The 72,089-nt window shown below is 43.6% G+C and overlaps 1 protein-coding gene across 2 annotated transcripts; it reads right to left on the minus strand.

The window, feature by feature from the left end:
• Nucleotides 1–2,169: 2,169 nt before the first annotated feature.
• INKA2 (inka box actin regulator 2) lies at nucleotides 2,170–59,071 on the minus strand. 2 transcript variants are annotated; one of them, XM_086923349.1, is made up of 2 exons: nucleotides 58,924–59,071; nucleotides 2,170–7,056 (listed from the first exon to the last, which is right to left on the minus strand). In XM_086923349.1, exons 1-2 carry the CDS (start codon nucleotides 58,987–58,989, stop codon nucleotides 6,010–6,012), a joined length of 1,113 nt encoding a protein of 370 aa, XP_086779475.1. In that variant the 5' UTR covers nucleotides 58,990–59,071; the 3' UTR covers nucleotides 2,170–6,009. The 2 variants fall into 2 exon arrangements, with proteins under 2 accessions (XP_086779475.1, XP_086779476.1); XM_086923350.1 differs by having other exon boundaries at nucleotides 58,939–59,070.
• Nucleotides 59,072–72,089: the final 13,018 nt, after the last annotated feature.

Raw genomic sequence — 72,089 nt, forward strand, 5'->3', positions numbered from 1 at the left:
ACTGGGACACTCATGCTCTCATTCACACACACATGCTCCAAGGTTATAGGTTACAATTAGGAAATAAAATTAAAAATCCTTAGAAATTATAGTTAGGCAATAGAATTTTAAAAAACCTAGAACTGGAAAAACCAAAGGTTACTGGAGTGTTATAGTTAGGAAATGGAATTCAAAAAACCTTAGAAATTAACTGAAAAAAGCTAAAGTTACAGGGACATTGTAGTGATGCTCATATTTCACTCGTACAAAACTATAGAAATTCAGCAGTTATAGTTACCTGAGCTAACTACAACTTACACCCTTGCAATGCACTGCGTAGGACCTCACATATTACATCACTCATGACAAGGTCAATGACATCCCTGATGACATCATCTACAAAACCACTCACACACCCACTCACACCCCATACATCCACTCATACACCCAACCCCACTCAACCTTTCGCATACCCATTCACAGACCCGTACAGGTACTTACACAACCAATCACTCATCCATAGAGCCACTCACACATCCACACACTTATGCTGCCACTCACATACCCACAAATTCACCCTTACAGCCACTCATGCACCCACTCACTCAAGAATACAAACACTCACACATCAAGTCATACAGACATAAAGATACTTACACATCCAGTCATGTACTCAGTCATTCACCTATACAGAAACTCACACATCCACTCACTCACCCATACAGGTTTTCAAACACCAACACACTCACACATACAGCCACTCACACTGCCACTCTTTCACCAATACAGCTACTCACACTCCCACTTACTTTCCCATAAAGCCACTGGCACATCTACTCACTCACGCATACAACCACTCACACACCAACAGTACCACTCACATACCCATCCACACTTTCATACAACCACTCACATACCCTCTCACTCACCCTTACAGCCACACACAGATATGCACTATTCAATGCAGCCACTGACATCCTCTCACGTATCTATACACACACTCAAACAGCTACTCACTCACCCATACAGCCACTTACACACACCTATGCAGCAATTCATGCAGCAACTAACTCACTGATAGAGCCACTCACACACCCACTCACTCTCCTATACAGCCACTCACGTACCCATGCAGCTACTCACATTCCCACTAACACATCCATACAGCCACTCACACGTCCACTCACACACTGATATGTACACTCAGTCACTCACACACTGATACTGACTACTACCCAGATGATATGATAGAAATAGTATGACTAATTACTATTACATAAAGAAGAGTAAGTTAACTTATGTTGCAGCTTAGTATATAGCTTTAAGTAAATATATGTACGAAACAATTACACTCACAGGATGATGTCATCAGTGTTGGTGATATTATTTGAGATGTCATCAGTGATGTTACTGACCATGAACGAGTGATGTAATATGTGAGGTAATAAGCAGTATTTATAACTGCTGAATTTCTATGGTTTTGTTAGATTGAAATCTGAACCTAACTGTAACATCCCAGTAACCTTTGGTTTTTCTTCTGGGGAAAAATAAATAAATAAATAAATGTATATATATATCCAATTCTGTAGTTATGGCCAGTAATGATTCAGTGGCTCGAAACATCACCACAGTAGCGCAACTCAAATCTAGATCGGCGTTTTTATTTGACAGTGGCAACAGAAAATCTACAACGCGTTTCGGAGTTTCCTCACTCCTTGGTCACAGGTTAACCAAGTGACCAAGGAGTGAGGAAACTCCGAAACGCGTTTGGGGATTTTCTATTGCCAGTCTCAAATAAAAACGCTGATCAATGTTTGAGTTGCGGTACTGATGTGATGTTTCAAGCCAGGGAATCCTTACTGGCCACGACTACAGAATTGGAATGAATTATGAGGTTCTCTACCTCGCCGCATACTCCCCGTACAAGCAGGCTCTGGCATAAGGGCGCGTTGTTGGATGGGATATGCATATATATATACCCATGAGCTACATTGCCATTGCCATTCATATTGGGATTATTTGTACATTCTTAGCGCATTTTGAAAAACCTAATATCATTTTGTATGTTGTAACTGTATTTGTGTATAAGTTCTTGCATAAAATGCGCAAATCCTACATGCCCCAAATAATCAAAATATTGCAAGCCAATAGCTGCTTCAATCACAGAATAGACTACTTGAAAGACAATTGTAGGCGGTGGATTTATTTTCAGGATTTACAGTCACGTGACAGTTCATTTTAAGTATCTGCTTTTATGTACATAACAAACCCACTCAACATAAAGTTTGCAAGAACTGGTCACAAAATAATCTGTGAGATATTCAATCACAACTTCCAATCAACAGAGTGTGATACAAAAGGGTTGCAGTTTAAAAAAATGGTTTGGTAAGTGCATTACATCAGGCCTGCCCCCATGCGGTGACCTTCTCTTCTTCCCTTTTCTAAAATAAGCATCTTGTGCTCATCAGTGACAAAATCCTTTTTTGCTTGGACCACTTCATTGCCTTGTTTTCCCCATGAGTATTCCATAGCAATCTGTGATACAACAAAGTGCCTGATTGCATACATTGCATGAGTTCGCATAGCACAATGATCCTTGACCCATTTGTAGCCGTATTTTAATGACATGTAAAAATATCATTTTGTATACATATATATATAGGTCTAGGTTGGGTTTACTGTGCTGGACAGCAGTTGCATCGCTACATCCCACTGGTAAGCCGTGACAGCGTTTTCCATCTCCATAGAGTGGGAGACACTCCGGAGTTTGCAGGCCTCGTTAAGATGGCTGCCTGTGAGAGGCTTCTTGTGGTTGGCTCCTCGACTTCTCCATAGTCGTACGTTGAACTTCATTATGAGGTGTTAAGTCTGATCGTCAGATTTGGAACAGGCCACAACCATTGTGGGATATAATTACAGATGCACACGCAAAGATATCAAACAGTGAGGATGCTTCACGGACAAAGCAAAGTGCATTAAGACCATTCTACGGCTCCTCGGAAGACTTATCACATTTATTACATTTATAGCCCCTTGTGTGCCTTAGTGACAATATCGCTTCCCTTAATGTTAATGTGCACGTAACAAAGAACAGAAATGAAAAAACGAGAGCACTGACCATAAGATCCCACAACAGGCACAGAACATAAAGTGTTGAAGCAAAGAAGGCATGGGGTATTTTCCAGGTATCAAAATACTACATCAATTGTTTGAAATATTTACATATACAGGTGATGGCTGGCTACCAATTTTGTTTGATTTGATTGTTTCGGATTCTAAATATATTGCACGTCTCTTCTTTTTAGTTTAATTTGATTACACACTTGCTACACGTTTTACATGTGTGGATAAATCAACATTCCAGTTGATTGACGTTTCATCCAGAGATTGCTGCAATCAACGGGTAGGAAGCAAACACGCTGACCTTATACACAACATGCGTAATTAAAAAAAAGGCAATAACTTCAGAAAACCTTTTGGTTATGGTGATAGAGGTGTACCCTGCCATGCTATCTCTTGTACCACCCACTCCTTTGGGCGCCTATTTATTGTGGCACCATGCCTTGGCAGCGTAAGCTGCTATCTTTCCTTCTTAGAAGTCTTTGAGGTAAAAAAAATACGTTCTCAGGTGGGTTATAGGTTGATGTGTAATGTAGGCCTTGGTGAGTGGCTTGTAGGTGGTGGTCTATTTTAGGCCTTCCTGAAATATGCAGAAGTGGCGAAGCAGCAGCATCGCTCGGATCACGTCAGCGCTCCGAGGGGTGCTTCATACAATATCACTGTCACTGGCAGAAGATTGAAGCAAGGTACAGTGCAAAGCAGGAGCAGTATTTGTATGATCCCGGGGTCAGAAATACTGATTGAGGTTGTGGTCTCCCACTGTATGCGCCTGGTAGTGAATAGTGCAGCCATCAGGAGTATAACATCGCTCATGTTACTTCCTGCCCTAGTTGTATTAACCCTAGTTGGCCTTTCTCATTTAATAAACATGCTGTTCGTTCTGGTGGCTCAATGGACTAATGCATCCATTACAGGGGCCTGTGTTCGACCTCATGGTCACGGGTTCACTCAGCCTTTCATCCAACTGAGGTCGATAAAATGAGTACCATTGAGTTGGGTAACAATGAACATCTGTTATTCATCGCCAAGAGACCTCTGTGTGAACGTGCGCTTTACAAATACACATGTTATGTTTAATATACATAGTTATTATTTCATAGGCTCAAATACACCCCCATGATGTCTCTCAATCGGAGTACATGTTCTTGGGGGCAATTAATTAGACGACCATTTTTCTCGAACTATTTTGATACGTCTATTGTGCATGATGTTCTTTGACTCCACCTTATCCCACCCAAGGTCAACATCTAGAAATGTTCCTGAGAACAGTGTAACCTAATTGGTTGTGAATGCACAGAATGTTGGGAGAAACACATAAACCTCCAGCAATCTCTGCAACAACTAGCAAATAATGTGTTCCTTAATATTGTGTTCTACAGGGATTAACACTGTCAAGATCTACTGCCCTCCAGTGGCAGGGAATCTTTTGTAAAAAAACAAAAACATTGTTTATAAAAAAAACTATCACACATTCCCTTGTGCTTAGCAACACACCGATTAATTTTCAGAACACCACAGATTCTTAATGTCCCAAAGAAAAATTACTCCAATCTCTGACTGCTTTTGTTTGGACCCCTTCTCTTCATGCTAGATGGAACAGTGGTGAAACGCAATATGATAGGAGCCCCCTGAAGAATGAAACGAGGGGACCCTAAGTATCCCATATCGCACAGATATCCATTGACCTTGGGCTGAATGGGGCCCCTTGAAGGTTTTAGCCGGCCCTGAAGGGTTCGGGGGCCCGCTGCGTCTCAGGGGCTGTAAGGGCTTGCTTAATCCCCGTGAGAAGGAAGTCTAGCGGCTGAATGGCTGAATGACTATCACACTGACATGCCATGCTGAAAGATTCCACCACAGATCTGCAAGTGCTAGGCGCACATCAACGGCAGGCAACAAATCCATGATTAGAATTTATATATAGTAATCTGTCAGTTACAAAGTTTGAACGTCCCTTCCGGAAGTACAAAACGTGACCCAAGGAAGGTCAGAAGGAAATGGAAACTCAAGCCAAGATTATAATGAAAGGCAGGAGATCCATTCGGCACTTGTACTCAAATACACTTCTCCGCCCATTTCATCACTGTGGTGCCCATGGATTTATGGAGCCGAAATAATTGGAAAACGCTTCTTATGAATTATTTTACTTTAAGATACAGCAACAATGTTCACATCAGCGTGGTGTGGTGTAAGACATTTTGCCAGACCCTTAAATACTGTGTGATCAATTACTTATTAAACTTGGCTTATAGCAGTTGCAAGTGGGGCAAAATCTTTGACAGCAATGCTCTGTATTTACATATTTCCCCGAACAATAATGATAATATATTTTTATTTAAAGAAGTTTCAAATATTTTTGTTCCTGCTTTTTGAGATCTAATTGATTTTCACTGACACCTTCACTCTGATCGATACCCGGTGACGCATTACCCATGTTTCGAAGGCCCGGTCAGGATGGAAGCCTCACCCTATTTTCGCCAATCACATTAGTCCATCTTCACCCAGCATTTTATAACATGATAAATGTCATGGTGTCACTGTCAATAGATAGGAGCAAAGAGAATGCTGAGAGAAATCATATATCCAACATGAACATGCTGACTTTTTTGACAAGGACAGTTTTAATAAACAAAAGGGCAGTATTGTGTGGTTGAGGGTTCCTAGTTTTCCCATTCACATTGTATGTCTTCATTCTGGATGCATTATAGTGCTTGTAACCATAAAAATGTTCCGCTCACTGAGGACAATTTAGCACAGTACATGAAGGTGCAGTCCATGTATGCAGGATGTGACATCACATGCCAGCACCCAGCATTCAAGAGGGTAGTGGAGCAAAGGCTGACGGGAGCAGTTGCTGCTAACCAGAGCATTGCAACTTTCTTCTGAAAGGTGTGCAGAACAATAAATACAGATTTATACCCAAACGACAGTGTTGAAGTCAAACGCGTTCCGTGCATGGTCTGTAGGGGGGTTGACCCTCTTGGTGCAAACCCTGCCCTTTTCCTTGCTAGTCTCCTTGTTTGCGCGTTTTTCTGCTATGCTGCAAGCGTTGTGCATATTATTATAAAATGAAAAATAAAATGTCCCTTTTTGCTTACTGATCTTTTTCGAGCGCTTGGGAATGTCAGTTCCTTTGTCGCTGGCTGGAAGCCAGCCTGGTTTCTCCTTCAACAGCTTGGACTTGTCCGGCCTCACACTCCTCAAGAACTTTTTAAAGATGTTTGCTGTCAAGGAGAACTTCCTGCAGACCTCTTGGGATCTGCTGATAGGCAATGAGGGGTCTGCCATCTCTCCCTTCTTGTCTACTTCCGGTAGATCCAACCAGTTCTCCACCAGATCTGCAAAAATGTTGTCTCCCAGAACGAGTGGTTGTCGATTCCTACTCTGAGACATGAGGGAAGAAGTCCAGTCTTCCGTGTCGTCGCAGACGCTGCCTTCCAGGGATCCTCGGTCATAGCCGGCAGGTACTTCGCGAGGGAGGAACGCACCTGTGTGAGGTATGCTTTCAAAATCAGAGCTCACGGACTGACAGGTCCCGGGAGTCCAGCTTTCCATGGCAGGCAGGGTGGATGACGTGGACACAGTCTCTGAAGGATCCCTGTCACTATACGTAGTTCTGAAAGGCGGGAACATGTGCCTGTGGCCACTGCCCAGCGACGAGTCCGTGCTGAACACATTGGTGGAGTGTGAGGAGAAGTATGAGTGGCGCTCTTCTGAATACCTCTCAGTGATGGGCGCCGGCTCCTGAGGAGGTCTACACTCGCTCCTTCCACTCACTGCCTTGTGGCCCTCCCAGGAGCAATGGCACTGGCCGCCACTTGAAGTCTGGTTGGAAGGACCCCCTGAAATCTCCATCCGCTCCAACGCCGTCTGGACCTGAAGGAGCTTCAGTTCTTGCAGGGCCCCCATCATGCAGTTCATCTGTTCATGTAGCCCGTCTCCCACTTCCTTCATGGATACCTGCATCAGACAAACACAACAACACCAAGTCAGAAACGAAATAACACAACAGGATCTCACCACCTTGAAAAGATAGTAACTGTTTCTAGAATAACCATGCCTATTACAGTAAATACAACACATAATTTGCACTCTTATTACATACTTATGTCAATGTATAGCCTGATCAAACACACATAACAAACCAATGAATTAGTTAGCTATTTGGGGGGTATTGGCTATTATGCCTCCTCTGTGTGTAGCTGGAAGATCACAAGCTGCTACTTTCCCAGGGAAATTACCAAGAAATGGGGAATACCGTGCACAAATGGTAAATGAGACCCATAGCAACTCCATTTTGACCCTGTGCTACCCATACAAATTCCCCCAGACATTACATAGGGGGAGCTGCACATGCAAATCCCATGTCCACGCATAATTTACATATGTTTCCTGATTTCAAATCCGGTACAAACACTGTTTGCACTATATGTGAAATTTATCACAGCGTTTATTCGGCAGGTCCGGGCGGGAGGCAAAGCATTTTAATTCTTGGCACCAAAGTACTGGAACCAACTCCCGCTGGAATTACGGAAAACTACAAGTTACAATGTTTTTAGAAAACAGTTGAAAGCGTATCTGTTTTAACCTTGGCTAGTCTACCTTTTTTTACCTCTCTACCTCTAGGCTGGACCTCTATCTGGATAGCGCCGCGATGCCCCAGGGTGATGTGAGCGCTCTACAAACAATTAAACTAAACTAAACTAAACTAAACTTAATGAGGCCGAAAGCTAGGAAATTGTACGATCAGGTATTTCAAGGGAAACCGAACAGTCAAATATGATTTCAAGTTAGATATAAAGAAGTTACTTTTATTGGAAGTACATACTGCATGACTGGGTACATTGACATGGTTTTCACTCTCTGTATCTCTTTCTAGCCCTCAGTGGCAGCCAGTCAAGCAAGTCACCAGAGCATGGTAGCTTGCCATCCCTCCTGGACGTGGGCACAGTAGAATTTACAACCTGAGAGGACCCTTTGCACACATACTTACTTTTTTCGTTCACTGGCAATATATGTGCAGAGTTTCTTTGTGAATTTCTTGAAAAAACTAAGTCAATCATTTTTCCCCAAAAGCATTCTTGTGAGAATGCGTGACAGGGACTTCCATCCAGGTTTTACTTTATTCCTTAGTATAGGGTCCTTGTCTTCCATTTTTCTACGTATGTTACACCATCTTTTCCCGGTGCTTGATATTTGAATGGAATATAAGGGTTTCCCATTTTATTCCCAGGAGCAATTTTTTTTTTGGTTTACTGTTTTCCTCTGCCTTCCCCTAAAGCCAAGATCAGGAGGAAAAAAAACATTTTGCACTGTCTTATGTAATTTACCATTTAGGGTGAAAACAGACTATCCAGAAATGCCATTTTCTTGGCAACAATTATGTTTCACACGTTTTTACTTAGCATAAATTAACCCATTTGCTCTATCTCACCAATTATATTCTACCATTAACATTATAGTAGAATACATTCTCATCAAAATAGATATATGTGTGTGAGCTAAAAGTGAAAATAAAGTTGCTCTTATCTACTACAGTATTTGGAAGGGTTACTTAACGCCTAACTTCGCATAGCTAATGAGATGCAAAGTAGGCGTGTCTGTGGAAACAACGTGGGTAAATATCGCGAAGGCAGCTTTGCGATATTTACAACGCGGAAGCGATTATTTAATTCGCGCTAAGTATGCCTTAACGCAGGAATTTAACGTCTGTTAAATTCCTGACTAAGACATATCTAACATAGGAGGTGGATTCATGTAATACGACCACCAAGCATATTGCTGTTTTACCATGGAACATCGCTGAAAAACCAGCGATGTTCCATGGAAAAGGGCGTTATCGCTGGAGTATTTATCGCCATGGCGCTAAACGTTGTTAATACAACGCTATACTGGCGAAATATTCCAGCAATTGTAAATAATGCGGTATACAAGGTCAGCGATAATTATCGCTGCCTGTTGCAAATATGCCCCATGGAAAGAAAGCCAAAATGCAAATTAATGTTATAACATAACCTGTATTTGTAGGCTGGGTGGACCATGCAGGATTTGAACCTGTGACCCTGAGGTCAAACACATGCCCCTATAGTGAACTATTGGTCCACTAAGCCACCAAACCAGGCTCATTAAACTTGCTAATTGAAATGAAAGCTGGCACTAAATGTCGTGGCAGCATGCAGTTCAAAATATGATTGAAGACGGGTTTAAGATTAAATAGATATCTGGGGAATTTTCCAGTCACACAGTCAATCGATCAATAAAGCAGGGCTAATCACCTGATAGGGTTTCCAGGAGTTATGTTTGAAGTTTGAACGAATACCTTCATTAGCAGTACTGAAACAGCGTGCGACTTCTGACGTTTAATAGTAGGGACAGGAGAGGAGCCTCGAGCAAATGTCTGCGAAGAAGCGCAGGCCCTTACAGTGCCTTTCAATCCTCATGATTGTAACCCTCAGCGCGCGCTGCCTGCTCAGACAGTCACATTCCAGGCGGATGACTCACCCATAGCTCCTTCTGCATATGGCCTCCATGAAATGACCGCATAGCAGTGCCGCCAGCTGCAGGGGCAAGGTGCGTGCGAAGCGAGCCTCTGATGTGACGCCAGCCGTCGCTGATCTCTTCTTCATTGTGCATCTGCTGCAGCTTTCCGAACCACAAACGTCACTTTTGATGGCCTGACTGAAATGAATCTACTTAGGTCATCCTACTAACCTCCTTTGTTTGCCCTGACTAACTTCAAGGGAGGAAAGAGTGTGGTGCTGTCTTCCTCGCCAATCCACCCTGCTTCCATTGTGGATAATAATCTCATGATTTGGCTCCATGGTGGACCCTTCAAGCAAAGGTCCTAGAAAACATATTATTGGCAATTTATTGGAACAGATACATTGACCCGTTTGTGCGGGTGTTCAAATGCGCGGGTGGGGCTGCGGCAGCCAATGGACATGCGCAGCACTACCGAGGTAGTGCTCGCGACGGCCATTGGCCGACGAACGCAGGAGTTAAGAATGCTGGGGCATATTACCAAGCAATAGCGATAATTATCGCTATTGCTTGGTTAGAGACAAAAATTTACCGCCGAGCTGTGGCGATTTTTATCGCAAATAAACCTTGGTATTACCAAGGTTTATCGCAAATGCGATAAAAATCGCCGCAATGCATGAATATCGCTGAAAAGTCAGCGATATTCATGCATTACCGAGCTAATGCTCTTAGCCATGTTATCCACCTCCCATTGGATAACATGGCTAAGACCTGCTTAGGGCAGGTGGTAGCTTTTGGAGATATTCGCGCTTAGCGCGAATATCTCCAAAAGTTGGTAATAGGAGATAGCGATGTTAGCGACTGTTTCCAGTCGCTAACATCTTGGCACGCCCACTTTGCATGTCATTAGTGATAAATATCACTGACATGCAAAGTGGGGCCCAAGATGGTCGCTATCTCCTACTAGCTGTCGCTAACTGCTAGGTAATAGGGAGATAATTTTATCTCCGCTTTCTTGGCTTTTAAAGCCAAAAAAGCGGAGATAAACCCCCTTGATAATATGCTCCGCTGTTCCTTAGTCGAGCACTTGCGCATTTCCTTTGGGAAAACTTCCTTGCTTTGATCCTAAAACTGACAAAACATAACTATGTCTTACGCAACCTCTCAGGGCCAGACAAGTGGAGCTTTCTAATTGTTGAGATGTTAAAGAGTACATATTACACACCTCTCCTTCAACACACATACTTACAAAGTACTCATTAATATAGCAATAGTGACAAGGACCCAAATAGCACATGTAATTTACAAGCCAGGCTGCTATGGCAAGTCACCAAAACAGGATACCGGAACAAGAGAATTTCCAAAACGGGTTGTGCTAGAAATTGGAGTATGGCACCAAGATGAGAAGCTTGGTGAGGAAGTGACATCGTTACCCTCAACATCAACTTAGATAGCACTCTGATATGTTATGAGAATGCCAATGATGATGATGAGATCCTTTATAAATCACACTCTACGCTAACCTCCATCCTTTCCGCATCCAGCAGTCCGATGGGCACACGGGCATAATCGACACAAAGTGAAGGCCTACTATCATTCACGACACATAAATACTTAACGGACTTCCCTATTCCAAACACATTACACAAAGCCTGTCATTCTTGCACTCCAAAGGAAGCGGAAGGAGACATCATAAATAAATAAATAAATAAAACACTCTAATGGGCTGATCCAAGGTGTGATCGACAATGTCTCAAGCCAATGCTTAAATGTTCTGGAGAAAAAAATTTAAAAAAAGCCATTGGCTTAGGGAGCCTGACCCGAAGCCCATTAAAGTAAGTAGAAAATATAATGCTTCACCATGATGGCGCAGCTGATGGTGCAAGCGTCATGCAGATAAGACCTAAAAAGTGATTGGTCAGAAGAAGGTCTGCAGAATGTGCCATAAACAAAAAAATATATAGAAAGGGTGTGGGTCAAAAATCGGAAAGGGGACGACAGAGAGGCGGGAAACACTAGAAAATCCGTAAGAAGCTCTTTGTTACACAGGCCTGCAAAGACACTGTTTCTATGGGGTACTACTTTTAATGTGCACTCTAAATTAACTCCAACTCATTGTGTTCTGCATTTTAACCGCACATCACGTTGTTGCAAGACTATGTTATTTGCTATCTGTAATTGCAAATTTTATCACAATATTTTTCAGAATATACTTAAATGGAAAATACAGTAACTCAGCTCAATCTGTGGTGGAACCTGAAACCTCACAGGCGTTACTGGCTGTCAACACCCTTTACATTCGTCGTAGCTTCTCCTTCTCAGCTCCAGCGGAAGGCAAAGGCCACTCAGCCGTGCCGGACAGCTGTCCAACTGTCCCTGCTGGACGCCGTTGCCTTCGTTTAGCGTCCGGCTCGCTGTCCTCCACCAGCCATGGTGGGACTTTACAAAGGAGGCGAAAGGAAAGAAAACACCGGACGGCGAGCCTCACGGACCACTCAAACTGTGTGGTCATACTGGCCGCCTTGTCACTCGTGTCACCCGGACACCATGCATCCTTTTTAAGGACACTGTAATCTGGTACCCTAGTCCGTGTCAGTGACCCATGGTTGCAACTCAAGAATGCAGTGAGCTGAGCTGCCAAGTGAACGCTCAGGGCTGCAAACGAGGGTCGGCTTCTATAACCGTTTAGCCCCTCACCAATGTTGTGGACAACGTTTCAAAGCCCGAAGGTTCAAATCACAATAATGCACGCAATGGCGTCACAGAAGTTGCACTCACATGCTCTGCCTGACCCTCCGCTTATAGCTTGCTACAGGCTCATGTCGTTGCTCCCTGTTGGAGCAGCTTCTCGAGCCATGTGGACTTCGTGGGTGGGGTTTGCTGATATCAGCAGCCCCCCGCTCCATACCCAGCCAGATCACCCATAGGGGCAGCATTAACATGTACTCTGCATGTCAGAGCTTGCATCTACATTGCCATCTGTAAGGGTTGTAGTGCGAGTCTGTATTCCAACACTTTGCATTTCATGGAAGGTTAAGTACAGGGTCAGCAATGAAGATAGGGCACAATATTTATCGCCTACAGTCATTTTACTCACCAGTGGCAGCCCTACGTCACAATTGGCGTAGGGAAAGTGAGATGCACCAGGGGTTGTTTCATGATCCTGTTTGTCAGGGCCGGCTTTAGCGCTGGTTGCGCCCGGTGCGACAATCATTTTTGGCGACTGATGACCGCCTCCTTGGATTTGCTCATACTAACAGGGGCAAAAGTGCCCCTCATCTCTCCAATCATGAGCTATTACTCAAAACCGCACCCCCCACTGAGGTCAGCGCCCAGTGCGGCCACACCAGTCGCTCTGCCCTAAAGCTGGCCCTGATGTTTGTGTGCTACGCCAGCAAAAAGGATGTATGTGCCTTTCTTTTTTGCACCTTCTGCACATGCATGAACACGAAAAATCTCCCAGTTAGTGCATGGAATTCAGATGGCAGAGATCAGAAGCACATGTAAATAATTACCGAACTTTGCTGTTACAAAACCTACACTAAATTTGAGAGATTTTAATGGATGCACTGAAGACACATAAAGAAATACACAGGACCCTCTACACATGTGCAGCGCAGAAGGGATCAGGATACGGCCACCTGTGCCGATTCGAGCGTATCTGTGGCCGTATTGTGGTTTAGGCGCATTTTCATCGTTTACTGGACGCACCTATAAAATGGTGCACCTGGTGTAAACAATGAAAATGCGCCATATTGTCATGAATGCGCAGACCCCAGGGCAGTCAGTGACTGCACCCGCCTGCAAGGGGGTGTCTTTAGGGTCCATGGGAACCCCTTTCCCCATTCCAGGGCTACTCTCCGGTGGGGCACTGTTATTGCGCCTTATGAGGGCTTCTTTGCCTCCTCACCCATGTCGGTAATACGCTACGGTGCGACCGCAGAGGCAAAGAGATTCCCTCATTTGCATGGGACACGCCTCCATACAAATGAGGAAACGCCCCCTTAAAGATAGCACTGGCGCTTTATGTGCGCCAGTGCTATTGATTTTACAGAGGGGGCCCGTACAAGTGTCTGAGGCCCCTTCTGTAATATCAAAGTGCCCTGGGGATGTGCAAAGCGGGCGTAAACGCCAGTTGTGCCCCCGGGGCACTTTATGTAATACAGCCCCTGTATGTAAGCTTACGGGACATGCACTGGGATCTGTGCCAATCAACCTCATGGCATGCAGACAGAACATGCCAGATCTGGGGTAACACAGATCGGGAAATAGTTTTTTTCTGATGAAGCCCAAGGGGTGCTTGAAACATGGAGTCATCTGTTAACCCTGCATACTGTTTTAATGCAGAGAGGACAACAAACAACAACGTACATACTCTTATATTGTGCAATGGGCCAAACCTAGGCAAAGAATGATTTGGTAGAATTGCATTAGCTTGCAAGTAATGGGAATGTGATGAAGAAATTGTGCCAAAGACGTTAAATGCTCATATGCTTAAGAGGACTTAAAACATATCCATTATTTCCATTATTTAATTGGTAAATGGCAGAGTGTGGCAAAACCAGTTTGACAGTATTTTTAGAAAAAAATAAAATTCATGGGCTAGCAGAATGTCCCATAAAACTCAAGGGGCCCTTTTACATAAAGTGCCCCGGGGCGCAATGGGCGGTTGCACCCACTTTGCGCGTCCCAGGGTCATTTTGGTATTACAGAAGGGGCTGCAGATGCTTGTGTGGCCCCTTCTGTAATACCGATAGTGCGGGCACACATAAAGCACCAGCGCTATGTGCAGAGGGCATCCACTCATTTGCATGGGTGCAAGCCCCACCCAAATTAGGGAATACCTTTGCCTCTGCCCCACGCCGTATTACAGACATGGGCGCAGAGGCAAAGAAGCCCTCAGGAGGCGCACTGAGAGTGCGCCATCTAAAAGGTTGCACACTATCAGTGCGCCTCCTGATTGTAGCCCTCTGGAAGGGGGAAAGGGGATCCATGTACCCCCCCCCCCCCAGACATCCTGGTCACTGACTGCACCCACCTGAAAGGGTATCTCTAATCCCCTTTATAAGTGTAGGCAGGTCGCCGGCTGTACTGTGAGAACACGGGGCGGCTATAAAGCAGCCGCTCCGTTTTTCACATGAATGTGCTGCTCTGGGGCAGCGTAATTTCGTGGCTGCACTGGGGGCAGCGCAGTCATGGTAATAGGGCACATTCTCACTGTTTGTGAACAATGAAAATGCACATCTATCATAATAAGGCCCAGAGTGGAATATGAAATGCGGTCACATTGTAAGACTTTTCTGGGATTCCTCCTCTACATCATGATTAAATCACCGGTGCGAATATGTATGATCAGTACAACACTTACTGCTCTTGCTTTGTGCATGCTGGGGTTTTCAGAGTACCTGATTAGTTCGAATGTCTCAAGGTCATTAAGTGGAGGGTGAAAGGAAACCATGCGGAAAGTGGTATATTCCATGCTGAGGAGAGGAGACCAATCATTAGGGATTCCATCCAGTCTTCCTACGATTAGAACATATAAATTCAAAGAAAACAAGCATTGACAAAGCCAATAGGTCTTGTCTATACAAGAGCTGTTGGCTTTGCCAATATGCTTTAGCTATTTTGTACATCAGCGTGGCTGCTGTTCAGCATGGCGAAAAGTTAGTGGGGTAGAGGAGAGTGATGTGAAGTGTTGAAAAGTGGAGTGGAGTGTTATGGGTGGTGTTAAGTAAAGTAGAGGGTCATGGAGTTGTGCAGACTGTTGTTGAAGGAAGTAGAGTGGAAGGGAACAGAGTGTAATAGAATGGAGTGGCCCAGAGTGTTGTGGAGTGGTGTAGACCAGACGCAAGAGGTTTAGAGCAGAGGGAATTGGTATAGAGGGTGTTGCGTCAAGTGTTGTGCGGTAGAGTGGCGTAGAGCGGAGTAGAGGGTCATAGAGTGGAGTGGCACAGAATGGAGCAGTGTAGGATAGTGGAAAGGTGTAGAATGGAGTAAAGTGTTGTAAAATTTAGTGACACAGAGTGTCAGAGTGGACTAGGACAGAGTGGACTGGCGTGGAGTGGAGGAGTGTGTTTTAGAATAAAATAATGTAAAGTGGCAGAGTGCAGTGACAGAGTAGGCTGCCGTAGAATGCAGTGGCACAGAGTAGAGTGATGCATAGTAGAGTGCAGTGGTGTAGAGTGATGCAAAGTGGAGTGGGGTACAATGGCACAGCTCAGTGTTCAGTAGCAGACAATGCAAGGTTGCAGTGGTGGTAGTTCAGTGGTGCATAGTGTTGCAGAGTGTAGTACAGCAGCGTAGAGTGCAGTGGAGCAGAGTAGATTGGCATAGAGTGCAGTGGCATAGAATGCATTGGCTCTGAGTAAAGTGGTGCAGAGTGAATTAGCATAGAGTAGAGCGGAGTGGCACTGAGTGGAGTGGCACTGAGTGCAGTGGCGATGAGTGCAGTGGTGATGAGTGCAGTGGCAAAGGGTAGATTGTTTCAGAGTGGAGTGGTGCATGGTAGAGTACAGTTGTGAAGAGTTCAAAGTAGATTAGAGTGGCATAGAGTGGATTGGCATAGAGTGCACTGGCATGGAGTGGTACAGAGTAGAATACATTGGTGTAGGGTGCAGTGACAGAGTGCAGAGTTGAGTAGCACAGAGTGGAGTAGCACAAAGTGGATTGGCAAAGGGTGCTGTGGCAAACAGTGTAATGGTGCATAGATGAGTTGTGTGGGATAGAGTGCAATTGCATGGAGTGGTGTAGAGTAGAGAGGCATAGAATGAAGTGGCACAGTGCGGTGGGATGCAGAGTAGCGTGCAGTGACGCTTAGTGGAGTGGTGTGGTGCAGAGCAGAGTGGAGTGGTGTGGTGTAGAGTGGATTATACATGGTGTGGTAGAAAACTGACATTACAGACAACGCATCTTCAAATGAAATGACCATTACATTTGCACAAACAGTTTTACTGATAAAATTATACTGCGCGCAATGTGTGGAAACGTCATCACCTACTGTATTGATTTGTGTTGATCGTATTAAAATATTTGTTTCCACCACTCTTCATAATTATCCAAAAATGTGCTTCCTTTGTGCTTTTCTACTTAATATTCTGCGTTATCTACACAGTTCATTTACAGACATTTACATTTTGTTGTGTGCAAGAAAAAAAATAACATTGAATAGCCTTCCTCAAGCACTCCCCAAGTTGCCAGTAGGATTGTAACATCAATCCTCTCGCTGTGAAGCCAAGGAAAGAAAAGTAAACACCAAGCTCCCTGGAAGACAGAGCCTGACAGTTGCCCTCTGTCTTTGAATGCACAGCAAATGTGACAAGATAAGAGAAAGATTTAAAGGCCTGTTCACAGAAATCAAGTACTGATGGAAGAATTCAGTAAACAGAGTTTGGGCAAGAGAAGGGACGAACTCAAGCTGGACAGCCTAAAACAAATAGAGCCAGCAAACAGAAAGCAAGTCAATGAAAGTTACAAACCACAAAGCAATGGGCAGAATGCATTCCCAGGGAAGCTTTCCGAATGTTCCCAAGTTATCGTTAGCAAACCAAACAGCTGCACTGTTAAGTCTTCAACCTAAAAAGCAGGGCTGGGTGAGAAACTCGTCCCTACCACAGGAGCATACGATCTTGGGAGCCCTGTAAAATCTAATTTCATATTCCAGATTTTACCCAAACATGACGCATGATGCAGGTTGGAAACTAAAAATAACACTCTCCAAAATAAGTTATTGTGTAACTATCATTTGCTTTACCTTCTCTGTAATGTCTGCTAGAGTGTCTTCCCTATCACTCACTCGTGCACGCTGGCAAAAGCTGTCTCCTGATTGGTCGCTGAGGTTGTAAGAACCTAAAAGTGCAACAGCACATTAATTCAGTATTTAATGATGACCAATCTCCTCCTACTTAGAGCCAAAGGAAGGGTAACTAGTTAGTTTACCATTGATCACCAGAACGCACAGTCGGTATGTCAGATCCAGTTTCAGATTCCATAGGTTAAAGGGCTCTCTTTGCATTCCAAACGATCTTCACTAGCACCCTCGTGGACTGTTCCACTGCTAGGGGTGGAAAGTTTGACAGTTTTGATCATTAACTCTGTGTGCCATTGTTTCCCATGACCCGGCCCGGACTAGGAGCGTGTACTGGAGGAGGCAATAATAAAAAGTAAATCCGAATGCCAAGGAGCCATCTGCCATTTTAATTTCAGCCTCACGTTCCAATCGCTTTGATCGAAGAGCACGTACCAGCTGCCAGCCGGAGCTTTTACATGATGAAGAAACTCATGTTACAGACAGAAAACGCCAGAACATATGTCTAAGCTACGGAGCGAGCTATCCCCTTACCTCTCCGGACTCTCAGTAATGCGGCTTGTCCTAACCTTGCCTGTGTTACCAATGGACGGCTGCTTCTCCCCTCCGCCTCGCACATCGCAAAGCTGGATTTATACCCGGCCAGGGCTCCGATTGGAGGAGCCACGTCAAATCCCTTGCAGGCAAAGGGTGTAATTAGGCGGCGGCGAGTGACACGGGCCGAGCGCTAATGGCCAGGCGATCAGAAAGTAGGCATATGTCGGAGTGACCGCGTTGTTCACTTCGCCGATTCCATTTATCTCTTGCTTTGACGAGCAGCGTCACTGCGATGAAGGCCCCATGTGGCATGGGTTGATTGCCTTTATTATTTCACACACCGTCTTATTTGTGTCTGTGTTGGTTAATTCCACCCCAGAAACCTTTGTTTATACCACAAATAATGTTTTCCTGAAACAGATGTAAGACTATTGTAATTGTATTTCTACAGCGCACTCTACCCTTGAAGAGGTGTCAAAGCACTTTTCGGCCAGTAGCACGCTATCCCAGAAACCAACAAGGATTAGTGGTGGATTATTAAAGGGAATGTGTATTTATTTGAGCGGTGGACATGTTAGTCTGTTAGTTGGGTTGAATAGGATAATGGAGGGATAAAGAGGGAAGAGTCTAGAAAGCGTTTATTGGGAGACCTTAGTAGGAAGAGGTTTGGGATGAGTAAAAGGAGAGATAGAGGAGGGAAGATTCCCTAGAAGGGGATTAGGGACATCATAGTAGTAAAATGAGGCTTTGGGTGAGCCAAGGAAGGATAGAGGGGGGAAGAGTCTAGAAAGGTTTATTTTGGAGATCATAGTGGTATGAGGTTTGGGATGAGTGAGAGAGTGGAGGCAGAGGATATATTGAGAGAGGTATAGGGTGAGACAGAGTAGTACATGGAGAGAGTCAAAGGTGTTTTTTTCTTCTTCCACAGTAGGAGTAAAGTAATAACTACATAAATACATGACTACATAGAAAGTGTATGCATGGATCATTTATTTTCTTCTTCTACATTAGGAGTAACGTGAAAAATCTTTAGCTACATAACTATTATAAAAATAAGAACATCTGAGCTAATTTATTCTTTCTTCCAAATTCCCTTTACTTTTTTGTTAATGGGTGGTCATTACTTTAACAATAAGTGTTCAAATTGAGGTGGCATGGTGTGCAAAATAAAATGGGCTAGTTTGTGGTTCACGTAATTACCAGTGGCTTAGATAATTTGATGCATTCCATCAATCACTTGTTTGTAGTTTAGCAATACTTTAAGAGGGGCTCTGACGAACAATCCGTTCCACTTTCCACCTCGAGTTCAGGTGTGTCTTTTCAAGTGTTTGACATACCAGAAAGTATATACAGACGTAAGCAGTTGGCACAGTCCGGACTATTATGGTCATTCATTCTGTCTTCCCCACCTGCATGCACATAGAAACAAGCATGTGCCCACATTTTCATATCCATCTGATCCCAGAGGTCAGGTTTTTTGGTTCTGTAGAAGATAATTTGGATGAGCCGTTGTCCTGCTCATGAAGCACGTCAATGAGTAGGGTTTCTACTGCATATGTCATATATCAGAAGAGAATGCAACAACGCAAAATGTCTATTAACTTGCCTCCTTTGGTACTGAGGATAATTCAAAGCTCACAGGGCAAAGGGACAAAGGGTTCCAGGCTCGTTTTGTGACCAGAGAGTGCTATAGGCTCCATATAAAATGTGTACATGGTACATTTTAGAAGTGATTACGGTTGTAGGAATTTTTTAGATCTAACCATATCTCTTTCATACACAGCTGAACACATGGGTCTATGTCCAAAGATTGTTCCATGACTCTCTCCCAGAGCGCGAGAGCTGACCTAATGGAGGGCGCCGGATGGAGCAAGATGGCGGGCCAACCGGCAGTGGGCTTGTTGGCCCTGGCCAACCACATTTCCTCATGATACCTGGCATCATACTTGGTATAACATCATTGTTGAGGAAGTGGCAATGGCAGGGGATCATCCACTGCCTTTAAGGGGCATGGGGAGCTAGGATTCAGACTCTTTGTTCCTGCCATCGTCACCATGACACCAACTGCAGTTGCTGTGATCCTCTCAGCCATGCACAACAAAGCCACTGTGGGTTTGAGATTCTTTTTTTTCCCAGCCACCCATCCCTTGTTTGCAGAACTCCCAGGGCAAATAGTTGAATGTATTATGTTCCGTTCTTGTGGTTTTCTTTGAAGTTAATATGTTTGATGTTATGTATTTATGCCTTTTGTTGCACTAGGGAGGGCTGAAATCATCATTGGTATGGACCTTACTTGTCACTTTGGCATCTCACAGGAAATAAGACACAGAGAATACTAGTTTCATGTGGATCTCTAAGAAGACATTTCCAGATTTTCTATAAAAAAAAACTTGTACTCTTGCAGGGAGTTGGGTCAGTCGCCTGCGCAGCCCTTATTAGCCTTCCAAGAATGCTCTTTGATCCAATGGTCAGTGGCCCTCTGGGGTGGTGGAAAAGGTAGTCTATGCCAGGAGACCAATTTACGGCCCAGGTAGGCTCTCCAGCGGGTGCTGAGGGTACCCCAGGGGAATTGCTCTGGATTAGAGGCCTCTAGCATAAGTGGGTGGAGCTTGAGTTCATATTACAGTAAGCATCTTTGACTCAGAGGTGAGGCAGAAGGCTTGGTGTTACCGGGGACCAGGTTGAAGGTGAAACCATAAGTTTACAAAAATGATTGATGCATATAGAGGTATTGGGTTTTAGGTGCCTCGATGTATAGCCAACTCTCTGTTTAGGAAATGTATTTCCAGTAACAAGATCCTGTAAATAATTGTGTTGTGTGGTGTTAAGAGTTTGCTGAGATATGTTTATGATAAATAATAGAGCCTGAGATGTGACTCTCTAACCAAAGAACAACAAATTGGTGGCTCAGGCTGCCATTAGATGACTATGGTGTCAAGAAGTAGTGGCAAGTGACCTAGTGACAGCCTGTTGTACTGCATCCTCACAACACTGCTTGCCCGCCCTAGCTCCAAGATCGCTGCATTGATATTTTGTGTTATTTAAAATTAGTAGCTTTCATTTATATAGCCCAGGTATCCAGCGCTCGGGGCAAATAAAAGGATCAGCCCACAATTACAGGATATTGAGCTGACACCAGACTCAAACACAGATCCTCAGCTCCCCAGATGGCAGCTCTGGCTGTTGCCCCATTTTCTTTCTCTAACCATGTTGCAAGGTGCAGTATCTTATGTGGCCAAAAGAGGTCCCAAAGGGCACCTAGTGACTGACTGTGGTACTGCACCCTTTCACTGCTTCGTGCACAGTAGAACAGTAAATGTTGCTGTACCCACAATAATGTGCTACGGAACTAAATACTTATAAGGTCCCGAACGCAAGACTGATTGCATTGAAAATGCTTGTCTATTATATGATTGTTTACGTTTTTTAGTAGCAAGGTATCCTCTTCTAACCTTTTAAGTGTAGGTGTTGGCCACTGTCGGACACTGGGGTGGTATGTAAAATCCCCACTGGTCCTGTGCACCAGAGGGAGTCCTTTATTTTTTATTTTATTACATCAGGCTGCTCAGGAAGAGCTGTCCGAGCAGCCTGAATTTTTTTTCTCTTTTTACTGCTCTGGCGATCAGTGCACCAGGCACGCTCACGTCATAGCAGTAAAAAGAGCTGATGGACTCATTTTACTTTCACTGAATCATTGCTCATGAGCATATCTCAGCCCCCCGAGCACTGATTCTCATGGGGGAGGTATCGCTGGAAAGAGAAAACTCTCTCCTTTCCAAAGGTACCTCTACTCAGTGGATCCCTGCTTGGGAATAGCCAAATGAGAGCGATCCCCCAGCAGGGATCCACCAACTATCCACTTGAAATAGGGGGAGAGACCCCTTGAGCAAGGGCTTGTTCGCCCCTTGCAAATTTTTATATTTAAGTCTTTCTGCCCCAGAGGGCAGATCAGGGCAATGACCCCATATCTGCCCCCCACCAGGCGGAAGGCAGAAAGCCTACTAGACATCAGTTTTTTTATTGTATAGAAATACAGGGGTGATTCTTTTGGATGTTGTTTTTACACATGGCCCAGGAGAGTGTGGCTAACTCCAAATATCGTCTCACTTGCATTGATGAATGGCTGCACTCTTTGGGTTTGGTTAGACTGCCACCTGGTAAAACCTATGGAACCCAGACAATTCTGAAAACTACACATGTGGGGGAATACAGGGTGGTGTGCTTTGCATGCATCCCAAATCATTTTGCTACCCAACATGCCCAGCAAACCTCAAACGTTGAATAAAAACACACATTTCCCTCCGATTTCTGTCAGGAAAACTTCTGGAATCTGCAGGGAGCCACACTTTTCTTACCCCACAGCATTCCCCCAAGTCTCCCAATAAAAATGGTTCCTTACTTGTGTGGGTGGACCAAGAGACCTTGACACAAAAGGCCCTTAAGTGCTCCATAGAGAGGTCAGCAATAGGGGTTGCTGTGAGATTTGAGGCTGTGCTCTGCTGTCACCCATGGAAACCTACCAACCACAGACATTTTAAAAAGTAAAGAACCGGGGGATTCCAGGGTGGTGTGCCCTGCCTGAATCCCACAAGTTTTGTTTTACCCACAATGCCCTGCAAACCTTAAACTTTACCTGAAATCACACATTTTCCTTACATTTCTGTGATGGAAACTTACGGAATCCAGAACCATTAATGGATCAAACCAAGGTCAAAAGCAGTCCCCACTCAAGGCCTGACATTGACCTTGGTTTGATCAGTTCTTGTGACAGGAACTAGGCCCAGCCACACAATTGGGGCAGCATTTTTATCGGCACAAGTGGGGTAATGCTAGGTGGTAGGAATTTTGGGGATTCCTGTGGATTTTGGAAGTTTCCATCAGAAATGTAAGGAAAATGCATGATTCAGGCAAAGTTTGAGGTTTGAATGGCATTGTGGGTAAACAAAAAACTCATGGTATCCAAATAAGGCATACTTCCCTAGACTACCCTATGGTCTAGTTTTGAAAAAGTGCAGGTTTGCTAGGTTTCCCTAGCTGCCACCTGAGTTAGGGCCCAAAATTAACATCTACCCACTTTGCAAAAAACAGGTCAGCTTTGAGTGAAAATGGCATGTATCCATGTTTCATTTTGGACTATTTCTTATCGCTGGCACTAAGCCTGCCCACACAAGTGAGGTACCATTTTTATCGGATGACTTAGGGGAATGCTTGGTGTTGGGCAGTTTGAAACTCCTTGCAGATCCCAGAACTTTTCATCACAGAAATATCAGGAAAATGTGTTTTTTAGTCAAGGTTTGAGGTTTGCAAGGGATTCTGGATAAAACAACCTGGTGAGAACTACACAAGTTACCTGACCCCAGATTACCCATGTGTCTAGTTTTAAAGAATGTGCAGGTTTGCTAGGATTCCCTAGGTGGCGACTAAGTTAGGTCTCAAAATCCACAGCTACCCACTTTGCAAAAAAATGGATCAGTTTTGAGTGGAAAAATGTGATGTATCCATGTTGCATTTTGGGCCGTTTCCTATGGCGGGCATTGGGTCTACCCACACAGGAGAGGTACCATTTTTTATCGGAAGACTTATGTGAACGCTGGGTGGAAGGAAGTTTGTGCTCACCACAGATTCCGGAACTTTCCATCACAGAAATGTGAAGAAAGTCTGTTTTTATTAGTAGTTTGAGGTTTGCAAGGGATTCAGGGTAAAACAGCCTAGTGAGAGCCAGACAAGTCACCATTCCTGCATTTCCCTAGGTGTCTAGTTTTCACACATGTGCAGGTTTGCTAGGTTTCCCTAGGTGCTGGCTGAGTTAGGGCCTAAAATCCACAGCTACCACGTTACAAAAAACAGGTCAGATTTGAGTGGAAAATGTGATGTATCCATGTTGCATTTTGGGTAATTTCCTGTTGCAGGCAGTAGGCCTACCAACAAAAGTTAGGTACAATTTTTATTAAAGACATGTGGGTGCATAGAATAGTAGGATATTTGTTATTACCAATTGGACTTTGCTGTATTTGTGCCTTCCAAATGTAAGCCAGTGTGTATGAAAGAAGACATTTTGTAAAATAACCTCAAAATCATATTCTTATATGGGTACCCATAAATTCAGTAATGTACAAATAACCACTGGTCGTAAACTCTGTATATTGTGCCTATTTCAGAAATACATCGCTTACATTGATACCTATTTTTCACTCTACATATTTCACCATATGAATTGGTCTATACTCAGTACACAATGAAAAACCATTGTTCGGTGCAGCTCAGTTGTTGGCTCTGGGTACACTCAAACTGGCTCCAGAACCAATGGCTAAATTCTTGTGCCAAGTGTTTGATGACATGCTTCAATCCAGCAGTTATCTGGCCATTTGGAAGGAGCTATTGTTTTGCTGCTTCTTAAAAAACCTAACGCAGAACCCCTGGATTTGTAGAATTTCTGCCCAATTTCTCTTCTTTCCGCCCCGGTGAAATTTCTCAAGAAATTCACCAATAAAGAACTGATAAAATATGTTGAATCCCAGGAGATCTAGGATCCCTCTCAGAACATGGTCCGCACCGGTCACAGCATGGAGTCTGCCCTTATTGTGGCTCCTGACTGTATTTGTACACAGGTAGATCAGGGCGGGGCGGCGGTTCTGATAATGCTTGATCCATCAACAGCATTGGACACCATCTTTTTGGGACCGATGGTTCAGCACCTGCGGCAAGTAGGAATCTCTGGGAAAGCCTTACAGCTCTTACATTCATTTATGTCAAATAGGGCCCATATTGTCAGTTGTGGCGGCTTTAGAGCCAAGGCTTTCAGTCTTCCCTGTGGAGTGCCACAGGGCTTGTCTTTGAGTCCCACCGGTGTCAATCATTATGTGACTCCCTTGTCCGATTCGGTGTGATCCTTTGGCTTTCATGTGCTATCCTATGCTGATGATACGCAAATTATCATCTCCATCTTGAATGACCTGCAACAGGTGTCTGAGAGGTTCAATCAGTGCATATCCAGCATCATTTGCTGGATAAAAGATAATGCACTGAAGATCAATGCAGACAAAACCAAAGTTCTGGTCAAACTCATGGAGGCCTGCAGTCTGTGTTCCCCTCCCGGTCCCGGTTAGGACAGCAAAAACTTTGTGGGTCATCTTCGATGATGGCCTGAGCTTTGATGCACAGGTTAGCCACACGTTTAGCACTTGTTCATCCAGAGGATTTTGAGAAAGATTCTGCCATTTATTCCGTCTGATCTGCACCAGTTGATTATAATCGCTCTGGTCATCTCTCAGCTGGACTATTGCAACAATTTATACCGAAACATCAATGGTGTCTCCCTCAATAAGCTCCAGGTTGTACAGAACGAAGCAGCCCAATTCATTTTGAGGATTCCCAAGCGTCAGTCAGCCAGGGAGGGGATTTGTTCCCTTCATTGGTTCCCCATCAGGAAATGTATCTGCTTTAATGCTCTGAGCATGGTCTATAAAGCTATGCATAGCAAGGGTGCGCTACAGCTGAAATCTCTATTTCAATGGTATACCCCTGGGAGGCTTTTGAGATCTTCTTTACAGAATAAACTTGTGAGCCCCAGAGTTCTGACGACAAGGTGGGATGGCTGCTCCTTTTCGGTAGCAACTGCCAAGCTATGGTATTCCCTACCCACTTTCATCTCCAATGCAGACTCCTTCCTGGTTTAAAAAAAAGCATATGTAAACCTAGCTTTTTTTGTCCTAGGCTGTAGCCTTAGCGCTTTTATTCTGTCTCATCTTTGTCTGCTTTAGCGCCTTGACACCCTCGGGTATTAGTGCGCTCTGTGAGTGCGTTCCTATCCTATCCTGGATACTTTGGGTTCTTGAAGAACCTAGAAATCCTACATATTACCACAATCAAAAGGTTCCAGAGAATGTATGGTACATTGCTTTTGTAAAATGACCCTTGTGACAAAAAGTTACAGATGAAACCATTGTCACAAATGACTGTTTTTTCCTACTCGTTTTCAATATTTATTTCAACAGTTAGTTTCTTTGGGAACACCTTGAGGAGCTACAAATATGACCCCTTGCTGAAATTTTTATTTTGTCTACTTTTCAGAAATATATAGCTTTCCTGGCTCACCCATGGGTTTCACACTGGTTTCCATCACATTTGGAAGCCCTGCAGTTAAGGGGTTAAAACCCGTTTTAATTAAATATGGCACTAAGTCTCGATATGATCAAAAAAGGGTTCATATGACATGAAAGTTTATAAATGTGACTTGTGCTGTGGACAGATTGTGTATGCCATTGTTTAGCAGGGAAAGAGTTAATGGATTTTAGCAGCAAATGTTTGTAATTAGAATTTATAACTGTATAGATAGAAAAGTGCAAATGTTTGATAGACCACGATCTAAAGAAACATATTTTGCTACTACTAAATGGCTGTGGTAGTTGGCACTGCCTGGAGATATGACTATGTCTTCCATTTGTTGCGATTAATAAATGATAAACCATAATCAAACATTAAAGCAGAGTTACTTCAAGCATCTTTTTGATTCAGCTGCTCACGTGGAGTACGGAGAGAACCCTCATATTGGTGAATTATGAACAACTTGTTATGCAACATGGCTTACATAACGGGCCCCGAGGAGAAGCGATGCGCCCTGACATCTTGCTGTTCATGCGTTTCAGATCCTCTTCATCAATGCTCCAGTGGAAACGCAACATGAAAACGCTCTTAGCCGTGGCTCGGCAGACCACGTGTCCTTCTGCAGAACCTCGGGGAGGAACAGGGAGATGGGAAACCCGCCTGGCTAATGAATATTGTAAGCAGAGTTAAGTCAAGCTTGCGGTTTTCCTCTTCACTAATTTGAAGAAGCTTCTCGAATCCTTAAAAGTTCAAGTCTACTCTTTTCCAAAGAATACAGAAGACAACGTTTTCCTCCGAGCAAACTTCTGATGACTTGAAAGTTTTAGAATTCCTTAAATGCTCACATATTATAATACACGACACCTGTAAAAGTAATTACTGTCACTTTATAACTATGCTCAAATCGAATGGAACATGGTAACATTAAAAGTGTTTCCAAAATAAGATCAGCAAATGTAAAAGAAAGTAGTGGCTGCTGGAAAATATCAAATCTTAGAGAGGGTTTTGGATCAACCATTTGCATGTCATTAGTTGGCTTGTCACCAATCTCATTTACTTGCTTCTTCTTCAATGGCCTTTTTCCTCTTGTGTTTGTCCATCCCCGGAAGTATTGCTTCTTTACCATCCTTTTGAATTATTGACTCTACTTACATTCAGGGAACTAGTGTTTCTTTTAATTTTAGCATTCCATAATAGTGATTGTATTTTTTTTGCTCTCCACCTCTCTTTCGTGTTCTACTTCCACCTTCCCACGCTCTCTATGTTGCTCCCCTTTCCATCTGCCTTTTTTGCAACTCCTTTGTTGCTCACCTGCCCCTCCCGGTACCACTTGTTTTCGGTATTTAGTTGTTCATTCCATCCCTTGCTCCTCCATTGCTTTTGTGTCCCTTCCTGCAGCACTCCACTGGCCATTTATTATCCACCCCAGCTCCTCTCCCTGCTTAGCATCCTATTTCCATTGTTTTCATTTCTGCTCCACCACCCCCTCCCACTCCAAGCTACCGACCCCTATTGACTTTGCCAGTGCTAAAAGCTTTTAAAGTGCTCAGGCCTTGGCAAAGTCAATGGCTATGACTTGCATGCTAAAGTACGGAAAACATTGTTTTATATTGTTTCAAAATGTGGGCCACATTGAATGAAGCATCATGGCAATATAACGCAGAAGCCGTGAGGAAGATCTAGAAAATATAATTTGCTATACATTCTACACACTCAAGGTGGATGCCATGCTGCATCATGCATTGAACAACATGCGTCATTGTATTGGCTGAATCGATGTTGCATCCATCTTAAAAATATAGACTGTATACGAAAGGATGTTTTCTATTCCTTTCAGAAAGCTGCCATGGTACATCATCACGTTGCACGTTGCATGAGCAATGCACCAACCATCTTGGAAGTATAGAAAACATTGTTTTCCATCCTAGTAACATGGCCGGTCTCCACAATTAGCTAAGCCAGTGCCTACACATGGTAAAATCAATCTGGCGCTGGCAAAGCCAATAAACCGGCCATTAAGCAATGGGAATGTGTTACATATTGGCATTGCTAATGCTTATTTTTAAAGGATGGTATTACTTAAGATTACCCTCAGGCGTGTGCTTACGGTTGTGAGGAGCTTTTTTTAAGCAGCTTTTGATTTCTTTTTTAAATCTGCAAATTAAGCAGGAGATATTTATTAGTGCTTTACATGGGCGAAAAATCGTGAAGCCCAAGAATTGCATCATTCCACTGGTTCTGCTGACAGCTTACATTATAAAGCCTGATGTTTAGATTTGGAATGATAATTGGCCATGACATGGGACTCCATGGATCCGTCGCCGCAATTTACGGCGTTAGTAAGCATAGACAGTGCCCAACACTCTTCTGCCCCAAGGCTGCGCTGAATTGCACATCACAGCGGACCCTAAATAGCAATGAGTCAAGGCACCAGGGATTCCCCCAAAGACTCCTGACTGCAGGGACACACCATCTACTATCTCCAGTGTGTACAGTGTTCCATTGCAACCACTGGCTGTAAAAACACATGGGTTCCAAAGCCAGCGACCAGACACGGCACTATAATATTCTGGCATATTACATTGTGCTCTATTTGATTACTGATGAAATCAGTATTGTGTGGCACAAACCATGTCAATAGAGAGTTGCACGAGTAGAGTAATCATAATAGTAACAACCAGTAATCATAATAGTAACAACCTGGGACTATATATAGTGAAGCGACTGAATCTGGAGATGGTGGTGAATCAGATTAAGAGTGTTATATTTTTGACATGGTCAAATGATTATGAAGTATATTCTCAATCAAATTTCCATTCAATTTCTTTTGGCTCCCAAGTTTAGGTGACACAGAACACATAATATAGATATTTGGCCTATTTTCTTACCTTTCCCAGTTTTCCAGATTTAGGGAACTGAAACACAATTATTTTTTCTGAAATGTACACAATTTGGTCAAGTGGAGAAACACGATCAGGCGTGGTTGCGTAGCTGACACCACGAAAATAATGTGTATCAAGACAATATCACACGAACATGTGTTAGGGCTAAACGATCATTCCTAAATCTCAGCATGCTTCTTCTAAGCCACACCTCCATGTTATTACCACAGGGATAGTGACCTCTGATGAAAAAAAGTTTCGTGAGTCCCGAGACTATCAGAGTCTTGCACAGTGGATAGCTAATTGATTAACCCATTAGGATTGTTTACCATCTACTCGGGTTCTATGCATAATACAGCTTTTGAATGCAACTCTTTCACCCGATTACATTATGCTCTTCAGTTCACTTCAAAGTGCCTGTGAAAGAAGCGCAGACTAAATGTGAAAATCAAAAATATGCAAAATTACAGTATAAATGACATGTATGAAACAAACCAGATTGTTTTGCACCAGTTACAATGTCATTGCACATGCACGTTGACTAGCCTCCGCTGACTCTATAGAGAGGACCATAATGATAAAGCTCCTCTTCATAGGACAAAAACACAGATGGGTCACCTGCTCCTCCTACATGCTGAACCACATGCTTGTAGAATAGATGCAAATGAACTCTACTACGACAGAGGGGGCGTGCTCTGAATGTTGGACTTCCCTAGCTAACCTTGTGTAGGGACCACATAATACAGAAGGAGGAGCAATCCGCCTGACCTACGATATCTGGATCTCAAGAAATTGTGCATCACCAGCACCATTATACCTTTTCTGTTTCTGTTATTTATTTTATTTTGACTTTTGTGTAGTGCCATGTGTAACATCTAAGTGTGCTCATATCACAGAAATAAAAGACACTATCCAGTTAAATAATAAACAGGAAGAGCAACTGGAGCCCAATGGGGTAATGTTCCTGCCCACTGCTCTAGGCTGTCAGCATATGGCATTGTCAGCAGCGTCATAGACCACTGGGAGGTGGCGAAATTAAGGGCTATCTTCTTCTCCCTTATCTTAGCTAATGCTGATTCGGAGGTCGCAGCAGGTGTGAATCAGGTCTGATAGTCATGGGGTAGCCAGCTTTCCTCAATGTTCACTTGATATTGTTTTGACTTGTATTACTCCACGGAGTTACTCCTTAAACCAAATGGCACTTTACCTGGCACCGAAATGGCTAGTACGATATCAAAATCAGTGTTGGGGGAAGAACCGAATGCAGAATGTATAGTGTTATAAAATATTAACAAGCATTGGCAAAGCCAATAAGTATGGGTTTAATGACGTAAGCAGCATTGGCACATTAGACGGAGACAAACGGGAGGAAGCAGAAGGGGCTGACAAAGTGGGGTTCAGTTTTAAAATAGCCCCTCATACAGTTCGATGCAAACACCCAAGTGGAGGCAGAAGGATACACCCAAACAGCCAATGGCATTAGGTGAGAGATGAATACTCCAGTGAGATGGACTTAATTGTGATTGACAGAGTCTCAAGCCAATAGCTCAAAATGTTATACTGCAGCTGCTGCAGCATCTATTTCACTCTGCCCAGAGGCTCTGTGTGTGGTCTTGAAACTTCACGTGTGGCCTGCCGTAGGCGGGGAAGTGCGTACGCAGTGGCAGCCTACAAAGGGTACTCACCTGGCAGCAGTTGTTGCATTGCTCTGCTTGTGTGCTAGGCACCCCCCTGTGGGTTCATGTTACCGTCTACTCTGGTCATCTCCCTTGCTGGTATGATCTTCATGCTAGCCCAGAATGCCTTGGGGTATAATTGCTTTGAAAGACGATACCAATCCAAATTGGATTTGAGTTGATATCAATCCAAAATGGCTGCCCTGAGTTCTGCATTTATGTCTGTCAGCCCAACTCATGTTGGAGATTGGAGGATTAGGGGATATTTATTATGCATATAATTTAAACGGAGGAGCTTCACAACATTTCCTTACACAACAATACATTCAGAAGTTCTATTTTGGCATGCTCATTGCCCCTAATTCTTTTCTGTTACAGGTATTTTTTCCTTATATATCCCTATAATCCCGAAATGTTCTTTTGGTGCGGAGATTCTTCACACCAGTGAGTTATGCTAGTTTCTTGTTCCATCCCCTGCCTCAGCCCTTGTTTTCAGCCACTGTCTGCATTCATCACCCTTCCTGGAGGATTTTTGCCCTTTGGCTTTTTTCTTCTTGCAGTTTTTACTGTAAGACACATTTTGACGGGTGCTTAGCAAGGGCACCATTGGTGACACTGTGCTACTGGAAGACGTCAGCATTACGTTTGGCAAACGAAGACAAGGAAGCTAAGCTTCGCTTTCAAATACCAGATCTAAAAATAAGTATAATAAAAAGAAATGTGTGCTGCTCTGAGAGCTCTTCCTTTGGTCAGTGTAAATATACAAAATCGATGGTGGCGTGTGCTATGTCTTCTTCGCCAAAGTGATATCCTCATTGTTTCAGCCCTGTACTCATGGTGGAGCTGAGGTGGGTCACTGTTCCTTAGAGTGTCTATTGTGAGAACAGAATAAAGTAGTGACGATAGTTTTGCTGTGATAAAAGGAAGAGGACGATGCATTTGATTACTTTACTCATGTCATATTTTATGTTTGGATATTTCCATATTTTACTCTTGTAGAATGCCCACCCCTTTCCCGTGCCACATTAATAATGTCTACAATTAATACAACATATGGAGTGGGTGGGGTCCTTCTGGCTACAACTGAGACATGTATAACTAGGCCGCGCGAGCCAGAACCTCCAGCTGCGCGCAGGGCGGGCCAAGTGACAAACAGGCAAGCGCTCTGTGCGTTGAGCAAATTGTGATAATTAGCAGGAAAGCAGATGTCAGTCCCACTGGGATGACATAACTGCTGCGACGGGAAGTCCTGTCATGAGTGAAATAGCAGGGGACGGGGAGGCTGGAAGAAGAGGCAGCTGGCGAGTATCCAATCCGCAACCACAGCAAGGTTCAACAGGGCTGCCAATAGACGGCGCGCGGGCCTGAAGAAAATGTCAACGGCGTGACAGGCCTCCGTCTTCTGCGTTCGAAGGATGACGCAGTAACTCGCCAAGAATGCTGACGCTGTGGAGCCGCCATTATTGGTGATGAGAGAATGAATATAGCGTGACAGGCCAATGATGGATCTTGTAATGGAGTAACGAGTGACAAGTGAGAACAAAGGAAGATAGAAATGTAAAATAAAAAATAAAGAATGCCTGTATTACTTATTTGTTCACATTTTTAACAAACAAAAGAGATGCCTGTGGTCCGATCATAGGGTGGGCAAATAGCTCAGTGGGCGAAGCATTTTCTGCTGAAAAGTGTGCACAACATGGAGGTGTTATTCCCTTTGTAAGCAGGACTCTTCAGTCGCCCTGCAGCACAGTCCGTGTCATTCACTTATGCATAAGAACACAAAGTCCTACATAAGAAGAACAATACCAGCAACGACGAAAATTCCTGTTAATCTCTTTTCAAATAGTTTCTAGATGATTTATTTGAGGCACGTGGGTTCAATGTGGGATATATATATAATCAGAGAATAATCAAATGGAATTATTTTGGTTAAATACTACCATACTAATTGAAACTGATGAACATCATTAGACATCAACAGAAAACATCTTCTGGCTTTTAAACCTACTTTCAATGAGTAATTGGGATTTGTTTGTAATGAGAGGAGTGTTTTAAGTGTCCCGCAGGCTTTCCCCATGAATCATTCCTGTCTCGAGTTCAACCCACATCACTATCTTCCTACATTCCTCTGTAAGTTTCCATAGGATCCCCTCTAGTACTATCACCTTCGAGATGAAGGGATCCTGTTTAGGGGGGGAAACATCATTTACCACGAAGGCATTACCACTACTAACGTTTACCACGTGACACTTACCACGCAAACGTCTTTACAACGAGGGTGCCTTCCACGACGTCTTTACCACGGGCTGGGGGGGAGACGTGGTATTCCTTCAAGTCGTTCTGCGTGGGATTGGGGGGGTAGGGGGGGGGGGGGGCTCGGAGGGGGGCTGGGGGGGTCTCCCCCCCAAAAAAACAAACAAAGGAGCGGATTACTTAAATTAAAAAAACGAACTTCAGTACCACCGAAGAAAAAGGAAAGTGCCTCCCCCAAAGACGTGCCGTGTACGTGAAAATAGCAGTCCTTTTTTAGTTTTGGTAGACGTGTTTTGACGCTTGTTTCGATGGTGAATTGAAGTACGGGCTGCTGCTGAAAGAAAGGAAGGTGTCAGGTAAGAAATTAATCTTTATCGTTTGTGCTTAAAGGACGTTAAAATGCGTGGTATAATCCTTCGTTGCAAATTCCAGCGTGGTAAAGCCACTTGCGAACTAAAATTCGCGTGGTAATGCCATGCGTGGAACTTGTAATCGTGGTAATATCATATATTCGTTTAGGGGTATATTATTTTGCGTAAAACCAGAACATTTGATTTCTAGTCCGAACTTCCCCACTCAATCGCATTGTGTGATTCTGGCCAAACCCCAGTGAGTATGCCTTTCTCCAGGACTTCCAGAAGTAAAACATGTTTACTCACAGGAAAAGGTTTCATTAATCAGTTGTATTATTGCCCGGTGCCTCAGAGTACACTTATCTATCAAAATGATGAACAGGTTAGCCAATTAGGAAAGCGAATTATAAAATGCTGAACTTTACATCCTCCTGTGGCTCTTGGAACTACAGCCCGGGGATGCAGTTCCTACCGGTCTGGATTTGGGAAGTCTCCCAGGTTATCTAAACGATCCCTTGATTCTGCAGCATCTCACCATCTCCTGTGTGGCTGCGTGCACACGACAAATTGCTGATTTGTTATTGCATGCACTGGCAGTGCAACTTCCTGTGTCAGCTATTGTAGGCTTTCCTGTCCAGTTCCTGCATCCTTCCCGCTGCCTTCATTCAGCGGTGGGCCAGGTGGCATCACTGAAAACAATGCTAATAATTACCAAGCTTAGCATAGTGTCAAAAAAGCCCTCTAAAACATATGTTGGAGGAAATTCATACAAATATGAAGTAATCACAGCTGCCTGTGCCCTTCCATAAATGAGCACCCCCGCCAAGGGTTAAGAAAGCTCCTCATATAAACACCATTAATCTTCTTTCCTAAAATAACCATGGGGTATTCTGTCACCTGCCTAGAGAATCAATGCGGGGAAAATGCGTCAATCCAAGTTTTTGTCAGGGCTTGTCCAGAGAGGGTACCGCGGACATCCAGCTGCACTTCCCAGAAATACAGCCACATGAACCACAAGTAAAAGCCATGCTTTCTTTTCCCAAAATGCTTATAGACCTGGAGTAACAGAGTTACCTGTGTTCCGTAGCGACCTCGAGCTCCTTGGGCACAGCAGGTACTTGGAATAAATGCTAAACGAGGGTGGAGGGTGTGGAAAGCAAGTGCTGGATTGAAGTAGCTCTAATTGTTAAACCTCTAGCTGCTAAGTCACTTCGAGGTACTTTGGATCAGAAAACAACGTTTTCGTCAATTAGTTCTCAAAATGAGTAACCATGTGCTACACTGAGTTATTGTGTACACCTGCGAAAGAGGGGCATGCCCTGAATGTTAATAAGTACATGTCTGCTAAAATAAAAGTGCTGCCGTCATGTCACACAGAACCGTGATATGAGACCCAAGCATGCTAGATTGCCAAGCACACAGTGTAAATGGCTTTGTGCTAATACTTGAAAAAACAGGGAGGGTGTAGAGAATAGATCCCTGTCAAATGTATGTAGCAGATGAAAAAATAGAATGCACATTCTGAAAGGACACGTCTTTATATGCATGCTTTCAAGGAGAAGGGCGGTAGTAGCAAAGCTGAGCACAAGCTGGATGAGTCTGCGTGAGTCTGGAAAGCAGTCTCTTTGCCTCACATTAGTCGCTTTGACATAGGGTTCCACACATGTTTTGACCCAGGGAGGGGAGATGGAAATGTCAGGAAAGGTTTGGTTAGATGCATAACAGATGCTTCGGTACAGTAACACCACAATCCGCTGCCGTGGTGGGTGTTAAACCTATTTCAGTATACACTAAACCGTGTCCCATCTTGTTTTCCTTTGGCAGAGTTGGTGTAGTTATAATACTTACTTTGTCTTCAGCGGTGCTCTTATCAATAGTATCTGACAGGTGAGCCAGCTTTTAATTCTCAGAGTGAAACAACACAAAAAAGGCTGGGCTTCCCTTTTTCTGGGTGTGCACCAAGCCCATACGTGTGCACAACAAAGAGCTCTTTATCCCGCTCATGTTTTTATCTGTAGGGTGTTTTTATTTAAAGTAACCACATCACATCCAAACGCCACCTACTATCAAAACACAGCACTTAAGGTTTTCCCCAGAGCGGTTAGATGTGAAACTGGAGAGTGCTCATTACTACAGTAGCAATACTGGAATCACGCCTCGGCCACTTCCGGTGTGATACTATGACGCAGAGTCACGTGACCAACGTGTCCCCATCCTGCGGGAAGCAGAGGAGTGAAACATGCTCCTCATCTCTGCAGCCTACATACAAATGAAATGCACTTAGCCTCCCAAGTTGTCCCACGAATAAAAGGGATAAAGATTATATTACCGCTTTATTCAGACAACTAAATAATATTAGCAAGAACAGAGAATGACTTATACCACGGGCTTGACGTCATAGTAAAATATTGTGCCAAAAACCTTTCAAACATTAACTCCTCAAAATCCAGGGTGATGATTTGGTGCAAAAAGCTGGAAAGTATTCTACAGAGAGCGGCCACACAGTGCAACCAAAACATGGAAACCTGCAGCACATTCAAATACCTTGGTGTAACAATGACTGACTAACTATTGTTGAAAATCCACCTGGAGAACAGCCTAGCTAAGGCACAAGGCTTAGTTAAAGGCATAATAACATTTGCAAAGAGACATGGAAATGCGTGTCTATAAATCTAGGAAATAGTGATTCAAGATTAAATTGGAAGCATACTATGCTATGGAGTAGAAATCTGCAGTAGGGCAACCAACATGTAAGCAATTGGATGCCTTGACAGAAACATATGGAAAAACCCCACTTACTCTCCCTCCATCATCTCCAGTGGTTACTCTTGAAGAAGACCTAAGGTATGGACCATATGCAATGACTGAAGCAAAAGCCACCCCTGTCTATACCCCTCTCCCTGTAACTCTCTATGTAACAACAGACAGTTTAGCAGATCGGATCAGTTTACTGACTGTGTACTGTCAGAAGCTAGTAATGCTAAAAAAAAGAATCCCATCATACTCAAAATTACGCCAAGCACTCAGAGTTAAAAGATGGACATGCATCTAATATATGAGACAAGGCGCTGGGCTGTGTCCACACACATGAGAAGATGTGGAGCAGATGGTGGACATACCACGGTCTAGGTGCGGGGACCAACTGAGAAAGGATGGTGTTTTCTATAGTAATACGCTGGCTAAATGGACTGAGGTCTTATGAATATGTTTTACAATAAAAAAATCAATAAAATTTGGCTATTAAAAAAAAGATGGGCATCTACTAGATAACAAGGAGACTAAGAAATTCATCAGAAATAATATAAAATCCCTGATAAAGCAATGTCGACAATCGGAGACGGGTGTTGAAAATTATCGAAAGACTACAATAAGAAAAAAAGAGCTCTTCGGGTCCGATTCTAAAAGGGCTGGCTAGCTATCCATATATACTATGCAAGCACAGAAAAGACTGCTTTTCATTGCAAAAAAAATAAATGTTACCACTAAACAAACAACAGGTGAAGAGAGACAATCCATGTTTACCACACATAAATTCAAGGAATATTGAATAAAATCTTTGTTCCACTTGTCCCTTCTATGCATGATCTACCTTCATGCCCTCAAGAGGACCATTTGCCCATCACTGAAGCATACGGAGCACCCAACCAGCAATGCTGTCTCTACTTTCTTAATGGGGCGGGGAAATGACCATTTGCAATGGCCTATTCCTTGACGAAGACTGCCGCCTTTTGGGAGAAAAAAAAAATCAGACAAACTCCAACAAAAAACTGACACAATGAGCTTACTGTCCCGGAAATTTGTTTCTAATTTGCCAACAGGAGCCCTACAAATATGTAAGCTAGAATGAAAAATTGTTGACTCTCAGAAAGTAGAGATTTTGGGTTTACATGAAATCACACTGAAGTGTAACAAATGACAATGTTTCTGAAGCAGATCCTCCATCTTGTCATCCTTGCTCACTTTTAGAGCGTGCATAACCAATGTTGAGAATTGATAGGTAGATTCCACCATAGTTTATCTCGATGGAAACCCCTTTGCCTTCAACAAATTATCTGATAGAGGAGATAACAACAGGTCTTTAAGGCAGCGCATGCACGCTGCCTAGGCTCGACCAAAAAAGCAGTACAAATCATACTTTCTCCTCTAACAAAACAGTCAGCTGTTGTTGATTGTTTCAGATTGCAACAACAAAGAGAGGAAAAGAAATAAAGGCGTCAGCACTAGGAGCTGGGTCATCTATAATTGAGGGATGTGGGGTGGTTGTGAAGTTTAATTATTATGTCGAACACAAGGTTGGCGTTTGCAAACATCCATGACAAAAATAACGAAAAATTCTGATGCTGATGGAACAAGTGTGACGTTTACCTTTAGATTTCATTGTCCAAGGTGGATTTTGAATACTACCCGAGCTGCTGAGTTGGGTTAGAAAAATATCTAGTTTGTGGCACATATCTGGAAAATGTTCTTACCCGGAGGGCTCCTTGCTCCTATAACAGAACAAAAGGGTGCATTGTGTTGGTTCTGTTACCCATGTACGTGCTCCTCCTTGGTCAACCCATGCCTGTCGTAGGCTACAATGACCATAAATGTGAGCAGCATGCTGTTCATTGTAGGGACCCTACTCTGTGTCACACTCTCACTTGAAGCCATGCCACAATTTATCTAAACATCTCTACCCAGTACCTTATGCTTGGTAGCCAGCGTCTACTTGTAAATCAGACATCGTCTAAGGATTGGACACAGCAGCATTGAATTTTAGTAACTTTAGAACTCCTAAGAACAGAACCCCCACTCCATAACAGGTTCAGCTTCATCTATGGATTTAGCAATAATCTTTATAAATTATGAAAAATGTATCATATTTGTTACAAAGGTCCACTAATATTGTATTGATTGTATAATCGGAATGTTCCATTTAAATTGGATAGAATTTTTTTGTAGGTTCACAGGAAGGAATTGACCATGTTTTACACAAAACGAGGGGCCTATCAGCTTTGGGCACTCCGGATAAGGGTCTCCTAAAAGCTTTGTTGACCCGTTTGATTTGCATGTTGGCTGTGACCATGAATTGTTGCGAACAGTAAAGGCCACCCAAGCATGCATAGTTTATAGTTTATGCCATGTTAAAGAATAGGGCAGGAAGATGACAGTTGTTACTAAATGGACATTTACAGTATTCAGTAATCCTATTGGCAAGCTCCTGTGAATAGATCAGTAATCTGTATGCCTCTGAGTTTGTGTTTCACAGTTCAACTTGTGAACTTTCCCAACATTCGATAGATTTTAATAAAAATTAAATAACTGGCAAAACACCTGGAAAGGAATACGCTACTATACCTTCTGTATCTGCCAATGCTGCGGTACAATATAAATAGAGAGCTGCAAATATTAACAGATTAGTTTCAATGCAAGTTTGAGGCATAACTGCAAACCGTATCCATTGGCAGTTAAGTGCTGACCTTAACGGTGGTAGGCAATCAGAGGAAACATGCAACATCCAATTGTACAGGGCTCAATGGAAAATACACACAAACACAAAAAACATGAAGTGGCTGATACAGAAAGAGCCAGCTAAGTGAAATAATAGGAATTAACAGTAACTCAATGTTGAAATGAACAGGTGCTCTGGTAGCGATCAGCAGTCTCAGCAAGGTTGTGATAACAGTCTTAAAGAAAGAGCCAGAGACACATGCAACTCAATTGGGAAGAAGTGTGACGGGGTAAGTGTAAAAAGGATAGCCTATTTAAGTTACTACGAATTGGAGATCTAAGCTCATCCTCTGAGACAGTCTAGTACCAGCAAATCCAAGTACAGAACCAAAGCTTATTTCTTCTCTTGTTCCTGAAGCATGTACAAATATCTAAGAAAATTTCTTCCAGACCGTAAATGGGACCGGATTTATAGTTTGGTGGAAAGTTTATTCCATCATAAATGTGACGGATACCCTGTCCGCCTTATTGCCCATGCGTTATATCCTATTTCACTTGTAATAAGGTGGAGAAGACAAGTTTGTGATGGAGTATTCATCTGCCAAACTCTAAATAGGGCCTATGATTTCTGAAACTCTTCCAGGTGGTGTACTTCTTATCTACTGTACTGTGGTCAAGTACTCACCTTGAATTAATTAGGTGACTAGGTTCTCACCCACACACACATCTTTCTCGTGTGTCGTGCTGCTTTGCCAGGCTGATGAGGAACAAGTAGTGATCCATGACATCAGCCAACCCATTTATTCATGTAAGTTGTCTGCAACTCCCTTTAGGCTTGAAAATGCATGTGGACTTTCTTGAATGCTCTCAGTAGTTGTTGGTCACTCAATCTACATATCATTTTTTCTGTAGGTATTTTGGATTCATGTAAAATCAAAGTCCAGAATCTAGACACCTTAAGGGAAGGAGTCCACAATGATGCAGGAACATATTGTGCTGCTGTGTGGGTCGATGAATGAATTAAATTGAGGGGCACCTATGGTTTTCACAGGCCAAAATCAAGTGCCATAATAATCTGAGACGAGCGGAGGGCGCTTGGGGGGCCAGGCTTACTGTCTGCGGTTTCCAACTGTTGCAAAGAGCATGAAGGCAGATTGGGGGGCAATTTTCACTGCCCGTGTTCGCATTTGTTGATAAGCCCATGGTGGAGATAGATGGTCAGGGCAGCATAAAGGGTACTGTATTCTATATGTTGACTGTTATATGTTGATCTAGGTGTTGGGTTTATCATATTAGGCAGGTTCAATTTTATGAAGACTGCCAACACTCATACTGTGTGTATGGTATGATAGCCTCAATGAGGTAGAAATCTAGTGTTTGGAAGTTATAAATGGATGGCTAATACACACACACCAAAGAACCCAGGCATACATATCGGCCCACCTCACCCTGATGTATCAATCCAGAGACACTGCTGCCTGTTCGTCCTGTTTTTCATTTCATATGCCCCGTTTGGTTGTCTGGAGTGGGCACAACAGCTGTTTAAGTGTGGAACTAAATTGTTTCTTCCCTATTGAGTCAGGTGCATAGATATACTTACTCTGCTGTATATCCGTTTATTCTCATGCCACCGAAAAGGAACAGCAGTGTCATATTCATCAGATCGCACGCAGCCCTAAAGTGAGTACAAACCAGTCTCAGAAAATAGAAACAGGCCCTCGACGATAAACTAAATTCAGAGCAGCCAGCAGCTGCAGGGAGGAAGAACGCAGAATCAAAGACCAACTCCATATTCAATATACCAGGGATTAGCGAGACGACATCTGCACAGCATTTCTCCATAATGACTTTCACTCCCTGTGTGCTCGGGAGCTCTGCCAATGCCTGCCCTTTCTCTTAAAATAAAACTAAATACTAGAACACAACCAGCTGACGCATATCTCATCAAACCAGAGGGATTCTGGGGAAATGCTATTACTTTAGCCTGCCCCCTCTCCCCCACCCCCACTTCCACGGGGGCACCGAGGCCGCATATTAATCATGGGTCATAAAAAGCCAGTGTTCTTTACTGTGTTCCGCCTTTAAATCAGCATTTGATTCCGCGGCCTTAGCATCTAGTGCAGGTGGCCTTCGCTCAACATAAAGAGTTAAAAAATAGTGCAGGTCAGGGATTCAAATCCCATCCACCATTAAGTCCAGGCGGGCCCAGCTGTTCATGAAAAGGCCTGTCTTCCCGACATGGCAGATACATTTTTTTGTACAGTTCTGTGAGAGAACTTATTGCAAGCGGGTTTTTGTGGGTGGGGGCGGGGAACTTGTGCGCCAAAAGCAGAAGGCCCTTTGATCTGTCTCATCTGCTTTGTGGGCACAGATAACAGCACATGGTCAAGTTTAACCAAATATACTTTGCTGCAGGTGCTACGAATATAAATTACTAGGGTTCTGTGAAGGCAAGCGCGTGCAGTAAAATGAGGGAAGAATTCCGTTCATTTAAACACATTTAAAAAAAAAAACGCGAGTGGAGAGCAGTGAAAATGAAGCAGTGCTGTGTAGGTGACTAAGCAACTCTTAGTAAACCTAGGTAGAACAGTGCCATTTTCTTACAGATTGCGGTTATTTTTGTGTGAATATGTATTTAGTGTAAACGTATGGTGCCAGTAGATAGTCCTGTAATGTAAGACTAAAAAATGCATTAAGCTTTATAGAGGCAAATTCATAAAATTCCAAAAGTACAACATTTGGAAGTCATCCAAACATAGGCCATTTATGTATCACTGCTCAATTTCATTTATTTTTTTTGTTTTAAAATGTTTTTGAAGACCTACACATAAATCCAACATAACGTTTGCCTTTTTTCAGTGAAAAGAAATAAAATATATATATATATTTTCATAGAACACTCACGTTGTACTCTTTCATTCTGAAACACAAAATGTCATCTGGTAGAATATTGTGTGCAATGGGATCTACAGGTAAGTATAAAGATCTACAATCTTGGGTGTTCAGTTCACTTGTGCATTGGTGATAGTTTTCCTCTGTCCGTAAGCTGGTGCGGCGTATGTTCTATAGTTAGAATCCCTTGACCCTAGGGATTTACCTCTATATCTACTACGGCCTAGTTTAGGTGTCTAGATTCCTCGCATTTTGCCAGATCCCAGCTTTGAAAGTAATGTTAAATTCATCACGAGATGCCTCATTGGGGTCTTGCCAAAACCATGCTTTATCAATGTACCTATCTTTTCAGGGTTTATCTTCAACAGTCGTCGAAACATGTCCCATGTGTCTGCGCAGTAGCGTGTGGATCTCTGCAGTGCACTGGGGAGCAAGGCCAATGAGGGATCATCCGTCTTTAACACAAATTCGTTTCATTTTTATTTCCAAACAGTGATGTTGGACATGGAATGAGGGAACATTCTCTTTTAACAAATCTACAAAACGGGGCCTTGAAGGTGTTGGGGTGGTGTATATAGTTCTTTCTTGAAAAAGCTCTCGCAGACAGGTGTAAAGTGGAATAGGGGTTCATCCTAGGCAGTATGGCTATTAACATAAGGGATTTATGTTTTATAGTTTCCCAGCCTATTGATGCATAAGTTTGTTTGTGTAATTATGACAGTTGTTGAGTGGGGAGGAGCTGTGATTCAGGATAGATAAAGCCTCAAACGGATTGTGAATCAAGTCACAACTCACAGTGATAGTAACAAATACCATGCTACCATTAGTGGAGTATAGTGTATGGTATGTTACTTTTTGATGTGCAGTCTTTATTTTAAAAAACAATGTAACTATATCCAGAGCCCAAGGGCCTAAACCTGTGAAGTGAGATAGAATCAGTAGAACTAGTTCTAGTATATAAGATTTACAACAAGTTCCGAAATGCACCACTTTGGCAGTCAAAATTACACCATATGTCAGTGAAAGAGTCTGTATTCAAAAAGAAACAATCCAAATAAAAGAGCGCTGAGTCCAAAATTGCAAGCAGATGTTCAGGATTCTTTAATTTTCAGATCGAAAAGCCAGCCAACGCGTTTCGTTCCCTCAGGAGGAACTTCTTCAGGGCTGTGAATCGTGAATAAACATACAAAAACCACGTGTGAATACCTACAACTAACCAATATTGTGCTTAATACATAAATAAACAATCGATGCTAGCATTGCCAAAGGCAAGCTGAGATTAAAAACAAGCTACCATTAAAATTGCAGCAAACCATGGAAGAATTGTATGCGTGGGAGGGGGAAGAAAGGAGTTATCCTATCATATTTATCCCCTTTTTTTAGCTGCATGAAACATTTAAAAACAGTCACATATTATGGGGTGTGTTTTCCTACTATGTTTCCCTGTTCCATCCAATTTTATCTAACAACGAAATTTCTTAATTAGGACACATATCAATTTTCGACACATTCAGTTCATATATCATAATATTGTCAAGGTTACAATTAACAAAACAGCGCTCACATCGTTTGGCTTTTTTGTTGTTTGCCAGATTCATGACTGCTAAACATTTCCAGATTATACACTCGGTTAGTCGATTGAAAATAATTCATTTTTCCACAATATAAAAGGAATTCCCTTTTGTATGTCATACAATAACCAATACTATGGCCAAGAACGGTATCAGATAAGCAGGGTCATTTATTTAGGAATGTGTCTATTAGGAGAACAGTTCCCACAGATCTATAGTCAGCTATGCCGGTCATGACAGGCACATATGGCATCACTACACTTATCTCCAAATCCATGAGTTGTCCTAGAAAAGCACATACATGTCTGGGAGTGACTATTTTCGTGTTTCCTCATATAGCAAGGAAAAATGCAATGAAATGAAACAGTGCAAGGGTAAAAATAATAAAGTTCCTACCAGTAATAATAGATGACAAATTAATGGATTTCATGAGCCGGGATCAAAGATTAACCATAGATATGTATAACCTATGTCAGGATGTCGACGAGTAGATGGGGTCACCAGATATTAGTTTCAGAAAGGTAGTTGCCTAAAAGTAATGTATAAAACAAAGACAGTATCTTTAAGGACATAAGTACCTTAATTTCATAGCTTTCTTAGACTAGTAAAATAATCATTTGATTTTTAACGGCATGTCAAGACCTTTCTTACAGTGGGTACATGTAATCAAAAGTTACCTTATATCTTCAAAAAGGAATACACCTTGTGAAAGCCTTCCTGCAGATTTTTCAATTATCTCTATTGTTTCCTATTTTTCATTTCTTCTTCATAAGTAACAGTAAGCTGTGAAGTATTCTTGCTGAATTGTAACCTGCAAGAATATTTAGAGTCATAGCTAATTACATTACATCGAGCTATGACAGCTACATGAATCATACTTTGTCAGAATGGAACTACTGGAGGGCGCATGGCGTGAAACGGAATAGAGTAACATACCTCTAAATATTTAGGAGGTTCGTATTATTCGCTGTCACTGGTTCCAATTCAGAGATCCCTAATCGACTCTAGACGAGGTAGTCACATTCAGGTAGTTACCTTGAAAGAAAGATTTTTTATTTTAAAATAAGTAACCATTCTTGCACTTGTTGCATGACATCACACGAAAACGGACGTAGTGCGTTCTTTTAGATAGTCTTAAGTCAGAAGGGGCGGCCCGCCTTATGGTTCAAATGTGTTAGGAAAAAACTGGACGAGATCATTCCATATTACACTGGTTCGTGACAACATTGTGTCGAACCCTCGGGAATTATTGCAACTTATGCTACATGGCAGATGGGGTTTCGGATTGCGTTAGCCCAAGTAGCAAATAAATGTGACCAAAGTAAGGTCATAAACGCGCATAGCAAAATTCCTCCAAAACGTGACAGGAAGATAATTTAGTCACGTTAGCCAGATACAAAAGTAAACTATATAAACCCATGGGCTGTCTTACCCGTGAAAGAAAATGTTTGCGTGTTGTATATAATGGCATGCTGGTCTTGTACAGGAATAGCGAGAAACGAAGATAAGATAGTAAGGGTCCTACCTGTGGGGGTTCCATTCGATATCCCCAGTCGGCGTATCCTCAGTACTCGCACCTGGTCTGCTCCGGCCGATGTTACCGTCCTCTGACGGCGGGAGAGTTTTTAAAGATCACATACTCTCTCCACGTGTTGGCGGCTAGTAGAACCCACGACCCGAACCACTACTGGGAGGGTCGAAAACGGCCGCCATTTTGAGCTAGTCAAGAATAGACTAGTACTTAGTCATTAAAAGACGATAAAGATATCAGCGGGAAAGAATATGAAAAGTATATAACGAGAATATATACCAATTAAAGCACCGGCTGTGAGGGAAGGCAATAAATAAACCCGTTATGGGGTAATTGTATAAAGTAGAGGAATTTGGAGATATTGCAGGATAAAAGAAGGTTAAATAACTGATGATACTAAATATATGGCCATAGTATTGGTTATTGTATGACATACAAATGGAATTCCTTTTATATTGTGGAAAAATGAATTATTTTCAATCGACTAACCGAGTGTATAATCTGGAAATGTTTAGCAGTCATGAATCTGGCAAACAACAAAAAAGCCAAACGATGTGAGCGCTGTTTTGTTAATTGTAACCTTGACAATATTATGATATATGAACTGAATGTGTCGAAAATTGATATGTGTCCTAATTAAGAAATTTCGTTGTTAGATAAAATTGGATGGAACAGGGAAACATAGTAGGAAAACACACCCCATAATATGTGACTGTTTTTAAATGTTTCATGCAGCTAAAAAAAGGGGATAAATATGATAGGATAACTCCTTTCTTCCCCCTCCCACGCATACAATTCTTCCATGGTTTGCTGCAATTTTAATGGTAGCTTGTTTTTAATCTCAGCTTGCCTTTGGCAATGCTAGCATCGATTGTTTATTTATGTATTAAGCACAATATTGGTTAGTTGTAGGTATTCACACGTGGTTTTTGTATGTTTATTCACGATTCACAGCCCTGAAGAAGTTCCTCCTGAGGGAACGAAACGCGTTGGCTGGCTTTTCGATCTGAAAATTAAAGAATCCTGAACATCTGCTTGCAATTTTGGACTCAGCGCTCTTTTATTTGGATTGTTTCTTTTTGAATACAGACTCTTTCACTGACATATGGTGTAATTTTGACTGCCAAAGTGGTGCATTTCGGAACTTGTTGTAAATCTTGTGTTTAACCAAAGTTGTTGGTTATACTCTCTGGACAGGGAGTATTCTGAATATTGCACACGATTTGACAAATAATCTAAATACAAATATTGGAAATAGTTGGATTGGTGCTTGCAGGGTGCTAAAAGTGGTCCACTGTCCAAATTGTGTGTTTCTGAAAAATTAGTTCTAGTATATAGCCGGCTGTTTTCTTCTTTGAGGTGGTTCTAGAAATAAATCTACGAGGCTTGATAATAGCATGGAATTTGAACTTGGTTCTGTAGTAATACATGAGTATTTATTGGTATCCTTCTTAGAAATAACATGCTTTATTGGGCAACATTTATTTTCATTGGCATGACATAAATTATATATATGAGGATGTGCATAGTGTAACATGCTATTTATTACCATTGCTGAGTGTGGGGGGCGGGGGGGCATGACTCACAAGAGGTGAAGCCTCCAGTGGGTAGACTGTGTAGCTGAGATCTAGTCTCATTTTCCATAGAAAGCTGCATTTCTATCCTTAAACATGAGAAATATGGTCCAAACCTCAATATGCTCTATTCTATAGCCCAGTGAATACTTGTACGAGAAAGAGGATCCTCCTTTTTCCAGAGATTGCTGATTTCATTATCACCTGCCAGAAAAATAATAATTTATAACATGATTAAGTTTTCTAAAAAGGTAATTAGGCTACTCATTCCCTTGGAGACAATTTGTTTCTATTATAAAACAGCATGTTTAGCTCAGCCAACGAGAAGGCAGACATTTCCTCACATTACCGTACGTGTATTATTGTGGTCGATTTCCCCTCCTTGACTTTGAGGAAAAGAGAAATTCTGACTGGCAGGTGGGTCATCCAATCAAGAAAAAGGTGTTTCCAGCAGAGCAACACCAGTATCTATCGTCAATATGGTGTAGTCAAAAATGAGTGTAAAGCAGATTTATTATGGGAACTTTGCTCCAAAGTCACCCAACATTATGACTTACTCAGGCTCTGCCAGATGTTCACTACAAGCAATAATTGTGAGAGGAACCTAGACTGTGGGCTGGTTTTGATGTTCCCTTCAATGAAACCGTCAGCCTCTTCAAGTTACTGTGGACTCACCTACCTTCAAAACCCAAGGAGAGTGCATTATTTGAACATGTACTGCTAGAGTCTTAGAACCAACCCGTAGAAGAATATAGTCTGTCACATTAATAAGTGTCATAATTTCTGACGGACACATTGCAAAGCCAACAAGCATTGGCAAAGCCAAAATATCTCACTCATGTGAGGCAGTGTGCTCTATTGCTTTTTTTTAAACCAGTTGTACAGAAGCATGGCAGCTCTGCAGTGCAGTTGAAAGTTGAAAAAAGCACTATGACGCAGCTAGTGCTGGCTGTATTATATCACTTTTTAAGTCTTGCGGGAAACAGCGCACTGCAGTCACTTGCAAATCTATTGTTCCTTAAAAAAAATCCTAAAAAGTGCTTAGAGCCCACCCATTAATTACTATTGGTTGGCTTCCTGGTCACACTCATTTCTTTTATTTTCATTAATCAGCAGCAGCTGGTTTCATTTTGCCGGTCACTCCAGACGGCTTTGGGAGGATTTTGGTTTCACCACTTTAGATTCGACACAGACAGCTGCTTCCAGCCCGTTCCAATCGTCTAAACTCATTTCGAGTGTTTCTTTTAAATGCTGAGTCAAATGTATTGCTTAGCTTCATATTTTCTGTTTCTCGTAACTATGTCACATTTTGTGATGTAAGCATTTAACAAGCATCTTTTTTTCAATAAACAGAACAAAATGAGATAACTCCTTTTCTGTTTGTCACAAATTTCTACCACAGAACATGACTGTGGGAGTGCTATCGCTTTATACTAAGGGTGCCGCACAATTGCAGGTAGTGATATAGTACGGTATGCATTGGCTTGGTCAAACAAACAGAGGCACGTGTTATTAAAAGAAGCACTGGCAAAACCAACAGGTCTCGCCTCCACGAGATGCATTGGCTTTGTCAATTTGTTTTTAGCCATGTAGCACAGCATTCCAGCTGCTCTGCAACATGGCTGAAAGTAAGGAAAGTAAAAGTGCTATGGTGTGGCTAACCATTGCCTGTGTCACAGTGCTTATTTCACCTTCACTTTCTGTCTAGAAACACATTGACAAAGCCAACAGATCTCTCATAGGCAAGACGTTTTTGGCTTTGTCAATGCTTGTTTTTTATGGCTTGTGGCAAGAAGGGTGAGGCAAAACAGAGGGCAGGTAAGGGGAAAAACGGGAAATAACGTGGCCAGCTGTATCCACGTCAGAGCGCTCTTTTTTTGTTATGGCAGGTGGTGGAGCAACAACACGGACAATGGAGGGAGGGCTTATGAGTGGGAGAAACAACATGACAATGGAACGAGGTAGGAAGAAATGGGCTATGATGCAGCCAGCGGTTTCTACGTTTTAGAGCTATTATTTGTTATAGCAGGTAGGAACAGGGCAACACGGGCAAGAGGAGGGAGAGTGGGAAAAGGGCAACACAGACAATAGGAGGGATGGTGGGAGCAGGGCAACATGGACAACGGAAGGGAGGGGGTGGGCAAGACAGCACCGACAAATGGAGGGGGGTAGGGGCAAGCCAACAAGGACAAAGGAAAGGGATGATTGGGCAAGCCAACACGGACAATGGGAGGGAGGGAGTTAGCAAGGGGACACGAACAAAGGAAGGGAGAAGGACAAGCCACCACAGACAACAGAAGGAAGGAAGGGGGCAAGGCAACACGGACAACAGAAGGGAGGGGGTGGGCAAGACAGCACCGACAAATGGAGGGGGGTAGGGGCAAGCCAACAAGGACAAAGGAAAGGGATAATTGGGCAAGCCAACACGGACAATGGGAGGGAGGGAGTTAGCAAGGGGACACGAAGAAAGGAAGGGAGAAGGACAAGCCACCACAGACAACAGAAGGGAGGAACAACACGGACAACAGAAGGGAGGGTGATGGCAAATCAAGGCGGACAACGGAAGGATAGCAGCTAGATGGGGGCGAGCCAACACAGACAGGGGGGAACATGGATATGAGAAGTATATGAGGAAGCAAGTTGAAAAACACGCATTCTGGTAGAGTGCTTAAAGACAAAGAAAATGAGCAGTGGAAGGACACACGAAATGCATCTATGCTCCAGGGGTGGGACAAACAAACAAAGAGGAAGGGAGCCTACAGCAGCTGACAAATAAGAAGCAAGCAAATGAGAGTGACAATGAAACCAACCAATGGTAAGCAATGAGCTTCTCCAAGCCCATTGATGGAAAATAAAAGGTTTCAAAAGGACTGCACATGCGAAGTCTAGGTGAGACCTAAAAATAGTCTCTGGGCCACGCACAATGGCGCTCAGTGCACGGACCCCATAAAAAATAGACGATTGCCAGGATTTTAATGAGTTACACACAGATCTTTGCAACAAAGGCCCAAACCACTGATATGCATTATACGCAATAGTAGCCTTTTCAATTGTTTAAGCAGAGCATATGGAAAAAGGAACCAACCCTCTCGACTGCAGCCAAGTGGCTCGAATCCTCCAGTTACACATTTTTGTTGTGTAATGCAAAGCATTGTTGGCAATGCGGCCGCGCCCAACTTCCTCCACTGATATTTCATCGCTTTGCGACATGCACCATGGTTCAGCACAGAGCAAACTCACTTTCCCGAATGCGCCTTCCTGTACACCGGAAACCCTGTTTTTCATGCAGGTACATGCATGTGCATGTTGAGCTGTATGGACTCGGAGCGATTTCTGCCTTTATGTTGCAATTCCGAAATCCCCGACGAGGAAATAAAGAGCCTTATTGCGAAATGGTGTTTTAATACCAACCTGGTTTCCCATCACCTTGGCCGCAGGTGTCCGCATCCCGCGTCCCAGTGTCCTTTACCGCGCACCTCTCCAGGCGCCCTTTCTGCGGTGACCTTACATGTCTAGACGTCCTTCTTCTAAGCACGTTCATTGCTTGGCAGCTTACTCACTGCATACAGCCAGGAAGCTGCACTGAAACATCGAATTCCCAGTTCAGCCAGCAGTAAAAGATAGAAAAAAAAGAAACTATGGCATCAGATGGGCCATTCCCATCGAGGACAAGTCCCGGCATGCCCCTCTATGAGCACCAAGACTGTTGCGTCAGCAGTCACGTGGGCCCTGCAGAACTGCTGACCACTACCCTCCTCAAACTCACATTAGGACACTAGTCCTCAGAGAAATAGAAGGGGGAATTGTTTAGTGACTGGCGAGGTTACAGACGTCAAGCAAAGAGAGCTGGGTTTCAATCTCAGCTGTCCTACTCACCAAACTGGTGTGATCTTCGGCAATTAACTTTGCCTCTCTGTGATCAGAGGCTAAACCTGTCAAAAATGGAAACTTTTGACTTCGTAATCAGATTTATAAAGGAACACTCATTCATTCCGCAATCGCTCGTGAGTCCATTGCAGGAACTTCAGCTGCAGCAAACAGCAGGTGTCCGGTCTGCAGAGTCAGAGTGGGGGACACATGGAATTTGCGAGCACAGGGTGAAAATGTGCAAGGGAAGGAATCTGTACTGCTGAAGCTTTCGGATCTGAAAGTCTACAGGGATTAACCTTTGGAAGCGTCTGCCTGAGAGGGGGCGGGGTTCACGTGATTCTCTTTTTTTCCTGTATTCACCAGACTTAGAATGTATTTATTCCAGTCCCGTTTGTGAAGTTTATATGTTCAAAAGTTTCAGGAAATATTATGTATTTCTTCACATTCAACAAAATAAGGCAAACATGATAATGCCAATTTATATAACGAGCACAACGCCCTACTAAATAAGGAACAACACAATGGTGTTTTTGCGATTAGAAAAGACGAGGCACTCAATCGATCACGGAAGGATGCCCGAATTCCAACCTGCGACCTACAGGCACCCCTCTGATATTAATTGTATTTTTCTTGGAATTCCAGAGCAGCCTTTAGTTTGAAAGGTTCATTTGCAGTTGTCTTTTCAGAAGGACAGTCCCTCCGCTGGAAACTAAAAATCGCAAAACGCATGCAGGCTTCTTTGTCCTTCTCAGATATCCCTCGTCCCCAGTGCCCGTGGCGAGATGGGAAACTGCATCTAGAGCGAGACAACAGCACACCCGCTCCTCCAGGGCCTCTTCTGCACTGGTCCGGTTGCTGTCCGGGCAGCCACGATTCTCTTCCTGCTCTGGCTCAATTCTTGTCTTCTTGGGTCGATTCCTGCACCTGTTCTGTCCTGCTCCGGTTCTATTGTGGATCGATTTCTGTTTTTGTTCTGGTTCTTGGACTGCTTTTGCGCACTTACCATTTTTTTGTTTGTCTGCCTGTTCTATTCCCATTCAGGGTTATCCCATGCCTAGTGCGGTCCCATTTCTGTTACAGTCCCTTCCCTTTCTGCGCTGGTGCTCTTCCGTGATCGAGCTCTCTGCGTGTTCTGGATGTGATTCTTCTCTAGATCCATTCCTGCTCTGGGTCCAGTCTTCACCATTTTCCATACTTACAATGACCAGTTTCTGGCTCCGATCTCTTTCCTACTCGGTTTTCATTCTCTGCACTTGTCCAGATTCTATTTTGGTTCAATTTCTGCTCACATTCCATTCCATAAGAGAGAGATATTGGGTTTGGGTAAGGGACAGGAAGAAATGGCGCTCTGGCTAGTGCGAAATAAGGTGAATGTGAACTAGCTGAGATAACACGGTGCAAGCAGGTCAGGGGAACAAACCCAAACAGTAAACAGCCCCTGCATAGGTAAGGAAAAATCCCCTACCAAACAAGGGAAGAAGAATCCTGTGCACACGTTTAACAGATTGATAGGTTCTGAGGTCAGAAACCCTATAAGTAAGGCAAAGTTCAATAAGTGAGGTCGAGATCCAGAGAATAGGCAATTTGTACCTCGTATGTACTGATCATAATTGAATTATAAACACACATCTAACGCCGCTGGATCGCGACCTCACTTATTGAACTTTGCCTTACTTATCGGGTTTCTGACCTCAGAACCTATCAATCTGTTAAACGTGTGCACAGGATTTTTCTTCACATTCCATTCCATATTGCCCTGCTTACATTCTTGCCCCAGATCTATTTCTACGGTACTCTCTTTCTCGCTTTGGAACCATTCCTATTCTGGTTCCTTCCCTTCTCTGGATGAACTCCTGTCCTGGTTTATACAAACTGTAGCTGTAGTCCTGTTCGGGTTCTATATATACTCGGGATTCATTCCTGTTCAAGTTCCAATCTTGCGTTGATGAATGGCCGTTGTACCACTACTTGAACAATTCAATTCCTATTTTTGTTCATTTCTTTCTTTTGTTTCCTTCTTTTTTTAGGTCTCATTCTTACTCTTCTGTTCTAGTTAGCTATTCTTCTGGTTCTATTCCTGCCCTCAGCTAATTCTTAATCTGGTAGAAATCCCGTCCTTGTTTCATTCTCGTTGTTATTCAGAAGTTTCCATCAAATCCTGTATGGTCCATATCCTTCGTTCTACTCTATTCCTGATCTTGTTCTGCTCCTGCCCTGGTTCCATTGCCGTTGAGGATAAGGACTATCGCTAGTGCCACTGATGGATGCTCTGGTCCTCAAATTTCTCTAGTCCCGGCATTGTTATTCTTCTATTCTTGCTCTGGTTCCACTCTTTTCCCGGTTTGATTCTTTCTGTGGTTCCGTTGTTGCTCTGGTCCATTTGTATCATGAGTCCATCCCTACCTTGGTCCCACTGATTCTCTGTTTCCATTGCTACTTTGGGTCAGGTCCTGCTGTTGTTCGGTTCTTCCTCTGGTTCCTTTGCATCTCTGGCTCAGATTCTCTTTCCGTTGCTTGCCCAGTTCTTCAGCTTATTCAACTCATGCTCTGATCTTGCTGGATTCTCACTATTCCTTAGATTCTGGTCTTCTTTTCTGGTTCCATTCTGTTTTTCTTGTCACTTTGGTCTCTTTCTGTTCTCTAGTTTTGTTGATACTATGATTTCATTGATGCGTTTCAACTCTCTTTTGGTTTAATTCACATGATGTTACCCTATCCTTGTTGTGGTTTATTCCACTTTCTACTTAGCCAGTGCTTTTATTCTAGTCTTGATATGAGTCTGTTCTTTCGCTGGATGTCTTGCTCCGTTTTCTGTTTAGTTACTCTTCTACCCTGCTGTACATTTAACCGCATCTCTATTTACACTCAGTCTCATACTGTGGGGCTTTGCCTGAATTGACTCTGAAAATGTACCGCCATTGATCTTTCAGTCAATCGGTCAGAATTTTTTTATAAAGCAGTAGCAACCAGTAAATGGCCGCTATTCTTTTGGAAATAGAGTCACCCTGGACCCACAGTACGTAGTACTGAATGGTAAGATTTTGTAATATTTGCACCGATTCCAGCACCAGATTCCAAGCAGAACATGCAGTGCCTTCCTACCTTGTCTCTTATGCTTTTTGCTGGTACAAGAAACGTTTTCAGGGATAATTGGTGCAAATTTATCAGTCAACTATTTGGAAGCCAACCCAGGTACCTCATTATATGTAAGCACCAGAGTTTTTTTTACATAGCACAGGAATCAACTGTAGTGGTAAGTGGGTGGACTTATTCAAGCTTAGCTCCGTTTTTTGTCTCCTTGTTCTGGACTAACTGATGTTTTGTAAAGCTCTCTTTCGAAAGTTAATTTCCACGTTATAGGTTTGAGACTAACATGACTATAACCACTGTAATTTAAGCTGATGCAGAGATGAAGAATTTGGTGTTCCTTGACATCTTTCGGATGATATTTTGAAGATGAGACCATACTAATGCTATGGTTATCCATCAACATTTTTGCTTCCAAAATCCCAAGGTTCTGACATGTGCAGTATATCAGAGTTGCCAACTCTCAACATGGCATAACAAAACATGTTTGATTTCAGGCAGCGATCTGTTCCTACAAAAAGAAGCTTAGCCTTCATCGCCCTTAACCTCAACCAGTTGAGCTCCACTCAGTTCTTTGCTATCTCAGACTCCTCAAATACCTCCTGTCAATGCCCAACTGGATCTTGAAATCAACTGGAAAGAATATGTGTATCTTTGCCACAATACTGAACCCCAGCACCAACAAGTTGTATTAGTCAGTGCTGGGGAAGAACATGTCAATCGAAGAGCAATACAGATAAGCAGGAGCGGTTTGTTTGGTACCCCATGCTGTACTTTGATGGTTTCATCACAATGCGAGCCCACAACCACTCCTCACTTCCTTTTACACTGGAGGAACTCATCTCAGTTGCTAGCAACTACTGACAACTCCACCAAGCTTCTTACACTCTTCAGCATGATCTAGCGCATCGAAAATTGATGACCGTTCCAGAATCCTGAGTACGCCCGGGTCACCAGAATACAATATCTGGAAGGTAGTTTCGGAATTTCCAGCAGCACTTTCTGTGCCTCGATGCAGTCTGCAGCCAGATTCATTTTCTCCTGACACTATATTGGCTAAGGCTTCCACAACTTTCTCTACTTGGTACTTTACTCCTTTCTCGAATAGTTTTAACTAAAATTGGCAATTAGCTTTTCGGATCAATCCTGTCCGAAGTGGGTTTTTTAAATGGGGTGACCCAAGTCACTTTCACTGCCTTGTAAATAGAGTTGCTTCTAACAGGCAGTGTATCATTTCATAAATAAACCTTTCAAATGTTGCACTCATTGGTGAGACAACGAAAGTGTGCCCTTTCTGTGGGGCACAGAGCAGGCGAGCCATACTCCGACCTTCCATTGCAAGGGGCTGCAGCCTGAGTTCAACATGAGATGAAGGTGGGAAGGGTTTCAAGGATGATAAATCAGCAAGTTACCTGCTAATGATCCAGGAAACACAAGCAACACCCTGGGCTTGTCTGTCGAGCACATTGTATACACAAGGCCCTGCCAAATAGTTTGGAGAGTGAGGGGACATGTGTTTCCTTGTACTAAACGAGCGCTTCAGGAGCAAGCTGTGAACATTCATCTTTTTATGAAAATTGGCCAAATGCATGAAGTGACCGCTATTAACTTAGCCCAATAAAGCACGAATGCTTAGAAAACATCTGGTGCAAAGGGAGAGGCTGCTCCTTTTGTGCAAGGAGAACCTGCCCTTTGACATTTCCCTGAACCTTTGATTGCTGGTCAGAAGAAAACTGGACATTTAATCATCACACATGATGCCTTGACCTCTGTTTAACCCGAGTTTAAGCAAAGCACCCTTTTTATGGGGTAGCAGGGTCAATAGTTTCTGAAATGATGAAAAACACTATCTTTCATCTTTCGAATATCAGCTGATTGCCACGTTGTGGAACAGACCTCAGGGTAGATGTGCAAAGGATTGTGAGATCAGCTTCCTTCTGCTGGCCTTTCTCTCATGTGAACATGGAAAGGGGGTCTTTTGTCCTACGCTGAAACTGTGGTGCTAAACAGAGAGAGCCCAAGTCACAAAGATTCTGCTGTAATACCCTCTTGTAATTCTTCAAGAGTAAGCCACGAGGATTACTGGAATGCAGGAGTAAGTCAAGAGTACTACAAGAGTAAGTCACGCAACCACTGACTTAATGGCCTCTGGCAGACAAACCACTGATGGGTGGGTCATACCAATCCCTGATGAAAGGTTGGTGAAATCCCATCCAGTGGCATCACATGGTCAGCATTACACTATCAAATGCCTACTGCAGGGATCTTTTAATGAGCCTGTAGGTCACAGGTATAAGGCTAAGCCCTGGCAGAGCAGACTCGACCCTTCACCCCCCTGGTAAGTGGAATCAACACTAAATAACTTGATTATAGGAACACTAGTTACGAAGCGCCAACATAAAAAATGTGTGCATGTTCCATGTTTTCAGCATAGGTGATTTGTGGACTAATATTTCCTACACAAATATACATGTTTCTTCCAAAACTAGCAACGTTTTGGAAATTCCCTCAAAGATCTCAAGTTGTCCCACATCAGATGTAAAGACATAGAGGGAGAGTGACTTGCTGGGAACCTGAAAGATTACCAGACAGGCTGGTGTCTCTTGAGCTGGGAATGAGTCAGTCACATGCCATATAGACATACCAGACAAGTGCATGACAGTAGGCCTTCCCAAGGCCCCAGTTTGTCTGCAGGCATGTACATTCCTTTGAGGCATGTCTTGCATGCTCTTCCAGGCCTAATTCCTTTTATTTTAATCCCCGTCCACTCTCACCTTGGTGGAATCAGACTTCTACTCTCCTGAGGCCGTGGAGACAAGTGTTGTTGAAATGCGTGGAAATCCGTATCCTGCTGGCTGTACCACGAGCAAAAAAGGCACGCCTTGGTGGTCGCACCTTTTCAGCAAATGTTTCTGCGCTATGGAACTCCCTACCGCAAGCAATCCAGCAGGCCCCTGCTGAATCCTGCTTTAAGAAGCTGCTAAAAACGTGGCTCTTTTCCCAGCCTCGATAGGTCTCCCCCTCCTGCCCCTGGACCTCTGTGCTACATTCCTACAGCGCCGGGACACCTCCTTGTGAGGTAGCTGTTCGCGCTCTATAAATCACATTATTATTATTATAAAGTGCAAGAAGCCACTTCAGTATGCTCTGTATTAAAAAATAAAAATAAAAAAAGTACAATGTATTAAAGAAACCTTGAATTGCTCTCCAACTGAGTAACATCTTTCAGGAGTAGGTGAATCTGTTTATTTAGCCTCCTCTTGGCTTGTTTGCATACATCAAAAGGAAAGTAATTATTTGATTTGGCAGTAGCGATTTAGTAAGCAATGCAATTATACAAGTAAACGTGTTATACGGCGCCTAATATCTGTGTTTTTTTCTTTACCCTACTTGTGTTTGGCAGCTGTTTGAGACCATAAGCACAAGGAAATCATGTGATGTGCCTCAGATCACATAAACTGTCCGAGTGGAGAGCCGAGAACGGGTACCTTGCTTCTACAGGTAAGATTTTATCAACTTGACTCCAACCACTCCTATTAAAATAATCAAAACAAATCTAGAGAGCGCCCATTGTTTCTAGACTATGTAACCATGCTAAATCCCAGACAACACCAGCATTGTAATCGCAGTGAGTGGGGCTCCTTCTAATATCTTCTACACAGCAGCGTTATTAGTCACACACCAAGCTGACTTGCCTTTTGTAGCCTAATAATAGGTGTTACCAGGGCTTTTAAATGAGAAGAAAAAACTGGGGGGTCTCTCAGAGGGGCGTGGCCAATGTAATTAAGGGTGTGGCTTAAAAACACGTAGGCTAAAAATCTGTGCTTAGCATAGTATGGGGCTCAACTGGTATTTTGCTGTTTCTGTCATTGCATCCAGCTATATGATACAACAAGAGACATCAAAAATAGAACAAGTCAGGACTATTGGCTTTGTCAACAGTTGTTAGTTGCATAAGTTAAATAAGCAGCAACTATGGCTTGTATATAATATTGTAAATGATTCCACTTTAAGATGTGGTGACACCACGACAATGTTGTTGATCTTGCGTTTCAAAAAGAGGAAATCCACAGGGAAAATTACTCTTTAAAGGATTTCCCTTCCGCTGCAACCCTCACCTGGCATGACGCCATGTTCTAACTTCTTCACTAGTGAGAAGTGAGCAGTGTGAGCACGCGCACATCAATGTGCCTGCTGCCACTGCAGTCCAGGGAAAAAACGGACCACCTGTGCCAGGGCACAAAACAGAGCTCGATAGAGACCCGATTTGAGGCCCCCTTTAAAAAAACTGCCGGTGCTCAGGACCGGTGAGACCTGGTCCACTTAAAGCCCTGGGTGTTGCCACAGGACTGTGTATCATTTTTGTTATGGCACTGTAATCTTGAGGAAACCCCTTGCTTGATTTACTTGGACTTAGATTAATTTCCTGGACTTTTTATGCTTGCGCTGACTGAATAACTTTGTCTCGCACAAAACGTGGTTCAAGCAGAAATATCTCCAAGGAAATATTTCCCACTGCTGCCTGCGCTGCAAAAGCATCATTCACTGCGGAAACCTGATGGACAGTGGTATCTTGCGAGCCTTTTGTACATGTGCCCGTTACGGAAAAGATACCTGACGTCATTTTTACTCAAGAGCAGAGGGTGAAAATGGGGATCTTGCAATAAAAAATGGGGAAATCCCGAATTTTCGCATCATCCGCTTCCTTTGCGTAATACGCATTAACGACATAATTATTTTAGGAATTACGCATAAACCAAGAAAACTTTACGCGATTTCGACCATCAGTACAATGAAGTTTATTGTATCATCCTAAGAATGATGAACTGTTGAGTGAACAGACTTTACTATCAACGGAATCAAAAAATATTATTGTTATCAACCTCAGAAGTGTAAAAGAGTACCACCACAGCCCTGCATGAAAACGGGGTGCAGCCTGAGGTGCACGAATATTTCTAAAGTAGTTCATTCGCCTCTAACACAGCTACACGCGGCACGCCCCCTAGCAAATACATTGGTTCTTAGACCCCTGTGCAAGGGTGTAGCGCGAGGGTGATAGCCTACCTAATATCTGCAGTTGGACCTAAAGAATCCCCCCTCCCCCATACACAAGGCAGCAGCCCCGCCGCTGCCAATAAGCCTCTGCCCCGAGACCCCTCCAGTTCAGAGAGTTCCTCAAAGCCATACCAATGCACCACACACGCCACTCAACTAGGCAGCAAACTATGGACGAGCCGTGGGTGAAGCGCCGAGACACGTTTAGATTCAGTCTTGGCGCTACAGCACCCCTAAATGGAAACATGGACCAAACTGAGGGGCTTAGTTACAAGCCCCTGGCGCCACCTGTGCGTAACTTTTAAAATGGGAAAAAGTGGCACACCGGCGGCGCAAGTGGCTTGTAAATAAGCCGCTGATAATAACCCATTGCATGCGAGCAGGCGGGCGCAATATGAAATCGGTAAAGTCACAAAAGACAAGTGCTTAAGGACAACCACAACCCCAGACCCAGCCACGTCAGGCTCTACCCCAGGAAAAGTGTATTTCCCATTGGATAGACTCCACTGCAGCCCAAAGATAATATCCCACCGGACAGCACCTGCTCCAGCCCCCACCTTTACTCCCACCTGGGGGACACTGCCCCAGCCCACCCCTTACATTCCCAATTTCCATGAGAGTAACCTGCTCTCGCCCTGTCTGCCCTCCGTGGCACTGGCCTGCCCCTCTATCAGTCGGTGTCCCTGTGCCCCCCTCCACAGGTGTCACTGCAGCGAGGTTTGTACACACCGATGTCTCTCTTACCAGCTCCTGCTTCAGGCGGCGGAGGTAAACGTCCATGCCCCGTCTCTCCATCCTCACGCACGGTGCAAGCCCATCTGCAGGCTCCCGGCACTGGGGGGCTGTGCAGCTCAGGTCACCGCTCAGGCTCCCCTGCGCTCGGGGGGTGCGCACCTGAGGGTTTGCAGCTCCGGTCCCCGCTCAGGCTTCCACGCACTCGGGGGCTGTGCAGCTCCGGTCCCCGCTCAGGCTCCCAGGCACTCGGGGGGCTGTGCAGCTCCGGTCCCCGCTCAGGCTCCCCGGCGCTCGGGGGCTGTGCAGCTCCGGTCCCCGCTCAGGCTCCCCGGCGCTCGGGGGCTGTGCAGCTCCGGTCCCCGCTCAGGCTCCCCGGCGCTCGGGGGCTGTGCAGCTCCGGTCCCCGCTCAGGCTCCCCGGCGCTCGGGGGCTGTGCAGCTCCGGTCCCCGCTCAGGCTCCCGGCGCTCGGGGGCTGTGCAGCTCCGGTCCCCGCTCAGGCTCCCCGGCGCTCGGGGGATGTGCAGCTCCGGTCCCCGCTCAGGCTCACCGGCACTCGGGGGTGTGCAGCTCCGCTCTACCACTTCCCTCGGAGGAAGTTTCCGCTGAATGGGGTTCAGCTGCGATTGCTACAGAAAGCCTCCAACCAGAGCTGTCAGTGCGTGCAAGGGGGGTGTGTGTGTGAGGGGTGGGGAGGAGGGGTGTCTTCTTTCGCTAGAGTTTGTAACTGTACTACATCTGCAGAGCACTTCAGAGCGAAGCGTCACTCCATCCTCCAAGCGTGGATCTGATCACACTGCGGGCGCGTGGCGTCACTGCTTCTCAGTGACCTAGGGACTCCGTGAGAGCTTTCCACAGGAAGCCGCTAGGGAGCTGTGCTCGGGTGTCCATTCGGTGGTCGTGGTTTGAGTCCGTTATCCTCGCGCCACAGCGAGTCTGCTGTCCAATGAGGTGTGTGACTACCTTCTTTTAGAGATGCTCACTCGGTGTGTGGCCGCATCCCCCGTCCACTCTCTGCAGCGCACATTTGCTCCAGTTTGAGATGATTGGTTGCCAGTTGCCCCTGCTGACTCAGGTCGGTTCGCTGCCCCCGACTTCCTGCAGACTGTGGTGGAGCTCACTCCGGGTGGGCTGGATTCCCCTGCAGACTGTGGTGGAGCTCACTCCGGGGCTCGATTCCCCTGCAGTCCCTGCAGACTGTGGTGGAGCTCACTCCGGGTGGGCTGGATTCCCCTGCAGACTGTGGTGGAGCTCACTCCGGGGCTCGATTCCCCTGCAGTCCCTGCAGTCTGTGGTGGAGCTCACTCTGGGTGGGTTGGATTCCCCTGCAGTCCCTGCAGACTGTGGTGGAGCTTACTCCGGGTGGGCTGGCTGCTCCTGCAGATTGTGGTGGAGCTCACTCCGGGTGGGCTGGATTCCCCTGCAGTCCCTGCAGACTGTGGTGGAGCTCACTCCGGGTGGGCTGGATTCCCCTGCAGTCCCTGCAGACTGTGGTGGAGCTCACTCCAGGTAGGTTGGATTCCCCTGCAGACTGTGGTGGAGCTCACTCCGGGTGGGCTGGATCCCCCTGCAGACTGTGGTGGAGCTCACTCAGGGTGGGCTGGATTCCCCTGCATTCCCTGCAGACTGTGGTGGAGCTCACTCTGGGTGGGTTGGATTCCCCTGCAGTCCCTGCAGACTGTGGTGGAGCTCACTCCGGGTGGGCTGGATTCCCCTGCAGTCCCTGCAGTCTGTGGTGGAGCTCACTCTGGGTGGGTTGGATTCCCCTGCAGTCCCTGCAGACTGTGGTGGAGCTCACTCCGGGTGGGCTGGATTCCCCTGCAGTCCCTGCAGACTGTGGTGGAGCTCACTCCAGGTAGGCTGGATTCCCCTGCAGACTGTGGTGGAGCTCACTCCAGGTAGGCTGGATTCCCCTGCAGACTGTGGTGGAGCTCACTCCGGGTGGGCTGGATCCCCCTGTAGACTGTGGTGGAGCTCACTCCGGGTGGGCTGGATTCCCCTGCAGACTGTGGTGGAGCTCACTCAGGGTGGGCTGGATCCCCCTGTAGACTGTGGTGGAGCTCACTCCGGGTGGGCTGGATCCCCCTGTAGACTGTGGTGGAGCTCACTCCGGGTGGGATGGATCCCCCTGTAGACTGTGGTGGAGCTCACTCCGGGTGTGCTGGATTCCCCTGCAGACTGTGGTGGAGCTCACTCAGGGTGGGCTGGATTTCCCTGCATTCCCTGCAGACTGTGGTGGAGCTCACTCGGGCTCGATTCCCCTGCAGCCCCTGCAGTCCCTGCAGTCTGTGGTGGTGCTCACTCCGGGTGTGCTCACTGCCGCTCCATTTCCGCAGCCTGTGAGAGCAACCTTGGCTCGGTTGGGGCCTGCCCCCTCCTGTCCCTGCAGACTTCGAGGCTCCCCCTGGCTTAGGCAGGGCTTGCGCCTTCGTTCTCCCAGTCCCTGCAGACAGAGGAGCTGCCTCATTCAGCGCACCCAGCCCTAGCAGGGGATAATCCCAGCAGCCAATGGGTATTCAGCCCGCCTCCCAGAGAACGCTCTGTTTGCATTTCGACTGATTTAGAAACGTGCTCTGTATGTTGGCATCAGGTTTCCGCACCCAACAGCTCGCTGTTAAAGACTTCATTGTCTGCAGGGTTTTTTTTTCGGAAAGGAAGTGGCATTCGAAATCAAGAAGGAACTCGCCCTCACCCTGTCACCCGTTGAGGTTTTTCAGCGCTTTCATAGTTGTTCCAACTGCTGAGAAGTATACAAAGGGGAACTACAAATGCTTCTATCTATCTACTATCTATCTCTCTCTCTCTCTCTCTCTCTCTCTCTCTCTCTCTCTCTCTATCTATCTCTGTCTGTCTGACTGTCTGTCTATCTATCATATGCCAGCTGCCAAGCTTCATATATATGTGCCTGTAATTTATTTGTCTACTTATCTATCTATTCGCCTTTCTCTATGTTACTCTGTCTTTACTTGTTTGTGTTGATCTGTGTGAGTATTCATGTGTATTATAGTCTGTTTATCCATTCATGCATCCATGCATGCATCCATCCACCCATCCATCCATCCATCCACCCACCCACCTGTTTGTCGCCCTTGTCTCAGTTTCTCTGTCTGCATCTCTCTGGGTCTTGGAGTTTGGTGGATGAAAAACTGATTCTCAACCATCATTCTCCCGTCCAATATATCAGTGCTTTATAGTTTATGGGACTTGTAATACAAGAGGCAAGATGTCTGCCAAGTTTTCATTTAGAATCTCACCCACCACACCCTAAATAAGGACCCCTGTCTGTTTCTCTATACCTCACTCTAAGCCTCATTAACCCGGCATTTTGTTTGAGATACTATGTCCTAAACCAGACCTAGATGTGAAAGGCTTATTATTTTCAAGAGTAAGTTATGATTCCTGTAGGGGCATTTCGATTTCGGCCTGGCTCCCTAGCTTTTATAGGACTCATTTACTTTATTTTGACCCTTGATGAGTCAATTCCTGAACCAAGTCAGAAAATAAACCCCAAATATAAATCTGGCATTGAAGACAACCACATCCGAGACCACCATCATGCCAGTTTCATCTCTTGCACAATAATCCAACTGTTACTACAGAAAGTATGGATGATTTGGACATGAAGGCAGACTCTGCCCATGTTCGATCCCTCATTTCATAAGCTCCACCTGCGACTTTTGACTCCGTGCATCACACCAAGCGGCATCACAGGCAAACTGAGTGTGACAGCGCTTTACTGGCTTGGATTGTTCTTGCTTGGAAGATCACAAGCTGTGAGCCTAGTTACTTGCACTTCTGAGTGGAGTTCAATGGTCTTCAGTGTCCTGCAGGGAGTGGCTTCATTGCTGCTCCTCTTTACTATCTACCCGCCACCACTGATGACATTACTCAAACCGTGTAAATTAACCTTGTACAACTAAGCAGTTGGATCTTAACTCACTGTTATGAATTGACTGATAAATGTGCATCCTTCATCTCAAACTAAACCCTCACATGAGGGGGATTATATTGGTTGATGCACTTCCTGCTGCCCGGCCAAAAGGCATTTGGCCAAAAGATTCAGACTATTGCACAATGGCTACTACACAGTTTAAAACCCTTTGAATACTGGTGGGCAATGAGCAGTTAAAAAAAGGACAACACTTTTTGTAGTAAATGCTCGATACTATCATTTTCATATGTTTGAAGATAATTTAAATGTTGAAATTTTCTTTGAAAATTGTAGCTAGTCCTGGCAATGGCTAGTTCATGTCTGGAGTGGTGCAGGTTAGAGTGCAGTGGCATAGAGTAAGGTGGTGCAGAGTAGGGTGGTGCAGAGTAGAGTAGCAGTGAGTGCAGTGCTGCAAAGTAGAGTGTCGCAGATTGCATTGGTGTAGAGTGCATAGGTAGAGAGTGCAGTGGCATACAGTAGTGCAGAGTAAAGTGACATACAGCACAATGGTGTTGAGTAGAGTGGCATAGAGTGCAGTGGCATAGAGTAGAGAATAGTGGCGTAGAGTAGAGATCAGTGGTACAGAGTAGATTGGCAGAGAGTGCAGTTGCGTAGAGTGTATTGGTTTCGAGTAAAGTGGTAGAGAGTGCAGTGACATAGAGCGCAGTGGTGTAGAATGCAGTGGCGTAGAGTTGAGCTGCGCAGAGTGGAATACAGTGGCATAGACTGCAGTGGCATAGAGTATTTGTTTTTCAGAATGGAGTCAAGTGGCATAGAGTAGATTAGACTGGATTGGTGTAAAGGGCAGTGGTGTAGAGTAGAGTGATGCAGAGTTCAGTGGCATAGAGTGGTATAAGGTAAAGTGGCAGAGAGTGCAGTGTTGCAGAATGTACTGTCGTAAAATGCAGTGGTGTATAATAAAATGGCTTGGAGGGCATTGGCATAGAGTGCAGTGGCACAGAGTAGAGTGATGTAGAGTGCATTGGTTTTGAGTAAAATGGTGTGAAGTTTATTGGCATAGAGGGCAGTGGTGTAGAGTGGTGCAGAGCAGAGTGGCACTAAGTGCAGTGGAGTCGAGCGCAGTGGCGTAGAGTAGACTGTTTAAGAGTAGAGTGCACTGGTGCAGAGTAGATTAGAGTGGCATAGAGGGGATTGGCATTGAGTGCACTGGCGTATAGTGGAGTGGTACAGAGTGGAGTGCATTGATGTAGAGTGCAGTTGCATGGAGTGCAGTGTTGCAGAGTAGGATAGTATAAAGTGGAGTAGTGTGGAGTGGAGTAGAGTGCAGTGGCGAAGAGTGAAGTGGTGCATAGTAGGGTAGTGTGGGGTAGAGTGTATTGGCATAGAGTGGAGTGGTGTAGTGTAGAGAATCATAGAGTGGAGTGGTACAGAGAAGAGTGCAGTGATGCAGCGTGGAGTGGAGTGGCTTAGTGTGGAGTGGTGCAGAGTAGAGTGCAGTGCTGTGGAATGGTGCAGAGTAGAGTAGAGTGGGGTAACGTGGAGTATGCATGGTATAGCAGTGTACTGCCATTACAGACAATTCATCTTCAATTGAAATGACCATTACATATTCACTGTCATACAGTTTTACTGATAAAAGTATACAGTGTACCAAATTATACTGTGAGGTCAGCACAGTTCATTTACAAACATGTACATTTTGCTGTATGCTAGAAAAAAAATAACATTGTATCGCCTTCCTCAAGCAGACCCCAGTAGCCAGCATGATTATCACATGAATCCTCTTACTTTGAAGTCAGAGAAAGAAAAATAAACTCCAAGCTTCCTGGAAGACATAGCCTGACATTTGACCTCTGTCTTTGAATGCAAAGCAAATGTGACAAATAAGAACAAGATATAAAGTCCTGTTTACAGAAAGCGAGTTTGTGGGAGAATACAGTAAACAAGGTTTAGAAAATGCGAGGGATGAACTCGAGGTGGACAGCCAGAAGCAAACACAGTTAACAAAATAGAAATCCAGAAAATGTGAGTAACAAACCATAAAGCCAATGGAAAGCAACAGGCGTATTTCATTTCTAGGTCAACTTTCTGAATGCCCCCAAGACATCTTTAGCAATCCAGACAGCTGTGCTGTCTGGTTGGCTGAGACCTCAAAATCCAAAGAATGTTCTAACATTGTTTTTCGGTTGTCAGCCATGTACCATTAAAAACTCTCTCTCTCTCTCTCCGTCCCACTCTCTACCTCCACCCCACCCTCTCACATGCCCACCCTGGAAATCCAGAAAAGTCGCACAAGTAATGGCTGGATTTTACATGAGTGTGGCCAATCTACAGTCCCAGAGCTATTTATTAGAGGTGGTCAAGCAACTGAAAGCTCAGGCCAGGCTGAAGGCTCTGTCTGTCTCTAGCTCAGCTCGAGCCCAAAACGAGAGGAGGTTTCATTTGGCTTCTGCCTGTACCCACGCTGTTACCACATGTGCCAGGTATTAGAGATAAAGCATTAACCTTTGATGTAAAAAAGTAGAAAAAAAAGATACCCACTTAGTGTCTGAATTGCACAATGTGAAGTGAGAACCTCAGATAAATCCTGGCTTCCCTGCTTAAACAAAGTGAGTGATCCTAAACAAACAGTTTATTTCAGCTAGCCTCCTGTTTGCTCATTATCACATGTGGTATAATCTAGAAATACATGATTGCAGGCTGTGTGCTGTATAAAAAACGTTCACGAGTTTCATTTAATAGACTCTGATAATACTCCATGTATAAGGGTCTGCCCTATATACAGTGTAGAGCACAAACGTGTCTATGACAATAATAATGGCATTGTCATAAGGAATATTTCTAAATTCATTTTACAACTCTTACTTTTAATAAATACCTCTCAATTCAGTGAAATAATCTGATGTACTAAACTAAAGTGATTCTGCATGTTAAAGAAATACACTTTTTTGAATTTTGAAGAGACTTTATCATATTTTTACATGGTGTTTGTTGCATGATTTAAATGCCAAACATTTTCATGGCTCAAATCGTTTCTGGCGTGTTAGAGTCGAGCCAGATCCTTGGCTCTTTCCTGTTAATTTGTTGGTTCACATACCTCTACTATTAGATGCTGCACCTTGCCAGTACCCTCTCAGAAAGGGATGCAGAAAGGTACTCTCTTGAAAACATATCACGGAAATCATTTCATGGACTCTTGTCCAGGTCGTAGCACAAGGCTCTGTAGAAGCACACTAGAATAAAAGTTCAGGTGAACACCCAGAGAAGCCATATTCAAAAACACTGGAGCACTTCAGAAGAGAAAAAGCAAAAAAATGGTAAGCACACAGACCATGTTTATTGTGAATTTACTGACACTTAAAAATAAAAGTACAATTATTATATATTATGTATGTGTGTGTGTAATATATATATATATATATATATATATATATATATATATATATATATATATATATATATATATATATATATATATATATATATAATCCAAAAGAAAAACTCCCAAATCCCTCGTGCACACCGGCCGGTTGTTTTTCGGTGAGAGAGAACGCTAGCATCGTTCTATTATTGTGATGTTATACAATTAACTCTGTTTTTTTTTTTCATCTGTTGTTGTAAAATTGCATTTATGCAAACTATAATGTTTGATTACTCTATGGAGAACATTACTATTGACAAAAACGAAAAAACTAGAAAGAGAAATTTTTTTGATAACACCCGATATGCATGATGACAGTATTTTGTCTATGTTTATAGGTCACATGACCAAGCTGGAGGCGGGAGGTAGGCGGGGTGTTTAGCAATATAAAAAGTTAACTTGACTTGTAACTCTCTGCATGTAAACAAGGGCGGTTACGCCCGAAACGCGTCATTGCTGTTTTAACTGCCACCTTGAATTTGCAGTAAAAAGAACTGTTACATGACTTGTGGTCTGTCTCTTTCTGCGCTTCGCCGGTCCAAGGGGATGGGGGTAGCGGTTGGGAGCTTCATTGCATATATATATATGTATATATACACCAAGATTTGTGGTTATAAGGCAGGTCTTGATTTATTGCAGCCTTAGGTCAGACGCGTTTCGAATAACAACGTATTCTTGTTCACTTCAGCAGAAACGCAGTCCGCTTTCTATATTTATACTCAATTTTTTTGTGTGATGCTTTTCACCCCAGTCACGTGATAACTAAACATAAAGAAAACACTTATGGCTTGAATGCTCTAGTATCATAAGTCTGGTTGCTTGGCAAATTTATACATATATATTCACAATAGTCAACATTGTTGTTTCTAACACTTGGCATTGTTGGTGGAGATTTGCTTGCTTAAATGCCAATCGTAATACTGTAAACATTGCATGGTATATGAGTAGGTACTTTAGAATAGCATGTTGTAAATATCCAAGATAACATTCATAGAATATGTTACTATATAAATATCGACATAAGTAAACATTGTATATACATATAAATATAAGTACATATATATATATATATATATATATCTATATATATATATAATTTATCTGTATAAATACATAAAAATCAAGGATATTGGGCTCTATATTACATACAGTACCTATAAACCATTAGTTGCCTTTCAGGATAAATTCCTATAATGTGCAATCCCTCTGATCAATATCGGTCTTGCTCAAAAGTGCAGTATGACTATGTGCAAATGTGCAAATGTGCAATTGAATCTACCAGACAAGGTATTTCGAGGATAGCAGCTGCTTAGTGGGCTCTAATGATAATGCAAATTAAATGTGCAAAGAATGCTAAACGTACATTAAAAGAATGAAAAAGAGAGGAAAGGGATTTAAAAAATATATACATTAAAAATACAATGTATATATTAAAATAGATAAAAACAGTTTCTTGGGAGTAGGGGGAAACAGGAAGTGTATTACAGTATGCCAGTAGATGAGGTAGATATAGTGATAACAAGGCAGAAAGTATTGATTCAGAGAAAATCATTGTTTCAAAGAAAACTGTGTAGATCCTCCGTGTTGTTCAGTCCTTTGGGATGTTTGCTATCTAATTCTAGAATGAACCTGGATTCTAATTGCCTCAACGCTTTTTCGCGGTTGCCTCACCTAGGATATTCCGGGACGACTGCAATTACGTAGTATTCCAAGTGTTTAAGATTGTTGTTATGGATAGCTTTGAAGTGTCTGGCTACCGGGTATGCCGTGTCGGAATTAACTATGGCCCGAAGATGTTGGAGTATTCTAACATGCACTTGTAGTTTTGTAATGTCTACATATCTGAAGCCACAAGTGCATGTCAAAACGAATACGGCATACTCGGTTTTGCAATTAAAACATCCTTGTATTTTGGACTCATGTGGACTGAAGGGGGTTTTGTATTTGGTAGTTGTAGTACCAAATTTGCAGGCCCTACAGGATGTGCATTTGTAGAAACCATCCCTACATTTTAACCATGTTATTTTGCTGGTTTTTGTGGTTTCTGGATTACTATGTACTACCTGAGATCTCATTGAGGTGCCTCTTCGGTATGTAATAGTAGGAGTGTTGGGCACTTCAGGGGCCATGACAGCATCTGTTAGTACAATCAGCCAATTTTGATTAATGATCGATCGGAGTTGTTGATGCTGTTTATTGAAGGTGAGGATAAGTCTAGGTGTACTGCTTTCCTCCTCTTCCCCATCAGTTTCATTGTTTGGTTCACTAGTAGTGAGGGGTGGATCTAGTAAAGATTCCCTGGATCTAGTGTTCAACGTACTTCGTATGCTCAAAAAAACTTCCACTGGATCCCCGCCGAGACAAGAAAGACTGTCACCCACGCACTGGCTATGAGTCGACTAGACTACGGAAACACCCTCTACGCCGGAATTACAGCCAAATTACAGAAAAAACTCCAACGCATCCAAAACGCATCAGCGAGACTCATTTTGGACCTCCCCGCCAAGATCACATTACCGGCCACCTGAAAGACCTCCACTGGCTTCACGTCAACAAGAGAATAACATTCCGTCTCCTCACCCACGCACACAAGGCCCTCTACAAACTAGGTCCCGAATGCCTCAACACTCAACTATCCCTACACACCCACCCGCCAACTGAGATCCTCCAATCAAGGCCTCGCCGCAGTTCCGCGTATCCAAAGATCCACCATGGGAGGTAGATCCTTCTCCTACTTGGCGGCCAAGACCTGGAACTCACTCCCCACTCACCTTCGCCTTACACAGAACCACATCTCCTTCAGAGAAGAACTTAAAACCTGGCTATTCGACAAATAATGAACCCCCCCCAAGCGCCTTGAGACCCTCTGGGTGAGTAGTGCGCTATATAAATTCTTGAACTTGAACTAAGTGCTTTGTTAAGAGCAGATGTTGTGTAACCTCTTCTGCGGAATCTTTCAAGTGCCTCCCTCATGCAGATTTCTTGTTGTTCAACTGTGCTGCATATACGTTTTATTCTGAGAAGCTCACCATACGGGATGCTTTCTATTAGGTGTTTGGGGTGGGCACTGGTCGCATGTAGCGTGGAAATACCCGCTGTAGCTTTCCTGTGGAGAGTAGCTTTAATTGTTTCATTTTCCACATATACTTGTACATCTAAAAACTCTACCTCCTTGTTACTGATATGGGAGGTGAATCTGAGGTTAACCTGGTTGTTATTGAGTTTGGCAACAAAGGCCTAGATGTATCAAGCTATTTTTTTGTCGCAAACGGTGAGAATCGCTAAAATTCACAGTTTGCAACACGAAAATAGAAAATCGCGATGTATGTACATTTTCGCATCGCAAAATAAGTAATCGCTATTTTTGCGATTTCTTATTTGCGATTTCTACAATTATGCTAATATTTTCTGCGATTTCTTAATTTGCACGGTTTCTTGTTTGCGAAAATTGCAAATTAGAAATCACAGCTTAAGAAATCGCAGAACGATGTATGATGAAATCTTAAATTGCGAAAACATGAAATTTGCAAATTTAGAAATCGCTAATAACACTAACATCATTCAGGTGGCAACCAATTTGAAAGTATAGGAAGGACCTCACAATTTTTCAAAACACAATGGCTGCACTTTACCTGATAGCAAGGAGGCTGCGCATTCAAGCTCTTGCACAGAGGAGACAGAGGAAGGAGAGAATATTCAGACTGCGGATAACGCTTTTCCAGCAAACAGAAGAGGACATTTTTGAAAAATATAGACTTCATCCACACACCATTTTGGACTTAATTGATGAATTGAAGACATTTTTGGAACATTAAACAAATAGAACTCATTCAATACCCACACATGTGCAGGTATTGTGCTCCCTGCACCTTCTGGCTTCTGGTTCTTTTCAAAGGGTCATTGCAGAGGTTGGGGGTGTGTCTCAGAGTGCTCTTTCATGTTTTTTAGGGTGTTCCTAGAAGCAATGATGAGTAGGCTTCTCGCATCATATCTACCTGTTCAACAATCAGCAAGACATTCAAGATTCAAAATTGGAATTTTATCAAATTTCACGTTTTCCACATGTGATTGGATGCATTGATTGCACCCATATTGTCATCACTCCTCCTGCTGCCATAGAATTTGTTTATAGAAATAGAAAATGTTACCATTCCCTCAACATTCAAATGGTGTGTAATGCCAAGTACATAATTATAATTACATATTACAATTTCTTTTTCTAAAAACTTTACTGTTTTAATTTGACGAACTTACGCTACATAATTGTATTATTGCAGGTGATAGTGCATATGCTTTACGTGATTTCATCTTGACCCCTCACCTAAATCCTTCTAATGTACATGAAAGGAGATATAATAAGGCACACCGTTCAACACGTGGAGTCATAGAAAGGACTTTTTGAATTTTAAAAAGCCGGTTTCGTAGGATTCACAAAAGTGGTGGATCCTTACAATATAACCCACCAATGTGCTGCAAAATAATAACTAGCTGTGCAATGTTACATAACATGGCCATGAGAAAAGGAACACATTTGGAATTGAGTGACTCAGATTCTTCTGACAATGATGATTTACCACCCCCAAGAAGAGTTGTAGCCGGAGTAGGAGCTGCAGCTGCAGCTGGATGACAAAGACGTGCAGAAATTACACACAATTACTTTTAGGTAAGAATAAAAATCATGACATGTTTTAGGTGTATCAAAGGTAAATTTTATGTAATCAAACACAGAAGACATAGTGTTTTTATTAAAACTTAAACCTGTTACTGCACAGGAAATAGTACTTATATAAGTGAAGTAATGCAAGTGCATATGTAATCAAAGGTACATTAAGAACTGAAGGTAAAATAATTTTCTGCGTTGTCTATTAGTAGAGCGCTGCACTGCTTCATTGCTCCTAGTAGCTGTTTCAGGAGTGGCATTTCTAGCACTCCTGTGCTGACTGATGTCAGAGGTTGATGTTGGGTTGCTACTGCTCCTACTAGTACTCTCCTCTGTATCTCCCTGTTCAAAGAAAGCATGTGCCCCAGAGTTAGCTGTGTGCATCAATTCCACAGCAGAAGTCACCTTATCTAGGCCTTTTGAAACACTCCGGGTGCATTCAGAAACCATGTGCTGCATGGAAACACTGCACATAGTGAACTTTGAGGTCACAGAGCATAGTCTATTAATAGCTTTTGAATACCCAAGCATTCTTGAATGTTGACTGCGTGCTGCCCTATTTCTGCTTTCCACAGACCGCTCAATTGCCACGCAAAGTCTGTCCATTGAAGCAGCTACTTGCCTCATCCCTTCTCCCATGCCAGCATTGCTCCTATTCAACTTAAGTAGTTGTCTGTTAATAGACCTTAGGGCTTTATGCTGCTTCTGCTGCACATCCAACATGTTCTGTTCCAACCCTGCAAAGACAGTAGGATTGTCCTCTACAAATGCCCTGTTGGGCCTGGATCTTTCCAAAGTGTACGCTCTTCTACGGTTAGCATTACTTTGCTATGCATTGTCATATCTCAACATTGTCTCATGTTTACTGTCTCTTGTCCCTTCAGGTTCAATTTCCTCATCATCAAAAGGAGGCAGAGGGGCCACATGTCTTCTTCTGGCCCTAACAATGGGATTGGAGTCCACCTCCTCATTTGTAATTTCATCAGGTGTTGTTATGTCCTGAACATCTGAAGAAATGTCTTCTAAATCCTCACTAGGATGTTCTGCATGTGCTGTGGATGGAGATGGAGAAATATGAGTATGTTGTGGACTCCCTTTGTCAGCTGTTGTGCAGCGAGTGCAGAACCCTCATCTCCTTTCCTCTGTTGCTGAGACCTACGCCTCGCGGCCCCCGCTTCGCGGGTGCCGC

The sequence above is a fragment of the Lissotriton vulgaris genome, chromosome 5 (genome assembly GCF_964263255.1).
Source record: "Lissotriton vulgaris chromosome 5, aLisVul1.2, whole genome shotgun sequence".
In the NCBI taxonomy this organism is placed as follows: domain Eukaryota; kingdom Metazoa; phylum Chordata; class Amphibia; order Caudata; family Salamandridae; genus Lissotriton; species Lissotriton vulgaris.

Coding starts and splice junctions, on each gene's coding strand:
- INKA2 (XM_086923349.1), bottom strand. CDS start 58,989: ATGGAGAGACGGGGCATGGACGTTTACCTCCGCCGCCTGAAGCAGGAG. Junction 7,057..58,923: donor AGCTGGTAAGAGAGACATCG/GTGTGTACAAAC, acceptor TGTCTGATGCAG/GTATCCATGAAGGAAGTGGG.